The 72089-nt window shown below is 37.6% G+C and overlaps 6 protein-coding genes across 10 annotated transcripts; 1 reads left to right on the top strand and 5 right to left on the bottom strand.

Annotated features, from left to right (window-relative positions):
* Positions 1–1955: 1955 nt before the first annotated feature.
* On the bottom strand, positions 1956–6377 carry RB195_020342 (uncharacterized protein; the record flags this gene model as incomplete). Its single annotated transcript, XM_013445292.2, has 3 exons — positions 1956–2028; positions 2360–2469; positions 6279–6377. The coding sequence occupies 3 exons, from the start codon at positions 6375–6377 to the stop codon at positions 1956–1958; spliced, it is 282 nt and encodes a 93-aa protein (XP_013300746.2).
* Positions 6378–18095: 11718 nt separating this feature from the next.
* RB195_020343 (uncharacterized protein) lies at positions 18096–28781 on the bottom strand (the record flags this gene model as incomplete). 2 transcript variants are annotated; one of them, XM_064188597.1, is made up of 19 exons in its annotated part: positions 18096–18220; positions 19345–19423; positions 19484–19677; positions 21125–21202; positions 21296–21353; positions 21751–21843; positions 21929–22060; positions 22818–22923; positions 23528–23646; positions 23721–23832; positions 23894–23965; positions 24041–24135; positions 24507–24578; positions 24830–25000; positions 25910–26038; positions 26095–26204; positions 26265–26372; positions 28563–28626; positions 28749–28781. In XM_064188597.1, 19 exons carry the CDS (start codon positions 28779–28781, stop codon positions 18096–18098), a joined length of 1950 nt encoding a protein of 649 aa, XP_064044479.1. The 2 variants fall into 2 exon arrangements, with proteins under 2 accessions (XP_064044479.1, XP_064044478.1); XM_064188598.1 differs by lacking the exon at positions 21751–21843 and having other exon boundaries at positions 21971–22060.
* Positions 28782–29886: 1105 nt separating this feature from the next.
* Positions 29887–30144, bottom strand: RB195_020344 (uncharacterized protein; the record flags this gene model as incomplete). The annotated part of the gene is made up of 1 exon (XM_064188599.1): positions 29887–30144. The coding sequence occupies one exon, from the start codon at positions 30142–30144 to the stop codon at positions 29887–29889; it is 258 nt and encodes an 85-aa protein (XP_064044480.1).
* Positions 30145–45690: 15546 nt separating this feature from the next.
* RB195_020345 (uncharacterized protein) lies at positions 45691–71146 on the top strand (the record flags this gene model as incomplete). 4 transcript variants are annotated; one of them, XM_064188600.1, is made up of 9 exons in its annotated part: positions 61768–61905; positions 62207–62290; positions 62350–62524; positions 65517–65597; positions 65678–65837; positions 67983–68098; positions 69970–70080; positions 70133–70206; positions 71039–71146. In XM_064188600.1, 9 exons carry the CDS (start codon positions 61768–61770, stop codon positions 71144–71146), a joined length of 1047 nt encoding a protein of 348 aa, XP_064044484.1. The 4 variants fall into 4 exon arrangements, with proteins under 4 accessions (XP_064044481.1, XP_064044482.1, XP_064044484.1 ...); XM_064188601.1 differs by lacking the exons at positions 65517–65597; positions 65678–65837; positions 67983–68098; ... (1 more) ...; positions 70133–70206; positions 71039–71146 and adding exons at positions 45691–45731; positions 47312–47351; positions 48389–48461; positions 49815–49912; positions 62021–62044 and having other exon boundaries at positions 61762–61905; positions 62350–62583; XM_064188602.1 differs by lacking the exons at positions 65517–65597; positions 65678–65837; positions 67983–68098; ... (1 more) ...; positions 70133–70206; positions 71039–71146 and adding exons at positions 45691–45731; positions 47312–47351; positions 48389–48461; positions 49815–49912 and having other exon boundaries at positions 61762–61905; positions 62350–62583.
* On the bottom strand, positions 57825–58118 carry RB195_020346 (uncharacterized protein; the record flags this gene model as incomplete). Its single annotated transcript, XM_064188604.1, has 1 exon — positions 57825–58118. One exon carries the CDS (start codon positions 58116–58118, stop codon positions 57825–57827), a length of 294 nt encoding a protein of 97 aa, XP_064044483.1.
* Positions 63752–64851, bottom strand: RB195_020347 (uncharacterized protein; the record flags this gene model as incomplete). Its single annotated transcript, XM_064188605.1, has 2 exons — positions 63752–64458; positions 64821–64851. The coding sequence occupies 2 exons, from the start codon at positions 64849–64851 to the stop codon at positions 63752–63754; spliced, it is 738 nt and encodes a 245-aa protein (XP_064044485.1).
* Positions 71147–72089: the final 943 nt, after the last annotated feature.

Consider the following 72089-nt stretch of genomic DNA (forward strand, 5'->3'; position numbering starts at 1 on the left):
TTTTCAGCTCCGATTTTGCTAGACTAACTATGGTCAATTATTAAAAATGGCTCTTCACGTAGTAGTTCAAACTCGTTCTCGTGTCTTGAAACCTCGGCGTACTTTAAATGCATTAAGGTGAAATTAAATACAGGTATATGTGACCTTCAAATGAAGGTCCCATCTGAGAACTTCGTAGATACACTATTGAAAGAAAAAATCGAATGCAATACGGACTTTTAAAAAAAGTACAAAAAAACAATTATGTTAGTTCGACCTTACGAAATCAATATGATCAATGTGATATGGCAGCAATTAGATAAAATAAAATATTAGGCGGATTGCATTGGCTCACACGTTGGTCATTGTTCATGATATTCGTGGTTTGTTTAAAAAATTCTTCGTGATTGGGGAATTTTAGCTTATTTTCTTCTTTCTATCCTTGTTGTCCCTCTTCCGGTCACACACCCTGATTTTCCGGTTTTGACAGCAAAAACTTGTCGGCGGCTTCTGCGGTCCAAGCTATTATGACGTGCCTGACTTTAACATAATTAATGAAATCAGCAAAAAAAAACAACTGACAAATGCTTTTTCTCGTTGCTGAATGCAAGTGAACTTTGCTTCGGTGAAAATTTTATGGGTTAAATAAAAATAAAACAAATAAATAAACAACAAAAATAGGGGAACGTTGGTGTGTGGAATTCCAATGGAAAAAATCCATCAGTGGTGGTCATAGCCTAAACGTACTAACATTTTGTCCATCATTTGTTTATTTGTTTATTTATTGCCATCAATGACGCGCTAAAAATGATGTGTGACAAGGAAAAATACACAACACAGTACAGTAAACACATAGTGAAAAGACAGGAAAAAGAAAACGCAACGCAAAAGGATCATCAGTTCCGTGTAGGATTCTCGCATAGATGATTTGCTATTTGGAAATGAAACAGGTTATTTAGTTATTAATTTTATAATTAATTTGTTATTATATTTTATTATTTATTTAATTATTATTTTTATTATTATATTATTATATTTGCTACAATATTATTATTATAGTTATTATTTATTTTATAATTTAATTTTAGTTATTTGATTTAGTATGTAAGGTGGAATTGAGTATTTGAGAATTAAAAATTTGTCTTTTAAGACAATATAATTTGAGCAGGAGGACTTTCTGGAATTTCGAACAAATTGTTGGATCTCCTGTCTACATCCATTTTGATTTCTTATGACGTACATGTAGGTCATAGCTGTTTAGAATTATGTGGTCCTTTCCTTTTCCTACACTCGTTGTGTTATGCTTTTTGAAGAATTTTTGATTTTTAATGATTCAGATGATGATTTATTGTTAAATATTAGATATATTGATTAATTAAAATAGAGGAATAAGCCATGTTCAATTTTTTATTTTACTCAATTTTTCTCTATTTCTATTTCTTTTATTTTTTCTTTCTTTTCTTATTATTATTTCTATATTTTTTCCTTTTTGTTCCTCTTAATTTCTTTTCTGTCTCTCGGTTTCTGCCTCGTACTCTAGCAGTTCACAGAAACTATCCATCATGCACGAACTATTTCAGAATCGAATCGAAATTCTTCAGTCAGGGATCAGTTCTCGCAGAGTCCAGCATCTTCTGCTATTTCATCCCCAGCACCACGTGTGAAAGCTCTGAGAATTCCCTTCGAGTTGACGTCGTTTCTAGTTCGAAGCGAATCTTGTTTATTTATTTACTTCTCCATTCGCTATTGTATGTGTTTGTTCACGCGAGCGAAGCGTAAGGCTGCAGCTAGCCGAAGTTGGCATTGATATATTGTTCTCAACATTTAGTCATATGATTAATATTTATTAGTATGCCATCACAAAATTACTTACATATACATACATAAATAACCCGAAAAAAAGTGTTCAAATGTGTGCACACAAACACAGACACATTTCGTCACTTTAAAGAGATTCGAGTTATACTTAGCGGAAGTTAGAACTCCAATTCCGGTTGATAGTCAGTGTCCGGCATCACACGACTCGGCTTGTATTTCACGGGAATTTCACTGAAAGCAATCTCTCAACACTGTGATATTTCAGTGTCGTCGAATCCATTAGCCGTAGCGAAAGCAAAAACGAAAAAAAATGTCGTCGTCGTCCGCAAAATAAATGGAACTCGTCCGAACCGGTTCATCATGGGGGCGCGCGCCTGCACCACCACACCATCATCGACCGTAACCAATCATCATCACATTTTCATTCTAAGGTAATGTTGCTGATCGAAATCGATCGATTGATTTAGGGTTGTTTCGTTTTTTCGTCAGCGGGTGAAGATTTAATGATTTTAGATCGACTGAAACGAAGAAAAAAAAAGAAAAGAAGGCTCTCGAAACTTACGGTAGAATTTTTGCGAAATCAAGCATAGGGAACGGGAGTTCGCCGGGTTGCGGGAATTCAGCGGATCGTACCGAACGTTCGAATCGTAGCACTCGACGAGAGATTGGATGCTGAAACCAGAGGAATAAGAAATAATCATTCATAGACCAATTCATGGATGATTTCTGTACGATTATAATATTTTGTTCGCATAAAAAGGAGGCAATTCGTAAAAGAGAGAATGGGAATGACGGAATGACTCCGAAAAAGAGGATCAGTGCATGATTATAGGACGGTTTGCGCATATATCGGATATTTTTTTAGAGAAAATTTCCTCACTTCCTCCAAATATACTCATTTCTTTTGCAGAATATTAAATCACAGCTAGGATAAATGATTAATTATGCTAATAATTAATAATTTATCATTTTAGTTATAATTTTTTATTAGTTGTCAAAGAATGATGCACAGATCCCGCATTTAGGAAGAACTCTCCCACATTTGAGAAAAATTAATATGACAGACTAAAAGATTTTGAACATTCAGGATCTTCTCACATGATTTTCAAAAGAAAACCTTATGAGAAGTCGTTGGCCCCGGAATCGTGACCAATTGTCCATATTATTTTTGTCACATTTTTTGCAACATAACAAGGGATCCCTCAATTTTTTCAAAGTGATTTTTTGAGGGGAAACTGAGGAGAAAACGTATTATTGTGATAACCCAGTATAATACGAAATGAATATTGCTGAAAATGTAAAATTTGAACCTGAAGTAAAAAGGATTTGAAATTTGAACATTTCCCTGCTACATATTTCACTCAACGCATATGTATTTCCAGTAGACCCTATCTAGGACTAAAATGCCTATCCAGGAAAATGTTTTTTAGTGTGATATTTTTTTGCCATGGCCTAAATGAACAACTACCGTACCATGGCCACATGGTCTCGAAGATCCATGGAAAAGTATTCGAGTGGTATTCAAAGTAGTATTTTTGGAGACGTTTTATCCTTATTCTTTATCCTAAGCACTCATTAGATCTGAAATTGTCTCCCTTTCATTTTATGGATTTTAAGCTTACGCTTCAGCTTCAGTTCATCACGCATTTACGTCATGCAGCGATTATCACCTTCCATATCCACCAGAGGGAAATCCAGATATCACAGAATTCTTGGATTCGGTCGGTGATGAGCTATTTAGCAAAAGAAAATATCTCACAAATACTCCTTGAAATAGCATAGGGATGATCTTCGTTTTTATTCTCCATCTCCCTCTTAATATATTTTTCCATTGCGGATTTAAATCTTCCCTCATCTTCGAGAACAGATGAACAGCTTTAAAGATTAAGATAAATAAAGACTTTTCTAAAGATGAATATTTTTATGTTTCGTCTGAGCCTTAGATCCAACGATGCCAGAAAAATCCTCTCTCAATCTATCATGGAAAAGCAAAAAGCAAAAATATTGTTTGGAACGGTGAATGCGCTGAAATTTCAAAAGGGCATCCAAGAATTAGAACAAAACCTTTAAGTTATTTTATTTGATTATTGATTTCGAAATATTTAAGTTTTTAATTTTTATTACCCATTCAAGAATCGTGTTTGGGATTTATATATATATATATATATATATATCCTTAGCCAAGTCCAGAAACTCCATTTCAATTACGTTTACGTCGCAGATTTCTGGACCTACTGGATTTATTTCATTGGAAACAAATACATCTACCATGATAATTAAATTTTACTCTCAGCAGTAAAAATACTGTTTATTATTATTATTATTGTTATTATTATTATTATTATTATTATTATTATTATTATTATTATTATTATTATTATTATTATTATTATTATTATTATTATTATTATTATTATTATATTGATCAAAACAAGGATGTGATGGGAAAAGGATGAAATTTACACACATACGGTTCGACACGACGATTTCAATAAATGTTTTCCCTGGTAAAGTTGTTGATTTCCAAGGAATAACAATGAAATCACAAGACTTAGGCACAAATATCCGCGCGCAAATTCCAGAAAGGTGACGATGACGGGTCATTCCCGTATGAGCGGCGAAATGTCGTCAACGACAACTCGTCTAATTGATGACCATCAGTGTGGATCCCAGTCGGCGGGCGATTCAATTAGATGGAAATCGAGATCGGAGAATCGTAAATACCGGTGTTATTAATTAACGGTGAACGAATGCGCTGTGTGTGTGTGTGTGTCGAGCGTCAGTGAAGTTGATCACTGAAGCCGGATAATGTAACCATCCTGTCAGTCGTCATCCATAAGGTGGGTGTGTAAGAATTTCTGGCGTTAATCAATCCGCTTCAGATGCACCGGCGCGTTCACCTCAATTCAGAATCGTTTGAGGTTTACGAACGTGCAACTGGCCTCAGAAATAACTTGCGGGGGCTAGCCCATGTGTCAAGTTGGTGTTTTTATCCCTCAGACAAGTCTGATACCAATTTATTGGCCCCTGAGTGATGAAAGGCTTATTTGCAACCTTCGAAGAACGGTTTCGAACCACCATCAATCAATCGTGCAGTCATATAGCGAAACCTCTTATCGACCGGTTATAAATAATCAAAATTTCATTGGTTATTGAAAATTACAGAAAAATTAGCACCGTTTCCAGTTTTGGTACACGTTGATACACCCTTCTCACCTTAACGTTCGTTGATCTGCACATTAGGCAGCAACCATTCATTTTAACTTCAATTATTGTTCCATAAGTTAAGATTGCGAAAACTTCCTGAATATCCGCAAAACAAGTTCCAGTGTTTAGGGTTCCACCACTCTATGATGGAAAACTAGAACCTTTCTCTCATTTTATCGTGATCGAATGAAATGGAAATATTACTACCAGTGAATACTTTTCGGAGCTTTTTTTCCCAGGAATTGAATAGTTACTCGTTTGAGTACTCCCGAAACATGAGATTTTCAATAGCACTAAAAATTTACTCGCTTTCTCCGCTAAAATGTACTACGCAGGAAAGAAAATGTGATAAATTAAGTGCAATCCGTATTTGAAAGCTGAGTATACTTCGACAAGGATTTTTTGTTAATAAAATAAGTGCGCCCCTTATTAGCTACCGTAATCGTTTTGATTAAACTGTACATATAAGGTTTTCTATAAGTAAAACATTAAATTAGGAACAAAAGTTAAGAAGGAAAGAATTGTTGATTCTGGAATGAGCTGGATTGGAGTGAAAAACAATCTGACCATGTTTTATTGGAAGAACTGGACAATGACACGTAATTACTTGAAATCTCAGAAAAAAAGTGGAAATTTCTAGAACTAGCACCATTTAGGGTTTTCTCTAGCGATCATCATATAATTCAAGCCAAGTTACTTTTTTTGGAGGCTAAATCCTAGAAATTTTCGGATCATATGAAAATTGTCACTTTACCAAATCGTTTGTTTCTAGAATAGAAAACATACGTCCTTAGATAGTTTTTTTTCAAGAATACAAAGACTTTTCAAGGTTAGAATTTTCTTGGTTTAAGGTAATCCTAAAGGATTACGTTGGAAAATTACAGTAACGCCTAGCGTCATTGTGTCTCTAAACCCTACTAACAGTGTGTGTAGATGTAAAAAGTGCTAAGGATTAGAGAAATTGTCGAAATCGCTCTCGAAATGTCAATGCGTGCTCGAGAAATTTCAATCAGAATTCACCTTTTTGTTTTTTCCCCTGTTTTTTTTACTATTTTTTCTTGTTTTTGTAGTGGCTCTGTCATAGACTTAAATTACCTTAACTGAGTTATGAATAGCACAGAATCTGATAGTTCTCGAAAATGTGACCCTAAAAATATTTGTTCTATTTTTTTCCTATTTAGAAGTTTCGTTTGATCCGAAAGCTGAGCCTTCGCTTATTGTAGGATGAAACCTTTAGTGTAGATTTCTAAAAAGATTTCCAAAATTTTCCTCACCTTTTCGTATCCATTGCTTTTCTTCCCCTTCTTCAGCAAATTCTTATCGAACGCCCAGCTGACTGTGATCACCAGCAGCAAGAGTAGTAGAACTCGCATCGGGATCATTCGGCGGTGATAGCACGTCTGCACCAGAACGAAGTCGAACGCAGAACTCGTCTATAGAAGGCGGTGAATGTGCGGGAGGGCGGCGGGGAGGCGGAGCTAGTAGGCGGCGGCCACGAGGACGGTGACGACGATGACGAAGACCGAGCGACCGAGGGGCGGCGGAATCTGCGAGCGGCGCTCGTCGGTCGACCGACGACGAGACGTTTCAGGTCAATAGGGCAGTGAGCGGCCGCGTTTTCACTTCAGTTGAATCGTTTCGCTCTAAAGGTTCATAGGCCTATTAAGAAGGAGGCGCGATGAGAAGAACTGGATCAGTGCGCTGAGTCGTTCGTTGAATGTCACTGCTGTATGACCGACCGCCGGTCACATGTGAGAAAATCGGAATTGCGAGTGAACGATAAGTGTTACAGATGTTCTCGTGATAGTTAGGCGCCATTTTTCGATCGAACATTGCTGCTCTGATTGCTAGTTGTTGAGATTTTGAACGCCTCAGGGAACGGATAAATGTGTTGTTTATGTTTTCTGTTAGTGATGTTCTGGATGAATCCTTTATTACCTCTAACGATTCGCTTTTACCACTGTATTGGAACAATCCGGAGTTTGCAATTTGTCAGTAGTCAAATTTAAGCAACAGCCAAGATTGTTAACAAACTTTATTACGGCTAACGTTTCGGCGTTGTCGCCTTCGTCAGAGCCTGGAAAGTAAGAACATTTGCAATATATCCTCTCAAATGCCTCATCCAGATCAAGTCATCATCCCCTAGGATATTACACCCGGACACAAAAACCAAAAAAGCCCAAATCATTGTGCCTACCTCAGTAGTCGCGTTGCCGTAATGTTAGCGGATATCCGTGTGGTGCAATCCGCTGATACTAATTAGGATGCGACCCGCATATGACCCCGTAGATCAAACCCGCAAAGGTCTTGATACAGAGCCAGCTCGTTGGTTACGGCTAAGGACTCTTTCTTTCTATTCATTTTTAGACCTTTTGCATTTAATCATGCAATCCGGAGTTTATGCCATCAACTGCCGCCCTAACGTGGATCAGTATTTCGATAATCGTTCAACGAAGTGAAAATGGAAGCAGTGTACATTGAAACTAGTCTTACGTGGTGCTCTACCGGGCGTACTGGTGACATGCACTTGCCGTTGCCCTGTGTACCAACGAATGGGTATTGTTGTGTAGAATCCGCAGCAATGATGTACTGTTTGATCTACACAAAATATCAGGCAGTTACAAATCACAGAGCGAACAAGTGGCAAGAGGAACTCATTCGTTATCGACAAACATTCATTCCTATTATTCATTGAAATGTTTCTTTATTAAAAAAAATTGGACTCTGATGGTGTGCACTTATCGCTGCTCAGTACATCAACGAATAGGTATCGCTGTGTAGGATCCACAGCAATGATATAGGATTTCATCTGTGTAAACACTATACCCATATGTTTGCATTAATTGTGCCGTGTGCAAAATCTATCACAAGTATTAGTTTGGTGAATAAGTTACGACGCTTTCTTCAAAAACAACTTAACATTAATGGGGAAGGTTTCATATGCGAAAAAATGATCGTTGTAAAGTTAGGAGTTAGTACCTTAAAATGCACTTACGACGCTTTAAAAAATGGACAGAACCTGAATACGAAAATGGTGAGACTACATTTCGAAGGAACTGAATACCTCCGACACGTGCTATTCTATTCTATTAGGCTGGCAACTAATTTCTGTTACACTTTAGAGATTTTCCTTTTTTTTTAAATTTAGGAATTTATTTAGTTGAGCTGTCAACCCAATACTACAGATTATTAGTCCGTCCTAAGCACTCCATATTATACCTCTAACGCTCCGTGTTGATCACTGCTTCTGACAGTGCTCTTCCTCGGTCTCATGCAGGGAGTCCTCTATCTGGACCGGGCGCAAGGAGATTATGTGGTGTTGGTGAGAGATTCATTCATTATGAGCTTCTGCGACATGGTTCCACTATCAATGCTAAAAAGTACTGAGAACAGCTGGATCAGGTGGTTGCAAAGCTTAGAGACATACGGAGTCCTCCTTTTGCATGGAAACGCGCGCCCACATGTGGCCAAGTTGACTCAAATGAATTCGCGCGGTCTTAAAGGCATCACCCCCTGGTGTGGTACGGATTTCAGGTGGAGTATTCGTATACGGGATCGTAGATTAAGGAGAGAGGGTGATTTCATCCATTTCTTCCTAATTGCCGTAAAAAATAGCCTGGAAGATACGGCTTCGTGCGTTCCGGCGCGCTATTTTCTACAACGAGTTCGATTGGAGCGCGCCAGCCATGTGCACGCCGCATCTTTTGGGCCTTTTTTACGGAAATTAGGAAGAAATAGACGGAATCACCCCCTCTCCATAATCTACGATCCCGTATACGAATACTCCACCTGAAACCACCTCCTCAGGGTACCACCTCAGATTCGTGGGGAGATGCTTTTAACTGGACCATCCTTCCCCATCCGCCATACAGTCCTTGATGAGGGTGAGCGTAAAACGGACCTTCAGTCATTCTTTGATGGCAAGTCCTCGGACTTTTATAAAGAGGAAATCCACAAACAGCCTGGACATAGCCAACATATTGTCGATACCGATGGAGGATACGCCAGTGTTTTAAAATTAAATATGAACGAAGTGTGAGAATGTGAACAGTTTGCAAATTAAATGTGGCAAAGTGTAACAGAAATTAGTTGACATTAGCATTCTATTCTCTATCAATAAAGGCACTTACGTTCTTCAGATAGCAAGAAACCTAGGCGAAGTCTATGCAGAAACATTTAATAAGCATTAGTGTCGCATTAGTGCTAGCATTAAAGTGTTAGACAAGCGTGTTTCGGAGATGCCAAGTTCTTTTCATTTGTAGTTCCACTATTTTTGCTTAAATTTCAGTAATTCCTTTAAAACATGGAATAGAAGCGCATTTTAAAGTGCTGAGTCCTAGGTTTATGATGACTTATCACTTTCCATACAGTCTTTTGCGTTAATGCGTTACATCATTCCGTGAAAGAGAAAAGAGAAAGAGAGAAAAAAAAACGAGCGAACATGTACAGCAACCTCATAGAACTAGTAAAAGTGCAGCAGAAACAAGGAGAAAAAAACAACAACTTAGCAATTATAGGTTCCGAGAAAGAGAAGAGGCTCGTTAAGTTGTTTGTATGCGCATAAAAGTACCGACGAAAACTGAACAGTGATTTCAGTTTCCGTCTGCACTGCTCAATAAAATAAACGGAATAACTCAAATCACATAATACTCAGGGGATAAGTGACTGGTATACTCAACGAGGTAAGGTTAAGTTTTATAAGGACTTGAGATAAATTTTTAGTGATTCTAGCACAAATATTATCCCATTATAATAAAACATCGTTTCGCTTGAGATTTTAACGAATTCATACATACTTCTCCTTTATACTTTATGAAAAAGGAATCAAATACCAAAGATCAGAGGTCGAGTGCATAAAATGAAAAGAATAAAACGTGTAGAGCTCTGCTCCATAATCGCAATCAGTTTATGATTTCAGTTAAATGAAAAAGTAAGGAGAAAGAAGATAGACTGGTAGAATGATGAATTTATGTTCTGTGCTAAAGGAAAAAGTTGCGCGGACCGAACCTCTGACAAAGTGGATGAACACGTGCAGTAAACGAACGAATAATAAATTATTATTATTATCAGAAAATTAAAAAACAATAAGGTATGTTTTTAATTTTTAAATTTTTAAATTTAATTTTTTTGAATTTCTACAATTTTGGCATTTAATATTATGCAAAAAAAAGAAAATTGTAAGGTGTCTTAGAACACTTTTTCAAAGACTTGAAAATTCTGTTCATGGTCTTCTCATCTTCAATTTCTCTTGTGGATTTCATTTCATTCGCCAATCTTAGTGCCCTCATTGATCTTAGTGACCTACCAGTGGATCAAGATTTAAGATGTAATTTTCTCTGTGCAATTAAGCCGTGCACTAAAACAACATTTTCTCATTTTCGTATGCACATTGTTAATGTAATTTATTTTCTGTTTAACAATTAAACAATTACTCAGTTTTTTTTTTGATCAATTAAAAGAATAGAAAATATTTGTGTATTTCATCGAACAAAAAAAAATTGTAGCGATCATCTGGATTTTTTCCATTAATCCTCTCGAATGAGTCATTGTAATGTGGTGGTAGAAAGAGGAAGGAGAGTAGATCTCCTTCGAAGGAGAGTAAATCTACTGTAGATCAGATAACTTCAATATCTCTTATCTATTGTTTATTCATGGCGGGTGTAGTGTAGCGGTTAGAGGTTCCGCTTCCTGCATGATCGATCGGAGGTTCGAATCCGTCCCAGTGCTCACCAAGCCCTTCATCACCCCGGGATCGATGAATTGGTATCAGACTTGTCTGGGAGGATAAAAACACCGACTTGACACATCCGCTGGCCCCCACGAGACGTTGTATAGACCAATACGCACTCCAAAACCTCAAAACCTATTACGAATTACCGTAAAACGCGTTGGCGCATCCGAAGTGGATTGATAGGCCAGTGAGTTAGACACAGGATCTAAAAACTTTCGGAAAAAAGGCGGAAGCGTTGAGAACGCAACTTGGGGGCATTCTCTGGCGAAAACGTGTGCGTCTCGTTATAGATATCGTTACCGAAATCAGATAACTCGATATTATTGCAAGAATAACGTTTGTCTCTCGAACACTACGTCTACATCCGTCTTTATTCATCTTCTTGAGTCGATATCATCAAAGGGTCTGGAATTATTTCCAAACTAACTGCCAGAACATCTGGATGTCGATGTCTTATCTCTTCCCAGAACTTCTAAATTGCGTCCGTTGTCTACAAGCGGAGTGATGAACGTCAGACACTTTATCCTTTATCCTTTATGAAAAGTTTGTTTGTGTTGTCCTATAACTAAGTGTAGCGGTTAGAGGTTCCGCTTCCTGCAAGATCGATCGGAGGATCGAATCCGCCCTAGTGACGTGTGATTGACTAACGCCAGAAACTCTATCCTTTATCCTTCCATTGTTAATTCATAATAACCGGAAGCGCCTTACTCGCACGAAGTCATTTATGAAAATGCGGTAGTGTCGTGAAACGATACGAAAAAAAAAAACCCGTGGATTTGCGTCAAATGGAAATTAGCCGCATTTCTTTTTACCGGACGGGGGGGGGGGTTTCGGAGATTGTAAGACCAAAAATTCAGATCCGGGCTTAGTGCATGCGGCATCGGAAGGGAAAGAAGTGATTGGAGTTTTTGTGTGTTGTTCCAGAAATAACACTTATCATGCAAGAGGGGATTTGATTGTAATCTTTACAGTACTACAATTATTTTCGAATGTTGTTTCAGAGAAAGAAGAACGATAAAATCCACTTACTTTTCTACTATATATATATATATTACATTGTTAGCATTGTTGTAGGATAAGGAAATTTTTCGCCGAAAAAAAATTATTCTAGTCTTTTCTATGGCGGATGTAATAAAACATGGTAATCCTACATATAGAAGAGTAGGGAATTGTAGACCAGTATGAATACGAGAGGTCCCATCGAGATATCGATCGACTAATTAAGCATTCGAATTTTTTTCGCGGAAGAGATATAAAATAGAATCTTAACTTTCTGAATTATTTATAAAGTATGTAGAGTAATTAATTATTGTCAACTTACTTTTACAATTATAAGAAATAATTATAAGGTTAGGCTGCAGAATCCTGAAATTATGATATAGTTAGCTTCAGGCAAGACCATACATCCGAAGGTAATTACAGAATTAATTATTGTTATCTTACTACTAGATGTCTAGTATATCCTAGAACTAAATATTATTTATTTATTTATTATTTGTTTAGATACTATTCATCTTATGTTTATTTGAAATATTTTAAATATTTATTTCACAACCATCATCCAGTCACCTATGTATTTTACAATCCAAGCAATCTTAACCAAAAGTAATTATAACTAATTATAGTTCAATATCAAGAGATAATTAGGGAGGTAATTATTGTCATTTCACCTCTGGATGAAAAGCTGATCAAGAAGCTAACTTTATCAAGATATCAGAACTGTCCAACGTAACGTGGTAATTATTTGTAATAATTGTAAAATATTAATTAATTAGAAGCCAATATTATTAATCCCGCCATTAATATGAGGTTATTAAATTTTTTACCACTTTGTATTGATATTTATGGCATGTTGTTTGTTTTAGAACACCAACTTTTCTCTTCTTTTTTTTTGGCGGCTTTACCATTGCCATGGTTGGTTTTTCCTAGCGGACAAAAGTCGCTATAGGATTCCATACGCCAGCTGATCATCCATTAGTCCTGTCGAATTAACGAAACGTAAGAAAACGTGACGGATGAGTGCAGATCTAGTTAAACTTTTCAAAATTAGAACTTATAATACTTTTACGCACGTAAAACAACGTTATAAGTCGTTATAGCTCTTTATTTCTTCGACGACATTGAAAATTATAAAATTGAATTTTCACCAGAATAATTATTATATCCAATTTTCGTTCTCACGTTGTAATTTTTTTCCTGTAATTTTCCTTTATTTTTCTTAGAAACAACATGGCAATTTAGTAAATTACTTCACATACAATAAACGATGTACATACATATTTTATAGTATAAAATGAAAATTACAAGTACACTTGCTTAAAAGTGCAAATCTAGGAAAAAATAGTGGATCACACATCCAATAACTTTAGATTTTTGCCCTTTGACATATGTGGGGACTTTTATTGAAATCGTATACCCTTTTCCACGATTTAATAGGTATTCAAGAAATGTCAGCGCATTAATGGAATTAAAAATCCTGTGGATTCTTGCCGTAGCAATAGGATAAGCGGATTTTCCGCATTTCTGTTAACATTTTATCGTTTCTACAAAGAGAATAATTATAAAATTTACCCCCAATCATCGTAGAAACCCATATCTGGATCTAGATCCAAAATTCTAATCTTTCATGGCTTTTTTCTTTGTCAGTAACTAGGCAATCCATCGCTAAAGGATTATCGTCTAATAACATTCTGATTATTCCTGTGATTGACTGCTACTAAATACACTATTAAAAATTATTTGCTTAAATAGCATGCGATTGCATGAATGCAAATTCTAGGACTAAAAGAAAAAAGTAGACGTTTTATTTATTTGTTTGTTTATTTATTTACCCACATACACCAATGGCACAAAAAAAGAAGAAAACATACTTTGTTTGAAACAGAACAGAATAAAACACCAAGAAAAAATCTTTTAAAAAATCGGTTAATAAATTTGTTGTCAGTGGAGCATTTAAAAACAACAACAACAACAACAACAACAACTGCAGTTCAATTATTGAATTTATGACGAATTGTTTCCTATTCGTTGTGCGATTTTCCTATAAAATTTCTTATAATAAAAAATATAAAATTTCTATAAACATTTCCAAACGTTCTATGATGTCATGGGTGAACATGGCAAATATTGAAATTTGTTCGTTAAACTGGTAATTTTTTTCACAAGTGAGATAATGATCAAATTCCGGAATAGCTCCCTCTTTTTCACCATTCAAATAATCGCTTTCACATTAAATCACATCTTGACATCGTGACATGAACGAGCGAGCAAATTTCAATATTTCCCAAATTTCTAACATATGACATCATAGGATGTATGGAAATGTTTACAGGGATTTAAAAATAGCCCAGCGTATAGGCATCAACGGCAGCGGCAGAAGCAATTTGTCACATAAATTCAATAATAGAACTGCAGCTGTTTTTTGTTCTGGTTTATAAAAAAATGCGTTGGCTACAATAATTCAGTTTTCTACTCGCAATAAATCAAATCACCAACACCAGCTTTGATTGCATCTCATTTACACTTTAACTTTATTTTTAAACTCAAATTTAGAGAGAACTGGGAAAGAATTTCTCTGGAAGAAATGGAAGTGTTGGAAAATGTTGAGCAGCATGTAGATATATATATATATATATAAGGATAAAGGATAACGTTTCTGGCATTAATTAATCCGCTTGGGATGCGCCACCACGTTCACTTCAATTCAGAATCGTTTGAGGTTCACGAACGTGTGACTGGCAAGTTCTGCAAATTTTTCTATAACAAAGAAAGATGATAAATTGAGAGTAAAGGAAAACAAAGGCAGATCAGGGACTGTAATGAGGAAATGGTAAAACTGTTTACTGGAATAAAAACATACAAATGTGATCTTTAGTACTTGCAATCATAAACTATTATTCTAATACTCTAATTTCTAATATATTTCTTATTGTTTATTTTTTTGTTAATATACATGATTGATTGATCATATGAATAAAGTATAAAGTGGTGGCGTTAATCAATCCGCTTGGGATGCGCCCCACGTTCAATTCAATTCAGAATCTGTTGGGAATTTTACGAACGTGTAACTGGCCTATACAATGACTTGCGATGGCTAGCCGATGGGTCAAGTCAGTGTTTTTATCATCCCAGACAAATATGGTACCAATTTATCAACCACGGAGGGATGAAAGGCTTGGTGAGCACTAGGGCGGATTCGAACCCTCAACCGTGTGCCCACAACGGACCTCTAACCGAACGCGCCACACCTGCCCCATACATATACATATACATATACATAGTTTAACACAACATTGCACTATACAATGTTATGCTGTAATCCACAAAATTCCAAGTGGAAAAAAAAAAATAAAAAATAAAAACAAATAAAAAATAAATAAAAAATAGCTTTTTCCCTCTGTTTCTTTACTCTATCTAAAAGAAAGAGAATGATATCTTTCTCTGAGTATATGAACGCGGCATGACATTCAGATCTTGATTAGTTTCTTAAGAAAAAAAATAATTGAAAAAAGACCTGCCTCCCGAAATTTCCGAGCCATTCCAGGAAAGAGAAGCGTTGAGAAGTTTCGTCACATTCTTCACTCTTTTACGAAATCTCAGGGATTTGAGTACCGCATTTCTCAAAATATGCGCTGAGAGGTACATACGGGCTATCGCCGAACAACAGACTTCTTGTGGTGCTCGTTTTGCTCTCTTTCACTGTGATCAATAAAAATAAAAAAAAAGTGACACTTTTTGTAAAGAAAATAAACCTGTAATTTTTTCTCCTGAGAAAACTTTTTTTTCCTTTTCTTCAGAAATTTAAGCATTGGTGAAACGATGATTTCATAATTTTCCTTGTTCTTTCCGTCAGCACTTCATTTGGAAAGTATTCAAGCATGATTTTACACGCATGGTTTCCTTAATAGCGTCACGATTTTAAACATTATTCGAAGTATGAGTACTTCCCCTCTTTTTCCTCAACAATTACCATGATGCGCTCACATTAAGTGACGTGAACGTCGTCATCGTACTGATTAAAGGCATCACCATTACCGCGAATCTGAGGTGATACGGATTTCAGGTGGAGTATTCGTATAGGGGACCGTATATTATGGAGAGAGGGGTGATTCCGTTTATTTCTTCCTAATTGCCGTAAAAAACGGCGTGAAAGATGCGGCGCGTGCACACGGCTGGCGCGCTCCAATCGAACTCCCTGTGGAAAATAGCGCGCTGGGACGTTCGAAGACGTATCTTCCGGGCCGTTTTTTACGGCAATTAGGAAGAAATAAACGGAATCACTTCACCTCAGATTCGTGGGGTGATGCCTTTAAAATGCGCATCTACATCAGACCACGTAAACAATTGGCCACTATTTAAGCAGCCATTTGCATGCGTGTTTCCTGAATCTCTGAAGAAAGGATGTTACCAACCTGATGAGGGAAAAGTGCGGTGGGAATAGACATCTCCGGTAGAGTACATTGGGATGAGAAACAGCAGATGCAGTTTTCACGGTTCACAACGTCTATTTCACTTCATGACAAATTCGCACCGAGTCATTGTGCGGTACTACTGCAACACGGCGCACTAAACCGACACCGTGGAACCCATCTCACCCCGTTTTACCGCTTTCTGATGTCGGCGCACTACCTCAATGCCATAGGATCCCTCTGGCCTCATTTTACCGTTTCTAGATACACCTATAGTGGAGTCAAAACGACATGAAGCAGGGTGCAGTGGTTGCGCCAAGCGGTTGCGCTCGAAGCGATGCAGTAGACGGTAGCGGTTAGGTTCGTACGAGAAATGCCTCAATACCACCGTTCATTACTGCAGTTCGCGATGGTCCCACCTCGATTCCGACCGCTATCCCTCCCTTTCGTGCGCCACCGCTTACGCAAATGCACTGTGCTTCATGTTGCGCTTTGATCCGACTATATCTAACGCTGTGGGACCCCGCTCACCTCATTTTACGTTGTCTTATACTGCCTTCTGGAACTTCTGGAACACACAAACGATACGATAGAATAAGCTCATTATAATACAAAATAACAATCAGTGGATTTTTTGGTTCTTTTCTGTTTTATTACTATTCCGTGAAAAATCTTGCTTTCACATTATATATTAATAACATTATTACAATTTAATACATATATATATATATATATATATATATATATATATATATATATAATTTTGATATATCTTGTTTTCAACGAGTGTGTACGCTTTTCTCCTCAATATCAATCATGTCAATTGTACTAGTGTTCATTAGTATTCCTGAGCTCTTACTACCGCGTAACCTAATTATAGAAGAAATTTGCACGAAACGTACGTAGAATTCCTATTCCATCCGCCATGGCTTTTGAGCAAAACACACAGAATTAGAAAAATAAATCCAAATAACAATAGAAATCTGGAAAGATGTGTTTATTTTGTTTGAATTAACAGTCGATTAATTTCATTGTTAAATCTCATTGATAGTACAGAGGGTACTGTTAAAGTAATATTGATAGGGTGAATTGCTCCCTTAATTAAATCGTCTTAAATGATAAATCATCTTTCAAAAAACAACAACAAAACTAAAAAAAGAGCAATTTTTCCTGGCATTTTATGAGATTTAGGCATGGCATACTTAGAATGGCGTTTTGTACTTATTTCTAAAAGTTTAAGCAAGTTAAAGTGTTTTGTAAGAGTTTTTCCCACGTTTTACCGTATTTATCTATTTACTTAGACTCTTTAACTTTAACTTTAACTTAACTTTAACTTAACTTTAACTATTTACCGCAACTATTATATTAGAGATAGTTCTCTATTCCCACTTTGAATAGAAAATGAAAAATTAGTTCGTAAATAATCGAGTCCTAGAAAACGTTCGCGTATTGCGTACTGCTCGTTATCAGATGACCGTTACAGTATCCGCTACAGTTCCAGTTGGTGATTAGAGAGTTGGTACGTACCATATAACTCGAGTTGAATTGAACTTTTCATAGTACAACTCTTTTAAAAAAAACTGCATAAATACATGGAATTCACGTTAAAAGTGCTTATATAGCGTACAATTAGGGGATCCTGGTGTCGCCGTCCGTCTGACGTTAAACATTACAATTAACCACTAGTACTATTATCATTAATTTTGAGTGAATGCACTTTTAGTAAATGATAGTTGTACTTATTCCATCTTGTAGAACAGATACGTGGTTTTCTTTTCTAAATAATTAATCCCGAGAAATTGCAAATAGGCTATAAATTTTCTGTAAGTTCTCCCAGGTACAAAAATTTATTGATCGGATCGATAAATATCTACGAGTATTGAAGTTTATGATAAGTTATGTCTTGTTTTTCTTCTTCTTTTTTTTAAATTTCCATAGATTTTTTGTATATTTTAGGAAAATCTTGTTCGCAATATCAGTGCGATAAGACCTATTACACGATACATTACTATGAAGAAGATTAATAGCAAGATATTCAAAATAAGTGGTCCTTCCATTCCACGTTTACGTAGGAGACCTGAAAAGTTTAAAATTAAAAGCTTGAGAATTAATTTAAAAATCTTTGAAGTTTGGAATAGCAATCCATAAAATAGCAATTATTTTATTATATTTTCTTGAGCAATTGCTGATTCTTACATTTTTAAGGAAATTAATACAAAAGGTTCACTGTAATAGTAATATCAATGGGAAAAACTGCTCTTTTTATCAAAAACCTTGCAAAATTCCCCTCTCATCTGTTTCTGTCCGCATCGTTCGCCCCACAAGAACTATAGAGGTACAGGGTTGTTGGAACTACTATAGCACAATAGTATACATTATTAAAAATTAAAGATATGTATTAAAGACATCCCAATTATTCTGCGATGTCTCGCAAAGAAACGAAAGTCAACGTAATCCCATATTTCTCTGGAGGATTAGTGAGAATCAATTGAAAGATCTTTTGATTTGGGATCAATGCGTTAGATTATATATTCCTTTTAATTTGGTTCTTCTCTATTCTTTTAATAGTATTCTAAATCCAACCTCGTGTGAAGAAGAAAGTTTCAGACTAACTTAGCATGCTTTCTAATGGCGGAAGGGTGTAGCGCAATAGGTAAGAGATTCCGCTGCGACTGTATGGTCCATGGTTCGAAACCGCCTCAGAGCCAGCAGCCAGCCAAGCCTTTCTAGCATTCGCAGACGATAAATTGGTACCAGACTTGCCTCAGAGGATAAAAATCGACTCGTCCGCGCTATCAACTTTATAGCTTACGCAGTATTTGGTGTATTACTTTCAATGAGTATTTTTTTCTATCAGTTAGGCTGTATAACACATATTCCATAATTTGATGATTGATTTATTTGTTAGTTTTATTTTTCTGTTTGTAAATCTGCAATGCTCCTGTCGGTTTTGAGAGATCCTTTCAAAGGCATGGGTTTGTCCGGGTTTGAGTGCAAGACAAGATTTAGCGAGTTTACACTACAAATCCTTATCATCGCAATTCATGCTGGATTACAAATTTAACAAAAAAAAACATCGAGATATGACTGCGCTGGCAAAAAAAATTGCTGAAATTCAGTGAAAAGTTGGGCAGTGCTTAAAACACGCGAAGGTGGTGCAGCAGACTTCGTCGGACACTGACATCGAAACCGAGAACAAACCTTTTCCGGTCTCACTGGGACAGTATACGGTATTGTTTCCTGTACTTAGTAGACCTGTGCATCCTCGAATGTAAGTCACCTGGAAATATCCGATACCGTTCTAATTTCCCAGATTGATGAAAATTCAGTAAATTCATACATCTTCCCATTGATTGATTTGCAACGCCTCAAAACTGTACTTGAAAAATGACAGAGCAGAAAATGGTCTCATCCACATCGGTATGTTATGAATATTAATGTAGAATCCACCAAAAACAAGCATCGCTTGCATAAATCCAGACATTGCTGTGATTGCGAGGCCTTCGTCGCCAAAAACACATCCGGAAGCATATCCTAGAGTGAAATATTTGGATGAAAGGAATGAAATTCCACATATTTGTTTGTTGTTCTTGAAAAAAAAAAGAAGCAGGGAAAAAAGAGTTCAGATGGCACCCAAAAGATGATTGTAACGGCTACCTATGCAAGTTTCTTTAAGGCAGCTTACCACGAATCTAACGTGGTGCGAACCACCAACGAAAGCAAGGAGTTTGGGCGGTACATTGTCGAACCGCCCAAACTCCTTGCTTTTGTTGGTTGATTTTGTTGATCCGCCTGTAATTACCTAGTTATCGTAAAAAATCACAGAAGACGTCGTCTTGCGCGACGATTCCCGTCGCAACGCGTCACCCTTCCGCACGCGCCGCGTGAAGGTGCTAGCGGTCGAAAGTCGATTATGTCTTTTCATCAGCTTAGCTGAGTGAAACCAATGAATATGCTGCTGATTATGGAGAGATGAGCGGAGCCACCACAGATCCCGCAATCTGCAACCGCATCTCCAACTTATTCAGCGGATTCCTTCACTGCGTCCGATTTTTGGTATGCTGTATTTAAGGTCCGAGCCGCTGAACAAGGTTAGAGGAGTTAACAATTCCGTCAATTAGAATAATTACCTTAACTGACCAAATATAATTTTTGTCAACATTAAAAGTTTTTCGCGTGCAACAACTTTTACCTACAGATTCTTTTTTCATATTTTTGAGTTTTATACTATAGGAATTAAGAAAGCAATTATAGGAGTTTTATATTATTTTATTATAAGAAATTTCTATTCACAAGATTGTGGCCCTAAGGTGGAGAGGTGTTACGTTAAAGGCATCACCCCACGAGTCTGAGGTGGTACGGATTTTAGGTGGAGTATTCGTATACGGCATAGTAGATTATGGGGACGAGAATGATTCCGTCCATTTCTTGCTAATTGCCGTTAAAAAAAACGGCCCGAAAGATGCGGCGTGTGCGCAAGGCTGGTGCGCTCCAATCGAACTCGTTGTAGAAAGTAGCGCGCGGGAACGCTCGTAGCCGTATCGTCCGGGCTGTTTTTTACGGCAATTAGGAAGAAATAGAGGGAATCGCCCTTCTCTCCATAATCTACGATCCCATACACGAATACTCCTCTTGAAATCCGTACCACCTCAGATTTGTGGGGTGATGCTTTTAAATATGTTTAGCCCTTATGAAATTCGTTGAGTTATGAAGTCAGTCAAGAAACAGGGTACTTCGCGATGATCTGCCTCCAGATCTCGTGGGGCTCTAGAAGTTCGCTATTGAACTTCCACTTCCGTTATAACTTCGTAGAAATGATTGTCCCATAGGTCGCCTTTAAGTACGAAGGACAGAAGCGAATTTCAACTTTCAACTGGGACCACGTGCTTTCGATGCGTTGCGTGTGCACTCCTCTGACCGCTGGGTGCTCGTTTCTAACTCCTTTTTCCCCGAAAGAGCGTTGCCCATAAAATCGTCTCACCTATTGAAATAGCATTCAACGACTGAAAAACATTTGCGAGTGAGAAAATAATGAATTGTCTTGCAGTGGGTGCTAGGCCTAAAAAAACCACATGTGCTACCAGATCTCAATCCAGTAGCTCGTGACTGATCTTAGTGCTAGGTCGAATGATGTCGAATGCCATCGGCTAACCTGTCATCCAATAAAGAATCGCCGAGTAGATCAATGGAAGTACAATGTACTGAGGCATCTGAAAGAGTTTTCTTTTACCGTAGTAGATTTCAATTTAGGTTTCGTTTTGCTGCTAGAAATATGATCAAAAAACTCCTAATCCTAAGCAAATAAGGATAAAGGACAAAGTTTCTGGCGTCAATCAGACTGCTCTGGATGCGCCCCCACTTTCACTTCAATTCAGAATCGTTTGAGGTTTACGAACGAGTACTCCCCTATACAATTACGTACTAAGGCTAGCCGATGTGCCCAATCGAGCCCGGGGGATGAAGGGCTTGGTGGGCACTAGGGCGGATTCAAACTTCCGATCGATCGTGCAGGAAGCGGAAACTCTAACCGTTACACTATACCCGCCCCGCCTAAGCAAACATGATAGAAATATGATAAAAAGAACAAGTGTTTAGTAGTGTACAGACCTCCGCCAATGATTTTGATATAAAGTAAGCTTCAGGTGAGTAGATCCTAGCCTTAGATTCACGCAAAAACACAGGTAACTCACTTGTGATAACCTAAAGTTCCAGAAGAAAACGAAGCAACCGTCTTCGAAGGATTTTTTCTTTTGGAACAATTGCTCCCAGAACTCATACAACTTACATTAATAGAAGGGTAAAAGAACAAAAATGACATGTCACGGACGCAATTGTACATGACACCTTCTAAATTCTGAATAGATGGTCCGTAGACCTCAGTTTGGAAGTTCACAATCCCGATTGCCACTGAGGTAATCTGAAAAATCAGTAATTATTTACGGTTAAAAGTTATATAAAAAACCTTAGTCTTGGAAGAAAAACGAACTGATGTCGCTCCAAAGCCTATGAATATATATTTATATTTATTTATTTCGATGTATTTTATATACGTCTATATATTTTACATAGCTTATATTCGTATATTTATATTATTATATCTATAAATATATTTATTTACATATTTCGCCTAGAGACACATGATTGTAGGCGACTTTAGATCACGGTCACAGCGACATACGACGGTGCTGCAGCTGCCATCTATACCGCTGTACGGTCTTGGGTTAAAGCGATCTGGTGACGTTGCGTAGGCGGTTGTGAATCGCTGTAAAACCGTCGCTAGTCCCATTCGGGCAGCGGAGCTGAACGAGGGTCCCATCGCGCTGCTTCGAGCGCAACTGTGCGCAACCCACCTCAGCATCTTTACCATATGGTTTTGACACGACTTTACTCTCCTGGATCGTGAACTAAATGATGCATTTCCTATCGTCACACCAGTCGGATTATAGTTGATGGAGGTGCTACCGGGACCAATCCATCTTGCCATTACCATCTATCCGATCTCATTCGCAGGAACTGCCATTGCGATGCCGAGACCTCCAGTCCATTACTACCAACTCCCTTATTTGGATGTTTTATATATCTTCAATTAGTGCTTGCTTGTAGATGCAGCGCGTGAGTGTAACTCAGTTCAATGAATACGGTGTAATTCACAGTAAATTATTTTACGCACTCACCACAACCTGAAGTATTCGAACTTGTAACAGAACTGGATCTCTTATAGTCGTAAGAAATGCTCTTCGGAATAAGACGTTCATTTGAACGAAAATGGAGGCAGGATAGCTAAAAAGACAAAAATAATCTCTGGTTTTCGTTATTCTTTGCAATTTCGTTTCTAGTGATAGTGAAAAGCAGCGAAAAATAAAAGAGTAAAATGCAGTGCCACAGCATTGGGAGGGTGTACCGCAGTCAGTAAGAGGTTCCACTACGACGACTTAATCGGTTGATGGTTCGAAATCGACTTTGAGCCAAACAAGACTTTAGCCAGGGTCGCTAAACTCGTAACAGATATGTCCGGAAGATAAATACACTGACGTAACACATCGGATAGCCTCCGCAAGTCACAATATAGGGTAGTTCAACTTCAAACAATACAAGCAACAACAACAACAACAACAAACTTCAAACAATTTTTAATTGAAGTGAACGCGTTGGCCTATCCCAAGCGGACTGATTAACGCTTCGGATACTTCATCCTTTACGTACTTTATTGCCACAACGATATTTTTATATCTTTATTATCTCATTTGTTCCTCAGTTTTATGTACCCAAACAAAAAAAAAACAACTTTGAAAGGGAGTGAATTGCACAAAAATCAGATTTCCTATTCTATTGCTGTTCTATTCTTATCTGGTGAAATAAACGGAAAAACATGTAGTACGCTCACTTTCCCCTGTGTTTTTCAGTTTCTTCGTCTTCATTACTCTCCAACTTTGTGGATCCAACTTCAATAAGGTGCCTAAGTTCGGCACCCGTAATACTGTCATGGAACTTTTCAGTGATGTACTGAAAACACACACAAAAAAATATCGATTGAATAAATACAACTGCAGCTCTACAAACATTTAGATCTCATCTACCTGAACACGCTCCTCATCCTCATCCGACGTATCTTCGGACACCGATAATTTTGCTATCACATGATCGGCTGGATTATAAGACTCTGGGACCCGTAGAGTGGGATCGCCAAGGCTGAAATCTCGGAAATTTCGCTCTTACACAGATGGTGCGTAGAAAAAATTCCGGATCTAACCTAGCGAAAAACTTTATTAAATCTTTCACTGTTCCATGAAAGGCAGTTTTTCCAAGCGCCATAAAACAAACTCTTAAATAACGACTTATTCCCGACAGGAACCAAAAGAGAATTGAAGTTGAAAACAAGAAGAGTATTTCTAACAACCTGTCAAACATATTGAAAATTTGGCTACCAGGCTGATGTATTACGGTAACTACCGTTTTACCTTTTTCGGACATTATACGCAGAGCTGTGACAACCTAAATACTATTTTCTACGGTGGCATCAAAAGAAAAATAATCGGTTCAATAAAACAATGTCGCAATTCCGAAAAAATCTAAAAAAAAATATAAAAACCTATTCGAAAAGAAGACCTAGCTATTTTCTTGATTTTGACAGTGTCTAAATAAGTTTCGAAGATGTTATAAGCAAAAAAAAGTTTGAAAAGCGAAAATTGAACAAAATTTATTTTGGATTCATTGTTTTGTGAGATTAGCATCTTTGGTTATGGAAAACTGCCGCTAAGCGTAACACTAACAATACTTGTTTTAGATTCCCTGAATGTAGCCCTTTTTCCAAAAACTCTAATCATATCCGGTTACTTTTATGTCTTTTAAAACCTTTTTATTACCTGATGTGCCATAAATGCATCCAATCCGCTTGTAGGCTCATCGCAGAACAATATTGCGGGATCTGTCAAAATCTGGAAGAATAATTTTTGACTAATTTCTCTAAAAAGAGGATAAATCAACTAACAAATTCATATTACATCTGCGACAACCGTCACCAAATCCTAAAAAGTGACGGAAGAATCCAAAAATAATAAGAAAAATTATGTCAAACATCACTACAGCCGGCGTTTTCTCAGAGAAAAACAGTTTTAATTCTCAGCTAATTAAAGGAAAATAAGAACAACGTAATAATTCCTATCAAGTATCGAAAAAAAAGACTAACTTCGCTGGCAAATGCAAGTCGTTTCTTTTCGCCTACGGATATCCCTTTTCTACGATTAGGAATTCCAATGAGAGAATTTTTGCATTCGCCAAGATTCATATCCTTAATCACTTCTTCAACTTTCTCCATCTTTTCCTTGTACGAGTGTTCACTGCCCATTCTAAGTAATGCCTAAATATTTTTCTAACGTTAACAGGTAATTTTTTACTTGCTCATTTCTGTGTTTGCGTAGTATTCGGCAGAAAAATAAAAACAAAGTAAAAACAGCGAAGATTTCTATGAAGAGTTACGCACAGAATTTTTTTTTTGATTTCTACAGTATTTAATGCCGCGGTAACTGTTTAATGTTACTCTGAGATGTTCCGCTGCGACTACTCGGTCGATAATAGCTAAATAGTAAGGGTTACCTAAGTAGGTTTCTTGAGATCTCAGCCAGTGAAGATGGGTGCAGCGCAGTCGGTAAGAGGTTCCGCTGTGACCGCACGATCGATGGTTCAAAACCGCCCTTGAGCCAACTAAGCTTTTCATTTCACGGGGTTCGATAAATTGGTTCCAGGGTTGACTGAGAGGATAAAAACACTAACTTGATATATCGACTAGCACCCGCAAGTCATTGTATAGGCCAGTTACACGTTCGTAAACCCCAAACGATTCTGAATTGAAATGAACGTGGTGGCGCATCCTAAGCGGATTGATTAACGCCGGACACTTTATCCTTTTCTTCTTTTCCAATTCATTTACAAAGCAAGGGGAGAGTGTGGTAAGGTAACAGTCCGTTGTGGTCGCATGGTCGATGGTTCGAAACAGCTCTAGCGCCAACCAAGCCTTTCATCGCTTCGGTGTCGATAAATCGCAACCAAAGTCCTCTGAGAGGATAAAAACACTGACTTGATCATCGTCTCGGAAGTCATTGTCATTCACACCCGTTTCAAAACCCCAACGATCACGAATTGCGCGGTAAGAAATCCCAAGTGGATTGACGCGACGGGGGGGTTTATCCCTTTTATCCTTTTATACAAAAGGAAATGTAAACACAATCAAGTCACAATTGTAGAAAAAAACCTTTCTGGAACCACTTACTGAGTAGGTGAGCTGTTCTTTAACTGTTAATGTCCCACAGAATAGATCAATCTGTTGAACATAAGCGGAGATGCTTCGCATTTCATGCTTTGTCATAGGTTTTCCATTTAACATTACAACACCATTGCACTAAAACCCACATTACTATTTAGTATAACTATGACTTTAGCCGATACCGTACTCACTTCGACCTCTTTACTGCTTTGAAAAGCAAGTATATTCATTAGAGTTGTTTTCCCGGCACCGCTGCTGCCCATAATTGCGAGCACTTCACGTGGTAAAGCCACACCGGATACTAAATCAGTTGATTTCGACACTTGTCCTCAGTTTTAACTTCACTTTTTTTTCTCATCACCTTTTCGCAACACGGATTTTCTTCGTGCCTTTGCGCTTTTCCCAATCATTGGTACGGTAGCCTCAATATCCATCCATACTAAAGTTTTCTCCTCCGTAGATCTAGATTCTGGAATGAAGAACTAAATTAATAGAGTAGGTAGTAAATTAAAAGGATAAAGGATAAAGTATGTCCCAGGTTCAACGCTCCCTGAATCTTGACATTGCAGAGTTGAAGAAGACGATGAAGCCAACATTTTACCCAGAATGAAGCAACGCGTTTCCTTGCAGTTCGTAATCGTAAAAGTTTTGGAACGCGTGTTGATCTATACAATGACTTGCGGGGGCCAGCAGGTGGTCACGTCAGCGTTTTTTCTGAGGACACTCAGTTTAAATGCCTCACCCCAGAAATCTGAGGTGGTACGGATTTCAGGTGGAGTATCCGTATACAGGGTCGTAGATTATGGAGACCGGGGTGGTTCCGCTCATCTCTCCCTGAATCACTGCAAACAGACGCCTCCAGAATGCTGTTTTGTACTATGCCTCCTATTGCAGCGCGCCACACTTGCACGCGTAGCGTCCTTTCTGCCTATTGGAGCAGTCCGCATTGATTTTTGACGAATCGCAAGGCGGAGGCAGCGCAAGGGGTGGAGCGTTGCAATAGATGGCATCGTACAAAACAGAATATTCTGGAGGCGGCTGTTTGCAGTGATGCAGGAAGAGATGAGCGGAACCACCCCGGTCTCCATAATCTACGACTCGTATACGGACACTCCACCTGAAATCCGCACCACCTCAGCAGATTCATGGTATGCTGCCTTTAAAGGCATCACCCCACGAATCTGGGCTGGTACGGGTTTCAGTTGGGTTATGCCTATACGGGGTCGTAGATTGTGGATGAGAGGGTGATTTCGTCCATTTCCCCCTGTATCAGTGGAAATGGACGATCCTGGAACTGTTTCTTGCGACGGCTTCTGCTGAAATGCGCAAACATTGCCCCCCAGCACGCCTGCGATTCGTCCGAGTAGGTTTTCGACGAATCGCAGGCTGAGCTGAGCGGGAAGGTGTGCAAACGTTGCGCATTGCAGCAGAAGCCGTCATAAGAAACAGCATTCTGGGGTCGCCCGTATCCACTGACACAGGGAGAAATGGACGAAATCATGCTCTTCCCCACAATCTACGACCCCGTTTAGGCATAGTTCACCTGAAACCCGTACCACACCAGATTCGTGGGGTGATGCCTTTAAGTAACGCATTCACCATAGACGAATTCGTGTAGCTCCTAACAGCCATTTGACAGACTATCCTTGAAACTCTTTTAGATAGTAAATATTGATTTTCTTCCCAGGGGACACCGCTTTTACTGAGAAGAAAAACATTTAACCTTAATATAATCAACGATGAACTAAAATTAATCGAAAAGACAGGATCTCGATATGAATAACCATCCGATAATTCTCCGCTTCTAAGACTACTAATTAAAGCTTGAATGAGCCGTCAGATCTCAATTATTGTAGCCGTTTGCACACGATTTGGTAGTGAAAGTACCGCACGACCATGGTAAGGGGCCATGGTACTACATGCATAACCTGTGCTCTCGCTGTCCGTCGATTTGCTCTAGCAGACTCCAGTAATACTTTCATGTCCGTTCGAACACATGGTTGCCCAAGGGCTTCTCCTCTCGCGATGGTCGTACTCTTAGAGTCGTACTCACAAAAGCAATTTGTGCTCTGACCATCGAGTCGGCGGACTTCCTGCTGTGCATTCGATATCGGATCGTCTCCATTAACTCACAATTCTGCTCCAGCGATTGTCGTTGAAGCCCATCACGTGTCTGGCCCACCTAATTCTACTTTCTTTAGCAGCAGCGTCTCTGAGCTTCGACAGCTGACGTAAGACTGAACTTAGAATCCCCTCTCTCACTTGCGTAAAGCGGGATACTCCTAGCATCACTTATTCAAGTGAGCGTTCAACGCCGTTCGACGCCTACCGCGTTTTACTCGCTCGTAAGACAGCCAGTTTTCCGAAGTTTTGGTGAAAGTTCAGCTTTATCTAATGAGGCTAAACGTATTATACTATCGTTTCGATTTGCGTTTCCGCCTCGGCACTGGATGACTGCAATGCGTCCGAAGCAAATAACACACTTTCTACTGCGTGGGCGTACTGTTCTCTACCCTGCTCCAATCCGAGCCGTATCGCTATTGTCCTCGTAAACATAAGTACAGGTGTCTTTCCTGCTAGAGGAAAAAATCCGCTCGTTTTCGCTCGTTTCTCTAAGCGTTCTTCTTTTGCAGAGCATCCGATCACAGCATATTCTCACCTGTTGAGAGAAGCCATTGACTTTCTGTTGCATCAGAGTAGGCGCTCGCTAAGCTTGACGGAGGCTGAAAAACAGTCATCAAAACGTTTTCTGTATGAGATGAAAGGGAGTTGCACTTTGCTTGCCTCCTTCCTCATCAACGAAACATTACGAAGTTTTCGCAAGACGAGTTTTCTCATAACAAACCTGTTTTTCGTAGTGCTCAGAGAAAGATCTCATTTTAGGTAAATGAACCGATGGCTAAACCAAAGAAAATAGAAATGAGACCTACCCCAGCTAATGATTTGACCTTCGACGGAAACAGCGCTGATTTTATCCTGTCATAACTTTGATCATTTGATCAGCATTCATTTTATTCCATTTTTTGGTGATCATCAGTTGACCCTTTCTATAAAGTAGTACAGTCACAATCAGTGAAGACGGCTAAAAAAAAGGAGATTTTGTTCAGATTAGGGAACAAAGTAACATACTTATTATATATCAGTGAATTACTTCCTAGATTGGGTCCTACCGCGCTACAGTTCCATTGGACCTTCAAATGGGATTAAACAAACTATTTATTGTTCAAATGAATTAAAAATCAAAGAAAATTAATAGAAAAAGGTTTAAATGCGAGCAAATTAAATGCTGCGCTCCCTGTCCTTCAATTTTAAACTTCTCGGTGCTCCTTCAATAACTTTCGGTTATTAGATATTGTATAAATTATCGTGTTTTCTCACCAGACGGGAACGAAGTACGACTTGGTTTCCTTGACATATTCTCTCGCCTAGGTGTGTGAATATTCTTTGTTATATTTCTATATTAAAAAAAGAATAAAGGATAAAGTCACTGGCGTATCAATCCACTTGGGATGCGCCAACGCGTTTTACTGGAATTCGAAATCGATGAGGTTATGGAACGCGTGTTGGCCTATACAATGACTTGCGGGGGCCAGCCGATGGTCAAGTCAGTGTTTTTATCCTCCCAGACGAGTCTGGTACCAATTTATCGACTCTGGAGGGATGAAAAGCTTGGTTTGCACTAGAGCGGATTCGAACCCTCGACCCTGTGGCTACAACGGACCTCTATTTCTATATTTTTATCGTATAAGACCCAGATACACTTTTGTATAAAACCTGTTTCAGGTGCACCCGAGAATATCCAAAGAAATCAGGTCATGAACGGGGCACGGGCAGCATCTTTGATAATCAACGCGGTGTGGTCGTAGATGTGCATTCCTAATTCACCAACATTGGTCACGGCAGTTTTTTTTTTTAAATAAATTCCGACTGTTAATTGGTCATCGCGTAGGGACCAGCACAATTATCGTTGCCGCAACGAATACTTATTTTACTCGGATTAAAACGGCACGAAGCTCAGTGCAGTTGCGTAGGCGGCTGCGCTCGAGACGAAGGAGACCGTCGCGAACTGCAGTGAGGAATGGTGCTAGCAAAGTTCCTCCCTCGATACGCTCCACCGCACCGCTTCGAGTGCAGCCGCCCACGCAACTGCACCGAGCTTCACGTCGTTTCGAAGTGACAATAACAGTGAAATCGCCACCGCCGACGACGTCGTCGTATAGCGATAGTCTACTGATCCACATCTGTAACGGGAAAAGTGACGGAATCAATCATATGATCAGTTCACATAAGAGAGAAACACATTCCATTCTATTTAGGAGTCACCTGTTCCACTATGTTTATGATTGGTGCCGATTTTTTAGGCCCATAAAAAACAGGCGTTGTTAATGCTTAACGTAATGTGTGTGTTACGTTTGTAGACGGTGCCGTGATTCACATCCCGGAAAACTCCAACGCATATGATCGGATCATGAGGTATGGTTGTTTTCAATTGGTATCAAACACTTTAAACACACACTTCGCTCAACATTCCGGCTTTCTCTTGAATTGCTTAACATTTGTCATTTTCACAGTTATCAATATCGAAATTGGGCGGAAAGATCCAGAAAAATATTTGGCAACAACACATTTTTCATCATTCACGTGCTTGCCAGTATTCTTACAATGACTACGGGCCAATTTCTAAAGTAAACAATTTCAAGGCAATGAATATGTGCAGGGTTTACAAATTTTCATGTTTTTTTTTCTTTATTATAACCTCCTTCAATTGGATCCATCCAGAAAAAGAAGAAGCAGATGCTCGGAATAAGCGCTTCGTAATCTTCGGTGATTTAAAGAACTATCACCGGTGATTTCAAAATATTGAACTGAGAAAAAATTGAGTTGAAAAAAAATAGAAAAAAAGAAATCGAAAACTTGAACTTCTTTTGTCAAAGTTCTAATTTTGCTGCTAATTCCGTTCGCACTACAAATTACAAATTAAATCACGACAATTTTTTTTACTTATACCATAAAGGACAACGCTTGCACAGAAATCCACAATTTTCATTTATATAACATTGAAAAACGACCATAATATAATTCACATTAAAATCTGCTTTCTAGCATGGACATATTTCGAAAGTAGAAAAGAAACGTCCAAAAAAAATGGAACAATTGCTAATTTCTCCACGTCTAATCCATCAACTTTCGCGTGTTTTCTAGAAGACGATAGGAATGTATAAAAAAACCTGATCTATACTAGTCAAACCTGCAAAAAAAACCTTTCATCTCTGTAAAGTCCTCTTCCTTCCTTCCAGTAGTCATTCACTGCCCCTTTTCCAAAACTCAGTCATTCATGGAAAAAATTTTTCTTTATTTGTTATTGATAAACGAGTACCATTTACGTGATGATCCAATACATGACATTCGTTTCCTTCAAAGGCATCACCCCACGAATCTTAGGTGGTACGGATTTCAGGTGGAGTATTCGTATACGGGATGGGAGATTACGGAGAGGGAGGTGATTCCGTCCATTTCTTCCTAATTGCCGTAGAAAACGGCCCGAAAGATACGGCTTTGAGCGTTCCGGCGCGCTATTTTCCACAAAGAGTTCGATTGGAGCGCGTCAGCCTTGTGCACGCGCCGCATCTTCCAGGCCGTTTTTTCACGGCAATTAGGAAGAAATGGACGGAATCACCCCCCTCTCCATAATCTACCTCGCCGTATACGAATACTCCACCTGAAATCCGTACCACCTCAGATTCGTGTGGTGATGCCTCTAAGGAAAATGAGCATAAATGCAGTGAGCCGAGCAATCTAGTTGACCATTGGTTCATTTTGCTTCTTTGCTGCAATCAAGTTGAATCTTTTCATGATTTTAATAGTGATAATTACATATAATGTTTATGTTGGAATTTAGTTGATTAATTTCCATTTAGGACCCAGGTTTATGTACCTATTTATCAAGTTTTTGCATAAATAATGAGGTTTTTTAATTCAAACTTGTGCACAGAAGAAAAGAAAACCCTTGAGTTATGCGCACGTTATATCCAAGGAGCATTTCTTTCTTTATAAGCTGATGCTTTCGGTTTTTATGCAGATTTAATTTTATGTTAATTTTTATATTAACATTGTAAAAAAACTACAATTTGTGTTCTTTTATATTTTTAGCTCTGGGTCTCTGAATATAGAATAAATAATGAATAATATATATATATAATATTATACTTAGCTCTGTGAAGCAGGGGGATGATCTTTCTACTCACAAATATGCTAACTCTACTGTATAGAATTAAGGTGAAGTTCTTATAAGCCCTCTTCTTTTTTTTGTTGTTTATTTATGGAACACCTGTGAGTGTTTTCGAATAAACAAATAAGTACTTAATATTTTGCAATGTTTATACTGTTTATACTATCCAATTTAGAGTATAAGTTTAATTATTCCATTCCATTATCCATCTAAGTACCATTTTTTAATATAAAAAAGCTGTTAGAATTTAGAGCCAACAAAATCTCGCTGATCATCGTGTCGAGGAAGAAAAAAGAAAGATCGCGATCGTTCTACAAGATCCCATTAACTACGGATTGATGAATAGGTCCCTTAGTATCATTGCTGATCCCTTGCAACGGCCGCCACCGCCTCGAGCAACTGACCCTTTTCATAGTGACCAAAAATCTTCTCCGTTTTCTACACTCATCTAAATTTAGACTGAAACAGGCGCTATTTTATTGTGTGAATTGTTCGAGAGTGACAAAAAACCAGCGGATAAGCCACTTAATTTCATCAATAATACATAATTCTTTGCTTAATTGTCGAGAAAAAAAAAACTACTTGAACAACACTTACGGTAGTTAGTCGGTCCTTCACAGAATTCTTATCGCTTGGCTAACAAATCCTGCTGAGAAAATTCCAATTGGTCTTATGATGCACTTAGCCTATGCTTCAACTGTTCCCTCAATTTATCCGGATAGTCAGCCACTCTGAGTAACAAATCTTATTTTCTATCGTAAATAATCCAGAGGTGTTTTGATTTTGTGCGATATGCGATATTTTCTGCTTCGTAAAAAACACTGTTCATCTCTGTAGTAAAGTCATAAGCGTGAATGATTTATTTCACACATTTTTGTTTGGTTTTATAAGAACTGGAGCTTAACACCGTCACCGCCGACCTCATTACCATCAGAAAATTCTCGAACCGTCGTTGCTTTACCTTTCTCTCTATCATCCTAAGAAATTTGTTCCGAACTCTTCTATTATTATTCTACTAAAATTTGCTGAAATAATGTTGAGATCTAAATTATTCCAGAATATTCCTTCTAAGCGTTGAGCTCAAGGTAAAGTCTGGATTCCTTATCAAAACTTTTGCACTTTCCTGATCTGATGCTATTCTGTAGGCGAGTTCGAGAGCCAGTAATTGTTCTTTGTACATTAACTATCGATTCTTGAAATTAATGTGTATTAATACATTAATTAATGTAATTAATTTTATTAATGTAAATACAACTATCATTGTAACACCTGAAATTGGGCGATGGTGAAAATTCCCAGACCTATGGCCCTACGAATGGTGTTACGTAGTTCCACTAAATCTACTGTTTATTGGTTGAGTTGAACGGATTTTTCCTCAAGTATTACTGTAATTTTCTCTCAATTTCTTCCTTTTCTAATTATAAACTAGCGCTATCGAGGATCCTCTGCGAGAGCACAGCAAGATAAAGATTGGGTATTCACTACAGAATGCATTATTCTCATTAAAATTCGAAAAAATGTAGTTTTTGTCATTAATTAATTAATTAGTTAGTCAGATTTAGTTGATATTATTTTAAAGGTATCACCCCACGAATCTGCGGTGATATGGATTTCCGATAGTTAACGACTATACGGGATCGTAGATTGCAGAAACGGGTGGGATTCCGCTCGTTTCTTCTTAATCGCCGTAAAAAAGAAACCAGCCTGAAGAGTTTCGAGCGTCCCGAGACGCTGTTTTCTACGACGAGTTCGATTGGAGCGCGCCAGCCGTGTGCACGCGCCGCATCTTCCGACCCGTTTTTTACGGCGATTAGAAAGAAATGGACAGAATCACTCTCTTCCCCACAATCTACGACCCCGTATAGTCTTTAGCCATCGGAAATCCATACCATCCCAGATTCGGAACTCAACACCTTAATTTTGTCCGTGGTGTTAACCCTATGTACATAGCTTACAACTCGATTACCTTAGATTACTTATTATAACTACACTCCAATATTTAAAGGAACTATTCGGATATTAAAATGAAGAATAAATCAAACACAACGGTTTCATCGTAATTCTATTAATTTCTTTAATTCCATTATTGTTACTTAATGTTAATTTTTAATTCCATAATTACTTCAAAGTTTTTCCTTTACGACTTCCAAAAATACCTGTTTTCGTGATGTTAAAGGTCTGCCGTTTCCAAGTGCTTGTGATGTAATGCAATTTTGTTTAATTTGCTATTTTATTTTATAATTTAATTTTTTAGTCCTATAGATTTTTCTTTGGCCCCCGATGAAAATATTTCCCGACCAACTTTATTATTTATCAACGCAGATTCTATTCTTATAAGAATGCTTGTTGCAAACATGTGTTACATAGGAAGTTTCTGTTGTGAGGTTCCGTCATGACGAATATTCTACCTCTCGTTGTTTACTCGTGAATGACACGGATCTGTTTTCCATTGTGGCCTCATCTGCCAGGTACCGCATAGCGCCAAGAATTTCAAATTTTTATTTATTGGGAGCTGTTAGGACGACTCGAATTACTCACTCCACCGCTAACCTCGAATTATCGAGCTCGGTCCAAAAATTGTTTTTTTTTTCATCACAAAATCAGTATCCGTACAATTTTCTTCCAAAAAAAAAACTAATACGCGTTCTTTTTACAACAAGATGACGATTTAATTGCAATTTAATTAATTCTTTTTAATGTGCATACTTAATCTGAGAAAGAACCTTCTGATTCTTGTGGCAATTATTATTTCCCTTTCGGGCAATCTTCTTCCCTATATAATAGGTGGTATAACAATTTTGTTCTTTTTTTTGGAATGAAGAATATAAACGTTTTTTTTTCTGGATTTGCAGAAACAATGATTTTCTTCCTTCTTTTTTTCATCACGTTATGTCGAGATAAAATTGATGTATTTACGATTGAGCAAATGTTGCATTTGGCCGTGTTACGTTTCTGAAAAATTTCCTACCACCTCGGGGTTCACGTGTTTTCTCGTCGTTTTTTTTCGGTTTTTTTTGACAAGTACTAAAACACACACGTACATTTAAACATGTGCGCTTTTCTATATTTTTTTTCCTTTCTTTTCCTTTCCTTTTCTTATTCCTAATTCTTATCAATTAATTACAGTTTCCACACTTTTCACTATAGTTATGTAAATTTTTTAATTGAGGGGAAGAAGGAGAAATTCACAATTCTGGATGCATGGAAATTATCTTGTGCCCTAGATCACACAGGTCCTGAGGTTTCATTATCTTTTCAGGTGGTCACTGTGGATGTCAGTAAATTGTAGGCCGAAGATTCCCAGGCGGTAGGCGTTCCGCTCATAAATGCTTCACTTTGTTTTCTATTAACGAAACTGCTGTATGATCGTTCAAGACTCGTTCCAGAAAACTGCACAATTTCTCCTTTTTTTGAAATAGAACCTAAAAAAAATTAAAAGTAATTGTCGCCATAACTTTTTACTACATTAAATAAATGAGTCCTTATTAAATTGTCCCTATGGAGTAAAAAGAATTTTTAACTCATTAACTGGATCAAGTATTAGCTGGAGTCATTGTCATATATGCGGATGGAATAAATACGACGTTGAATATTGTATCCTCAATACTCACAAAATAAAAAAAAAACAAAATCCTAGGATGCGAATTCGAAGTGTGTGAGTGGCAAATAGTACCGAAATCGCAAAAACAAATCGTTTTTTAATTCACACTACTTTATGTTATCACTTAAAGATATAAGAGACTACAGTACTGCATTATTTACACTAATGAATCCAATTTGAACTCAACTGATTATACTCCTACCTTCCTTTCCTTTCCTACAATGAGAACAACCGAAAAAGGAAGGCTAAAACAATATCCTCTGATTTTGTCTCTTAAGGAGTTCTCTTCATAAATTAACCAGACAACAACTAACTATGGCAACGTGTTCTCAAACTGGAAAAAAAACTATTAAATTTGAATTTAAAAAATAGAGAATTATTAATAATTGTTTTCATAATTAAATTTATAAAATAAACAACTTTATTGGTGCTATTAAAATCTTGAACAGTACTTAACTTGTGTGTCGCTATGGAGCGCTGCAAGGGGAAGTTTTGTTGATGCTGAAAAAAAAAAGTGTTATCTGCACTTGAGTGCATGTTCTACATCGAAACTCTTATGACTAGCTGCTCCCATCCGGAAAAAGTTGTTTTTAACACCTTGTTTCTCCGAGTGAGGTTATCTCGGAAACTCTTTGCACTTATTTCCTCCCACTCATCATGGCTGTATCGCAATTGCAGATTCCTTAAGACAAAGAACATAACATCCTGAAATCGTAGCCGATTGTTTCCCTTCGGAAATCAGTATCCGTATTACATATGTTAATTCAAAAGAAAATAGTAGTGGTTCGTGATAGAGTCGTGTTCTTTTTTTCTTCATAACTCAACCATTAACACATAGACGACAATTGCGTTTCAGGAAAAAAAAAAAAAAAAGAAAAAGGGGTTTTTTTTTTTCCCCCCCCCCCCCCCTTTTTTTTTTTCCCCACTTTTTAAAAAAAAAAAAAAAAAAAAAATTTTAAAAAAAAAAAAAAAAAAAAAAAAAAAATAACTTTCGTTATATTTTATTTAAAAAAAAAAAAAAAAAAAAAAAAAAAAAAAAAAAAAAAAAAAAAAAAAAAAAAAAAAAAAAAAAAAAAAAAAAAAAAAAAAAAAAAAAAAAAAAAAAAAAAAAAAAAAAAAAAAAAAAAAAAAAAAAAAAAAAAAAAAAAAAAAAAAAAAAAAAAAAAAAAAAAAAAAAAAAAAAAAAAAAAAAAAAAAAAAAAAAAAAAAAAAAAAAAAAAAAAAAAAAAAAAAAAAAAAAAAAAAAAAAAAAAAAAAAAAAACAATGGAATTGTGAACCTTACATTGTTATTTTTTCAAAAAAGAAAAAAAAAACATAATTGTTTTGAAAAAGATACCAACTCTTTATGTTCTTGCTCACCTTTTTTTGCAAATTTTAGAACTTCTAGAATGTGTTTTTTGTTTTCTTTTTCCATTTTCTTCTGTACATCTGCATTTCTCACGTTTCTTATTTCTTTTCTTCTCTCGTTTATTGTTCTTGATGTGATATTTCACGTCACAAAAACAGTCAGTCAGTCAGTCCTGGCGAGGTGAACACAACGTGACGAGGAAGTGAAGCGGATCACTTTGAGAAGTTTACGCTTTTGTCCCCTTTGTATCTTTTCGTATTTTTTGTTTGGATCGTTTGTTACTTTGAGATTCTACGAAATGACAATGCAAATAAAACATAATAAAATATAATGTAGTAATAAAATGTATGATATAATTTAGTACATATTAATAAAAACAAATAAAATTAAGGCTATAAAAAGTACAGTATTCTTCACTTTTTAAGAAATCAGTCATTCCTTCGAGATATTTTAACATCCGTTACCGTGTTCTTTCCATTAACAATCACTTGAAGCTCAACCTTTTTATTTTTTTTAAACTTTTTATTTCCTATCCTATGAAACTTTTTATTTCCTATCATATAGTTCATTTTAAAAATTTTGATTTGTGGTTTAATGCCGCTGAAAGCAGTCACAAACAAACAGAACCTGCATCAATCTTCCTGTTTTTTCAATCAAACTCGGTTTTTCACTTTTTTTAGACGGAAACAATTTTTTTCGTAATTTCTAACTGCTTTTAGTAGCTTTCATCGCGCGGATCTAATTTATTAATTGGGTACGGTAGGCTCGGCTAATGCAAACACACCCCAACGGACCGCGCAGCTTGCAAATAGCAAAGCTTCGATCACATTTTTATTTTTTGGCATATTTTGACATCCGTTACCGTGTTCTACGTTGCTTACGATCAGTAATACAAAAACGCACTGAAATATTAACTCCAAATGTTCTTGCTCTTTCTTTGCGAATTTGAGAAATTCTGGAATGTACATACTTTCTGTCTTTTTCCACTTTCTTACTTTTTTATATCTGCATTTCTCACGTTTCTTATTTCTTTTCTTCTCTCACTTATTGTTACAATGATGTTTATAGTACACAACGATTCAGCTTACCAACAATTTTCCAGCGGTTAGGTGGAGAAAATTACTATTAAACGAAATTGTAAATTAGACTTGTAATTTGTAAGTCAATGTTTGTGTTCTGTAAACTAAATTAATTTGAAACCCTTTAAAATTATCATTCCCCAGTTCATAATTAATAAATCAACTTTTTTTTTTGGTTTTTTCGCAAATATTTCCTAGACGTGACTTGTACGAAAAGAATTTTAAATCGTTTAAAATGAACTCACATCTTTTTCTACCACTTTTTTCAGTTATTTTTTGTTGCACTTTCTTAGGAATTTAAGCGCCGAACTTTTTACATTCTTTACATCTTCGCCAACCATCGATACGCAACGATTTTTGGGTGTATGATTTTTTCTCATATGCAAAAGAATTGGCGAAAAATGAGGAGGTGAATGAAATCTTGTTCTGAATGACAATAAAAAAAATTAAAATTACAGTTTAATAGGAGTGAAGGCGAGTCAGATACAAGTTTTAAACCAATCTCTGAATGATTTGCCACCATATTTTGGCTTGTCTGTACTACTTTTCATGTGATTAGAGGGGTGGACAACGAATTTTGAAAAAGCTTCCACCGAAAAGGTGGCGCAAAATAGTAAAATGGTGGAATTCTTATTAGCAAGGAGTGGCATCTTCGCCAATCGATTGTTGAAAATTAAATTTTTTTTACTGATTTGATTGAGCTGTTGCCAAGTGTAGGCTATGGTATTTATTAACAGCTAACGCTTCGGCGTTTTCACCTTCGTCAGAGCCTGAAAAAAATCAAAGCCATCAGTGATGATTGTGTACTACTTTTTAAGCAGAACCAAGATTGTTATTGATCTTTATTCTGGCTAACGTTACTCTGCTATGCCAAGATTCAAAGAAGGTCGAACTTGCAACTTATTCATCAGTGATGAACTCTCTCATATGCCTTGTCCTCTCAAATGTCTCTCAAAAATTCTCTCAAATGTCAAATGCCTACAGAAAACATACAAATAGGAACATATATGCTAATGCTGTAATGTATTCAACATGCCAGGACTCTAGGGCAGTCAAACATAGACAATACTAAGAATATTACATTAACTAAAGAAATATTTTTGCGAATGACATCATTATTATATTTATCCTTGAAAAAAAAATTCGTTTATCTACAAAACTTTTTCTTCAAATTTTTCGATTTTTCCTCAGAAAATAGCATGAGCTTGAGAGCATTTTAAGAGTACTTTGTGTTACTTCATGAAAAAAACCCCTCCTATTATTCATTTTCTTTTATTATTTCATGGAAAATACACTCTCAAAACCAGAAAGAATAAATTTTATATAAACCATCAATTTTTAGCATTATCATTATTTTTTAGCATTAGCATGAAGCTGAGTACCCAGAAGTGACCCCTTCTGCTCACTTCTACAGGACGCGGAGCGTGTTTTTGAAATGGCTAATGTCAGGACAACAAAACAGGGGGAGAATTCAGCCGCGTTATATTGGGCTCGCAACTGCTTTCTGTTACACTTTGCAATATTTCATTTACAAACTGTTTATTTTCACACATTTAATTTTCCAATCACTGACGTATCTTCCATCGGTATCTTCCACGACGTGTCGGCAACGTGCAGTATGTACATTCCCTCCGTGAAGAAGCGTGGAGACTTGCGATCAAAGAATCGCTGAAGGCCCGTTTTGAGCTCACCTTCATCAAGAAGGTGGAATTTTTTCTAGGTGATGAGCTAGAGATTGGAGCAATCGGAAGTCGGACGAGGAACTGTGGGAACGGTGTGGTGGATGGATGGGGAAGGATGGTCTAGTCGAGACTACGCAGCTTCACCTGAGTCAACTTCGTGGTATGTGCATTGTCATGCAAGAAGAAGACTTTCCTCTGTTTCCCTCTAAGTTTTCCAGCTACTCAGCCAAGCTGCTCGTAGTACTTCTCAGTATTGATAGTAGAACCATGAGACAGAACTTCCCAATTCTCAATGAAAGACTCCATTGACATTCCACCAGCAACGCGACGCGACCTTTTTGGACTCCGGTCAAGATAAAGTTCTCCCTTGTTAGACATAGAGGAAGGGCACCGCCAGAAGCACCCATCAGGAGGGAAAGAGAAGGAAATAAACAATTAATGAAAGAACATGGAATACTTAGGATAGATTAATAATCTATAGTGTTGGGCTGAGAGAGCACCGCCAGAAGCAACCATCAAGGGAGTAGGGGCCAAAGGCGTTAGGGATAGAATATGGAGTAAATTCATACCCAACTAAGTAAATTCCTGGTCAAATCTCTAAAGTGAAACAGAAATTAGTATTCAGCCTAATAATTCATTTTCCCTCCCTTCTCATAGCATTTCACGTTCACTTCCAGTTACTATCACGGACTCGTCAAAACTAAAGCACATAAACACCCACTAAAACAATACGTATTCGCCTGCGATTGCACTGGTAGAAGTGACGAGTCGGTAACGGGGGTTTAACGTGAATTAAAGAGATCAGCAGATCATTTGTTCAAGGTGTTGTAAGGAGTTAGTCGGATTCAAGCTGGACTAGCCAACCCTGTCGAGAACGGAAGTTGAGACGGAACTTAGGTGGTGAAAGTGGACTCGAGGACACTTGGCGTGTATAGGCAGTTCAGGCGAGACGTAAAGTTTCGCAGAATATGGAATAGCGACGAATGGATTAAAGGCAGCATACCACGAATCTGGAGTGGTACGGATTTCAGGTGGAGTATGCGTATACGGGGTCGTAGATTATGGAGACCGGGGGTGGTTCCGCTCATCTCTTCCTAAATCACTGCAAACAGCCGCCTCCAGAATGCTGTTTTGCACGATGCCTTCTATTGCAGTCCTTGCACGCGTAGCGTCCCTTACTGCCTATCGGGGCGATCCGAATTGGTTTTCGACGAATCGCAGGGCGGAGGCGGCGCAAGGGGTGGAGCGTTGCAATAGATGGCGTCGTACAAAACAGAATTCTGGAGGCGGCTGTTTGCAGTGATGCAGGGAGAGATGAGCGGAACTACCCCCGTCTCCAAATCCAAAATCCAAAACCCAACCTACCAACCCGCACCACCTCAGATTCGTGGTACGCTGCCTTTAAATACATTAGCCAAATCGACTCTGTTCCCTCGTGTGACTCAATACGTTACGCTAGGTCAATAATCTTCCAACAGGAGGATCTCAATGAAAAAAGGCCGCCTGGACCTCAACGTATTCCAAGTACTGTAAAGAACGTTGAAACGTCCACACATGCGTGCGATACTACTAGAGTTCATCGTTTTCCATCTAGAATTCATTTTCCGATGATTTCTGATGTTCCTCTTCCATGATTATTACGAAATGCTATGTTCTTACCTACGTTGTATTGTAAACAAATTTTCTTAGAAGCAAAAAATACTGGTTTTTCCATTACTTCAAGAACACATGATTCCCGCCCCACACCCTGTAGTTTACACTAACCGAGGTCATCACATCCGCCTTCTAAGCGGCGTAGCAAATCTCGCCGCGTACAGCTTCAAGATCCAAGGAAAAAAGGAGCGCTATCCCAAAACCTCTGGAATGTCTCGTCTGTGTGCGTGTGTGCGTTTTAAAATTTTTATATTATATGTTGGTGAGGGTAAAAATGAGCTTTACTACGTGGTCCATTTCTCGCTTCGATGATATTTTCTTTTCAAGCCTATTCGTATTTTTCTATGCGATGGAGAGTTATTATTTATTGCAGATCTCTGTCGAAATTTTTACAACAATTTTACAACAGTATTTGCACTACTGCAAAATGCACCAAAGCGTTAACAGAAAAATAGTTCGGAAAAAGGACAGAAATAGAATGGAATGTGAGTCAAATGTGTTTGCCATTCGAGTGTCCTACTTCTCCCGAATTTTTCGAGCTCTCATTATTCAGCGTTGTTTTTTAGCAGTAAACTTCAACATAAATGTGATTGAAAATCGAAATAATAAAAAGTAAGAGAAATAAAAAAACAGAAGTGTACGCTTGTAAATTAATAAAAAATGAATTAAAGAACGGTGAATGGAAAGGAGGGGAGGAGTAAACCTAGGTTGAATGAGATAAAACATCATAACATATATTTCTTCATACTTTTCTCATTTATATTAAATATAGATTTAGATGTGTTACACATATTTCTTTATTTATATGTCTATCGTCACGTATCTGATAGACATCAGTTTATTTTCTTAAAGGCATCACCCCACGGATCTGAGGTGGTACGGATTTCAGGTGGAGTATTCGTATGTGGAATAGTAGATTATGGAGAGGTAGGTGATTCCGTCCATTTCTTCCTAATTGCCGTAAAAAGCGGCCCGGAAGATGCGGCGTGTGCACATTGCTGGCGTGCTCCAATCGAACACGTTGTAGAAAATAGCGCGCCGGACTGCTCGAAGCCGTTTCTTCCGTTCCGTTTTTTACGGCGATTAGAAAGAAATGAACGGAATCACCCACCTCTCCATAATCTACGATCCCGTTCACGAATACTCCACCTGAAATCCGTACCATCTCAGATTCGTGGGGTGATGCTTTTAAATCGTACCTTGATATACCGCACTACTCAGTCCTAGAAATGTTTCTCCTTATTGGTTCCAGATTTTCTTTGCTTTGCTTGTCCATCGCTTACTACTGCGAGGAAAAAATCAACTTCTTCAAGCTCATTCTTGCGATTCAAGAATCTCTACATATCCTGAAGGTAGAACGAAGAAAAAGATACTTTTTGAAATGAATTTTCGAAATTTTAGTTTCTCTCCCATTTCAGAGATCATTTAATTGACAAAACGAAGAGTTAAGAGTACATATAAGCTAAAACCAGGTCTGTTTAAAAGCTTTACGCGTTCAAAAAATGAAATTTTTTTTTGGAAAAATAGGATTATGTACTCTACTCTACTCTTTGACTTTAGCTGATTTACTCCGATTAGAAATTGGTTTCACTGTTTTTATGGGTGTTCACATTACGTTTCTAACCACCAAAAAAATTTGACATAAAAAATAAATTAATAAAAATTGAACTAACAACTTTCTGCTTCAAAAACTTTTCCGGAAACTGTTCAGTAAAAGTCACCTTTATTCTTGCAGTTCTTGAACACTGGAACATTTAAATTTTAAAAAAAATGTGTTCAAAATTATGGCATGCGTATGTAAATTGTAATCTAACGTTTGAATAATTTGACTTATCACTAAAATAATTTGACTTCACTTTGATGGTGGGCTTGGATTATCGCCTAACGCATTTCCTCACATCTTCGCCGGGGCGTGTTGTCCTTGAACAGAGCGTTTTGCCCAGCGTTCTGGACTTGCAGCAAGAGGTGGCGCGGAATCCGTCCATTCTTCATTGTTCCATAGCCTTGTGGGACGTGGCCCCAGTCTGAACTATCCTATCGGTGCCTATCCGGGAACGTGTGGCCCGAGTACAGCTCAGGTCGACAATATTCCCAACGGAACGAAACGAAGTGTTGTTACCAAATGTTTCACGCTCCCTCTTTCACGACTTGACGTATTTGGTTTGGGCTTTGGCCTGAACTGGACAACAACACCTTTCTTAGGATGTCCGGGTAACTTTCGCCAAATAACCCTGCAGGTCATTTTTCATAAGTCATATATGTAGCTCGTACTCGTGGCCTCGCACGGTAAAATCGCTAATTCTTCGACAAAAAAGAAACAAGACGTGGAACCTCGTCTTTTTGTCTTTTTTCACAACTCACCTCTGTTTGACTTCTGTCATCCGTGAGCTCGAGAACTATCGACTGCATAAGTATTAGTAGAATTTTCGAAAGGGACCAATGAAATAGGTCGTGAAAAAAGTTATCTACAGCTACACGTTAGCGAGGCTAAATCGAGACAATTGCGCCCGAATCATGTACGATTTTAGACGTGAACCTATTGGTTAAAAAGTAAAATAATAGTTATTATTTTTGTGATGGGTATTTTTGATTTCTTCACCACTACATTTTCTGAAACATGGAAGATGTTGAGATTTCGATGATGATAATGATGATCTCTAGGATATTTCAAAGCCAGAAACCTGTTCTATAAGTTGACACTCTTTTCGACAACCCTGTCTTTTCGCTATTTCTCATTATTTATTGTTATGTTTAAAGTCCTTCAAACATAACAATAATTAATGAGAAACAGCGAAATTGCAATTTAAAGCGCAGGAAAAACAGAAAATTTTGAGTGGGTAGGTCTAGAAAAAAATCACAGGTGCAGATTTTGCACAAAAAGCATTTTCATTTGCAGATTTTTTAGGACAGAACCCTTTTTAACCGCTGTCTGTTGTTTACGTGGTTGAAATATGGTACTTTAGTCAAAATTTCAACATCTTCGATTTTTCGCGCCTATACCTGCGAGAAGTACCAAAATATTCGCAATAGTACGTACATTACAAATAACTACATTACGAATAACTGTAATTTTAACTATATTTTATACAACTTACAACTTTTACATAATTATATCTATTTACACTATAATTTTTTTGTGACTATAATTTTACTTTCCAAGCAATATGTTCACGCCTAAACCCATACATCCTTGGGGCGATATTGTCTCGGACTTATTCTTACTAATCTGCAGCCGCAGGTAATTTTTTCAAAAACTCTTTGAATGTTAAAACTCAAAGTTCTGCTTATATGCAATCAATCGATTTCGCGCTCACGAATCGATTGATTCTGACATTCCGATATTCTGGTAATATGATATTATGAACGAGATATTATGATAGAGATCAAATCCTGATGAGTTCTGAGAAAAAATGACGAGAAAGATCCGGATCTGTTTTTTTTTGTCTTATCTCGAGGAATTAGCAATTTTACCGTATACTCAAAAGTCTGATTCCATTCACTATCAAGTAGGGCTACCATATACGTACATATTTTGTAAATATGTTTAATATCAATTATTATTTATAAATTAATATGTTTATTATGCTTGAAGAACTGAACCATCCTGAGATACTTGATAGATTTGCGATAAAAATGCTATTTTAAAAAATGAGAGATCAAAAACTGTCGGCAGATCACGCGGTCGTCAACGTCTCGACTTAATTTACTGTTTTTTTCTCGAGGATTTTAAGGCAGAAACAGCATTAGCACGAATTCTCAGAGCAGAATGCGACTCATCCCAATAGTGCAACTTCTTCCATCGTCCAGGAACTCATCCGTTGCAGTTTAAAACCGATCACTCTCCTATAAGTGCTTTCTGTTGCTATATTTTATGTTCTGTAGCTCCTCAACCTCATGTGTTCAACGTGTATGTAGGTTTTCATTGATCTTCGGCAAAGAATACGATCAACATCGTCATTAATTACAATGATTCTGGTAGATGAGTGGCGTATCATCCAGCTGTTCAGCTGATCAAATCAGTTTTTTTTTCTGTTGTCATTCGATCACAAATTTCATTTTTTTTCCACGATTTTTTCACGATTGTCAAGTTTTGTTTCTTCTAAATTATTACACAATTCTCTTGTTTTCTACAACCGTTTTTTTTTCTTCATGGAACAATTACAACTTTTATATTTTTCAGGAATCAAAGTAATCATGCTAAGTCCTGCGCTGTTGAAGGATTCAATAAGCCGACGGTATGTTCTTAGTCCTTAGATTACTGCATGGGATTACCGTATATTCTATCCTCTTCTTCTTCTTTTTTGTTAGTTTGAATAGAATTCGGATTTTCTTCTGTTATCAGCAAGAAATCACGAAAACCGACGACTACAAAGCAAAAAAAAACAAAATTCTACGGTGATGTTTATACTCCTCACGAAAACTAAGCTGGAGACGAAATCAAACACATGGCGACAAGTTTGGTGTTGTTTTGTGGTGTTTTCGAGTAAATATTAAAATTGTTACAAAAGATATAATTTTTAGAAAATAGTAATATGTCCCAACAATTCTTCCTTGTCTCCCGAAAAGTGGTTCAGAGAAACCACTTTTCGGGAGGCAAGGACTTTTCGGATGGTTGACTCCTAAATTTCCGAGATGAACCCCATGTCAAGTCGTTTTTTGCCTGTGTTTTTAGTGATCAATCGTACAAGATTACACATTGCATTTGAAAAATAAAATAAAATGTAAGGTCTTTGATGAACTGTCGGGAATTTCCGATTTTTTTTTTTTGCAGGACACCATGTCATTGGAAGTGAACGAATACCGCTTTTTGATCTTTATTGAAGCGAAAATTTTGGCACAGTTGTTTCCGTAAAATCTTCGGGAACCAAAAGGGGAAAGTCGCAAGAACTTATGTTTTCCCCGGCGACCGCGTCACATTCGCAGCACTACTCAGACGTGCCTTCTACGCTTATAGGCATCACCCCACGAATCTGAGGTAATACGGATTTCAGGTGGAGTATTCGTATACGGGATTGTAGATTGTGGAGAAGTGGGTGATTCCGTCCATTTCTTGCTAATTGGCGTAAAAAACGGCCTGGAATATGCGGCGTGTGCATACGGTTGGCGCGCTCCAATCGAATTCATTGTAGAAAGTCGCGCGCCAGAACGCTAGAGGCCGTATTTTCCGAGCCGTTTTTTTACGCAAATAGGAAGAAATGGACGGAATCACCCCTCTCCTTGATCTAGGATCCCGTACACGAATACTCCACCTGATATCCGTACCACCTCAAATTCGTGGGCTGATGCCTTTAACACTTGCACTCCCTCGCCCCTCAATCGTGCTCGAATCGGAAAACGCGCCCCGCAGTCGTTTGGACAAATATCACTTTCGATGCCAAAATTGTGAATTACCGTCGCAAACACTAATACCTCATTTCAAGGGACTTTTACCACGTATTATGAATAGAAGAAGAAAGCTATAACTTAATTCCAGTTTTTTTTTCAGCACTTGCATATGTACTATGAGCAGTTATACAAGAAATTTGCAAAGACCTGAAAACATTTCCCCCACGCGCGAAGTTACCAGCTGCATGTCTGCGCTCTTAATTAATTTCTTTCCATTCAGGATCAAATTTGACAGAGGTCACTAAAAATTTGCCAACAAATTCGTACTCCAAAGACTTATTTCTAGCTCACAATCACTATGAAACTTTTCAGAAGTTTCACTTTACAAATTGCGTGATGATTTTTCACATGGTTGTTGTGTGTTTGGTCTTCATCATGTTCTTCTTGCCGTGTTATTCCACAATCTGTTTCTGGCATTGATTATTTCCAGGTCATCCTTTGTCGGTTCCTACCATGCTGATGAGAATCAAGTTAGTCGCCTTCTTTTGTAGTTCGGTTTTGATTTAAAAGTTTTCCACAAACCAAATTGGAATCCATTCTTTTCGCTATTTTATTGCATTTATTAAGCTCTAGGTTACTGAGAATTCCCTTTGCACACAGAAAATTGTTAATTAACTCATTAAATACAAGTATGGTCCTCACCAAAAATTTTGTCCCATTGCTTCAATCATTTAAACAACCCTCTTATGACTCAAACCACCTGGACTAAAACCGCTGCAGCTGCGAGCGAATCGCGTTAAGACAGAAATTTCTGTGGAAGCTCCATGTACTAATTATTCAATAAATTCAGCATATCATAACAATGTCGGGATTTTTCCAGAAAAGGCATGGTTAGGGGTGTCGATTACAATTATGAGCTCCCAATTCCCCTTAACCGTTCTGGAAAATATGCGCGAGAAATGGCATTTTCGCATTTTTCTCCTACGAAGCACGTTAGAACGCTACCTTCGTCTAAGCACCTGCATCCTCAGCAGCCTGTCCACTGGTTCATCTTGAATAGGCGGCTGGGGAACCTGAATGGTTATCCTCCGCCAGCCCTTAACCGTTCTGGAAAATATGCGCGGGAAATGGCATTTTCGCATTTTTCTCCTACGAAGCACGTTAGAACGCTACCTTCGTCTAAGCACCTGCATCCTCAGCAGCCTGTCCACTGGTTCAACTTGAATAGGCGGCTGGGGAACCTGAATGGTTATCCTCCGCCAGCTCGCGGGGACGGCGCGTGTACATTTTTCTTCAAGCATTCTAAGGCGCCTTGTAGGAAAAAAAAGTTCCAAAAAGGTCGTTCTCCCGTTTTTCTTCTGAACGATTAAGAGACGTTGAGCTAATTTCCACCCTTAACCCTATGTTTTCCTGGACAGATCCAAACATCCTTAATTTGGTGGTGTGCTGCTTTTGAGGATTGCATTTCTGTAGAGATAAAGACATAAAGACATAATAAATTTAAAAAAAAACATGCTTTTCTTTATTTATTACAAAAATTGGCCATTTTTTTATCCACAATTTTCAGAATTTCTATGGAAGAAAACGTTCAGATGGATCTAGGGGATCAGAAGAAGAACCACGCGGTAGCGAGGGCAGAAGTAAGTCAACTTCATTTTTTTTCTCACACCTACGCGGTAGCTTTCATAGGTTTTTTTTTTGCTGTTTTAGCTGCTTTCAAAGTACAGACAGGTAACCTGGATTTCTATGGAAACTCGTTCATAACCATTTCTGTGTAGTGCTCAATTTCTATATACAATATATAGATATAATACACGTATAGAATATAAAATGTATGTATGGGAATGGGACGAGAAAAAAGGAAGAACCCGCCGATATTCTTTCTACAGGAGAAAAAACTATAAAACAATACAGCTCTTTATAAGCATATTCGAGCTTATCCTGTTCGATCCTCAGCTGATGTCCGCATGGAATCCATCCATCAGTCGCTATTCCATAATCTACGGAATTCCAGCCCCCAAGACTCTTTATTTTATTTATCTTTATAAGAAATTTCAAAGTTTTAATCATGGTCCCGAAAAAATAGGTAAACTCGTAGAAATTTAAACAATTTTTCACGAGATTCATCTCCCATATAGATGTTGTGCTCAAAGGCAGCATGTCACAAACGTTGGTAACGTTTGGATCTCTCCGGAAAGAGAAGTACGGTCAATGTTGTAGATTACGAATTTGAGCATAATCATGCTTGACTCCCCTTAATCGTCCTAAGAAGACGGATTCGGAAATGGTCTTCGTGTTCGAATTTTCCTACGAGGCACCTTATGACGAGACACAGCTGAACATATGCCGGTTCTCCTAGCAGCCTATTCATTCGTCGTTTTGCTTAGAGAACCTCATTGAATGTCGCTTGTTTGCAAACGCGGCGAAGATAATTTTCTCCCGTAGATCGGGATTTTTTTTTGAAGAATCGCAAGAAACTCTATTATTTAAAGTTGTAAAAAATTTTAACCATAGGAACATATCCGGAAAACGGAGTGCTTTCTCGGATTGAAAATGTTTTATACCAATACCACTTTTGTCTTGTATTCATGAACCGGTACCGACAAAATTTTTAATTTAAAAGCTTGAAAGCATCTTACCTTTCACTACTTTTTCTTTTCATTTAAACTGAACAATGTTAGTAACAAAATCTATTGAGCTGGAGTATTATTTACTTTGGCATTATTTACCTCATTTAATGGAACCGTTTTTTTTCTGTAATCCAACTGCTGCGACTATTGGGAAGTGATGACAAGCTCCTGGAGGTCGAACTATAGCCAATTTATAGTCAATGTTTTTAAATTTTAAAGTTGTTCACTTCTTTGTCATACCATACCCGCCGAGATCATCATTCGCCACATCGGAACACTGAAACTCTCAAAGATTTATTTCGACTATTATAGGATTTAAAATTTGAAGTGCTTAGAAACGTATATTTGCATCATATTATTTAGGACCTTCGCTGTACTTGATAACCGAGTCGGAGGCGCTTGTCCGGAGGGGTTCTTCCGGTTCGCAGAAGAAAAAAGAACGCCGTAAAATATCCGTTGAGGTGAGTGCCGCTAACCTTGTAAAGTGAGCGCTCTTTGACGGTGTTTATGAAATAAAGTTTGCTTTGGTGCTATCCGACCGCTAACGTTGAATTTCTGCCACGCCCTACATTCTCTAAGCCTTTTTTCACCGATTTGCTGTTCACTTTTTGAAATTTAAAGTCATAAGGTCAGTAAATCAAACTTTACTTAGTTTCTATTTTTATACATGTTGAATGGACTACAAATATGTGTTCCTAATTTTGAGCCGGGCGAGAGGTTGTTACAATCTTCTATTATAAGCTGAAGATCCGTCGAAATCCTCTTCTTCACAGCCTGGAAGGATCAAATCGAACGGGACTATCTGTCCAACATTGGGAATCCTAAGCCTAGTGTTGGGTCTCATGGTACAAGCGGAGGTGAAAGTCTTCCCTTAGTGTCGGAGAATTTCTTGCCCTAGCTAACAGACCCGTCCTGAGATGACTAGTGCACTCAAAAACTCGCACCTTCTGAAACTTATGGACTTCTAAAAAATATCTGGACCTGGAACTAGGCGAGAATTTGATTTTGAAGAAACTGAGATGATGTAAGAAGTATGAAAACGGTAGCGAAAATGCAAAGACGGTAGCAGAGATATCCACCTAAACTCCACTAACAGTCAGGATAGAAATATGATTGAAACAGATGGAAAAGTGCAGAATGTTTATTTTTTAAAAAAGTTCGGGAAAACAACGACCGCGCTTGTAACAAAAGGAGGGAATGAAACGTTTCGTCAAGTCTCAAGAAGATCCGTTTAACACAGCTCTTGTGGTGTGTAGGAACATCAGTGTCAGGTTCTGCATTGTATCTTTGAAGCAGAACCATTTTAAATAGTGCATTTCAACAAGAGTAACAAGATGAAGGGTACAGCTATACAGTTAATTCTTCGTTTTGAATTCATAAGAATAGCGCTGAATACTAACGCATGACTCACGTACTTGACTGTCATTGCCTGACGCGATTACCTGCGTCTTTGCCGAGGTGTGCCATCCTTGAGCAAGCTTTGCCCAACCTCGTCGATCTTCTGCGAGATTTTGCGCAGAATCAAAGGCAGCATGCCACGAATCTGAGGTGGTGCGGATTTCAGGTGGAGTATCCGTGTACGGGGTCGTAGATTATGGAGACGGGGGTGGTTCCGCTCATCTCTCCCTGCATCACTGCAAAAAACAGCCTCCAGAATTCTGTTTTGTACGATGCCATCTATTGCAACGCTGCACCCCTTGCGCCGCCTCCGCCCTGTGATTCGTCGAAAATGCCCCGATAAGCAGTAACGGACGCTACGCGTGCAAAGGTGGCGCGCCGCAACAGATGACGCCGTACAAAACAGCATTCTGGAGGCGGCTGTTTGCAGTGATGCAGGAAGAGATGAGCGGAACCACCCCCGGTCTCCATAATCTACGACCCCGTATACGGATACTCCACCTGAAATCCGTACCACCTCAGATTCGTGGTATGCTGCCTTCAATCCATTCGTCGCTATTCTATAACCTGCGAAACTTTACGCCTCGTCTGAACTGCATATCCACGTCGAGTGTCTTCAGGTCCTCGTTCACCACTTCAGTCCAAAACTTCCATTTTCGGCCAGGTGGCTTCTTTCAGCTCGAACCCGACAAGCTCCTCACAACTTCTTAAACAGACGATCTGCTGGTCTCTTTAATATATGACCAAAGGAGTGAAGGCAATTTCCTGTAGCTAGTTTCTATGGTTGTGCAAGATGTTGACATCTTCCTCGTGTCATCCGCCGGTATAACACATCGATTTCCGCGTTAAGATCTTCATTGTAGTATACACCAAAGGGAAAGTGGCGAAAAAGCCGTCAAAGCAGCTTTCTTTCCGCCCAGTCGACTTTCACCATCACTGTAGATGGCGTAGCAAAAGTCTCCATGCATCATTATAGGGCGAATAACAACTAGGTAGACTCGTGGGTTGACTACGATAGCAGTTGAAGTCGAGCACAAGCATTTTGTTAAGGACCTGAATGCAGAACATTCCTTAGCGCATCCATGCTGCATATTACTCCTGTAACCGCCGTTATTCTTCAGCACGCAGCCTACCTAGCAGAACTTATCTAAGAGTTCAGTTCATCTGTCTGTCTCCACTCTGCCGCGAAGAGCACTATATCTTTTTTTTCCTTAGATTCCGTGAAAACGTCTGACAACCTGGTCGGCGATGAACCTGCAGTGTGTTTGATATCGCCTGGTATCCAGTCGCCCGCAGCTCTTGTCCAACACTTGTCGTTGAGACCCATAATGTGTCCCAGCCACCCAATTTTACTACCATAAGCACATGCAGCAACGTCTCTGATCTTCGATCGTTCATTTCGGAGTGAACTTCGAATCTCCTCTTTTACTTAAGTTTAAGATCAGTAAGTATATTGTGCGAAATTTGTCGATGTCATGCGGACCTTCCTTAGTCTTTCTTTCGAGTCTTAAGAACTTTCCATACCAACAGTTGATTAGCCATATCCAGGTACTCTTAAGGACAGTTCCTTCAGATGTTCAGATTTCGTTATCCTATCGGGGACGATTAAGGTATGATTCTTCATCGAGATCGTATCGTATCATCGAAGAAGTCCTTCTGGAATGATGTCTCCGACATCCATGAGATGATGAAGACGGAATCGAAGAGATCAATATAGAAATTGATCGGTTACGTTTTCTCACCGCAGTGGTTTTTCCGTTTGGATTCCGCACTTTGGAGGATAAATGGGCCTGGGTTGGATACCTATGTAGCTATCCATTAAAAATATCTTCATGGTAATTGTATCACGCTGTGGAAAAAAAGGTCCCTACGTTACGTTTTTCTTCTATTGCTGGAACTGGAAGTGCTTAGGACCTGCAAACAATTATCATTCCATCGAACTTGCATCAGCAAATCAACTCAGCTCACAGCGCCAGTACAGCGATTGTCGCTGAAAGCAGCACGTTCAGAAGAGAAATTAGCGCATAGTTCCATTTCTACAGTATTTATCTCTAGCCGGTGACAAATATTTTGCATAAGGAGGCTCTGGAACGTTGCCTTTATTTTAGCATTTGGATTCATTGACTAAATCCTAGAAAATGCACTTCCGAGCATCGCCCCTGCAGCGATTACTGCAGTTCTTCTCTCCGTGAAGTTTCTATTTCTGTTTGCTTTCATAGACGAAAGTGGATACACAATACTTATTTTGTATTTTGATTAACAAAACAAGCTCTTTCGCACTGGATCGCAATTTTTCAGATAAAATAAAATAAGTGAAGTTGGAAGCCATTTAGCCAGTATACCACATTTTTTCATTTGAAGTAAATTGACTATAGATTTTTAATGGTTTTTTTCTCTTCAGGATCGGACAAAATATGTTTTCCTTTTTTTGTTTTAGTGCGCACCATTGGTGCACATGAATAATTTTTTTTTGAGGAAAATTACGCTTTACGCTTCATATAAATCTGACCTGTTAGTTGCCTGCTGGATCGAAGGTGCATACGGCTGTACACATGGTCGATTAGTGCTCCATCGTTATTCTTCATTATCTTAAAGTATATCTCCACTCATGCGCGGGATAATAAATCGTATGCACCTCCAGAAAATCTGTTCTGCTCCATCGTTAATGAGATTTCAGACATTTAATAACTTCAAGAAACGCTGCCGTACTAATTTTATTACTTTCTTTCTGTTGTTTTATGTTCTTCTACAATATTTTTTGTTTTATTAATGGAACTTACCTGTAAATCTGTCAGACTTGTGCTAGAAAAAAAACCCTACATAGCTCTTGGAAGTCTGGTAAGGGGAATATTTCCGAAAAATCTATGGATACCATCACAGCTCCTTTTTCATCACCTGACCATTTGCAAAATAACAACGATGAAACTATCCAGACTCTAAACAACATAATAATAAGACTTTATGCTTGAAATTTGCAAAAAGAAACTCTATTTATTTTTAACTTCAGTAGATCTAAGTCAAATTTGCCATGATTTTCAACCCAAGAAGGTTTAGGATAGTGTTTCACGGGATCCAGATATGTATGGATTTCATGAATCCATTACTTCTCACCAGAAAACATAAATGTGTCAAAACGTAGAGCGAGAATTGTTCTTCATCTTTTTGCTAAGCCACAACAGACTGTTGCTCTCCAGTTTTCCAGGAAAATCAGAAGAAAAGTAGTTGGTTTTCTCTGAGATAAGAATAGATTTTCGGATAGCCCACTAACATTCTATAACTCGTAAATCAGACACAGAGAAACGGCACCGTTGAATCAATCATCACATTTGTCAGAAACATTCATCATCGATGCGAAAATATCGGAACAGTGGGCGTCAGTCAGGGCTTGTACTAACAACTTGTTGCTACTTACACATCATATACCAGTGTTCACGTAGCGAAAATTGAGCGGCGCTACGATATTTTCGTTTTTTTCTGTATTACTGTAATTGTATATGTAAATTCTAGATGTTGAATTCAATACGCGATTAATTTTCCGTTATTGTAGCTAGTTTTTTTTTTCGAATCTTAGAGAATTTCGACATGTTGAAACGTAGTTTTTAATTGATTTTCTCGAGACGAGATCAAGACGAGATCAAGACCTATGCGGGTTTTGATCTACTATCTAAGCCTAGCTAATGAGGTAAGCACTAGCCAATGTGTTGCTGTCTGAGTTTGCCAACCGTTTCGATGGGTGATGAGGCGCTTGAGAGGACAAATCACTAATGACTTTGAATTTTCCAGGCTTCAACGGCTACAGCTCAAAAAAATCAATCAAAAAGTTATTAGGATTGTTTTTTCTTCCTGTCCACCACCTCATTCTAGTTCCATTCCTGGCTCATTGCTTCAGCTTCATTCAACTCATCTTCAGGTCACGAATGCGGTATTTCGGAGATAATGAGAGCGTGGCTCTGTGACAAATGCGTTCCCCCTACGATGTTGTAATGCTACTCATTTCTTCGATCACACCGCCTCAGCAACTTTCACAGCTTTTTCCGATCAACTCTTCTCGTTCTTCTTTCCATGAGCGCGAAGATCACTTTGATTTTTTCTTCAAAGTTTAGAAATTCAAGCATTTTCACGAGAGAGTGTTTTAAGAACTTTTGTGCAGAAATTTCTGCTTTAAGGGGAAAAAACCTAGCAAGAACAAAAGATAGAAAAACTTTCGGAAAATTTTCTTCCAAATCCTTGATTATTATTCCTCGAGGGTTTCTTTTTCTCCTGCACTTACTATGCTCTACTTCGATTTCGTCTCGATCCTGTGACAATCGACAGCTGCCCAGTTCGCCGGCGTAGAGATCCTAAATTCTGTCATAACTTGGTCCATTACACTTCCTTACATCTTGTACTTACATTGTAAATCTCACACCTCCCACTTGAAATGACATAGGTTTTCTGGAAAATTCTCTACCTTTTTCTCTCGGGCAAGCTGTCAACGTTCACCGCTGCAAGCGATGCACACCTGTCGATTTCGGGAACTCTTGGCGAATCTCAGGTCAGAGTTGGCCTGTGATCTGGGCCCACACTTGGATTTTACACTTCTTCCACCACCCTAGAAAGCAATGAGCAGTTTGACAACAGTGCAGATTTTTACAGTGAGCACGTCGCTGGAGATAATGTGGAGCCGGTTTGCGCTCACTATTAAAATTTTTCTACTAAAACTATTGAAAATTTTCTAAGAATTAAGTTTATTGAAAAATTAAATTGAAGCTATTAGGGATAATAGGTGTATTCCTAGCCCATTGCATTAGCAGGGGAAAAGGTAGTTGTGGAGAGGGTACGGACAGAGGCACACCCCAAAAAGTGCTTGTAGTAGCTGCCTAAATATGTTTTTTGAGGTGTGAGCGAGTAAATATGGATATAGCGCAGTCGGTAAGAGGTTTTGCGCGGAATGAACTGTCGATGGTTCGAAACCGTCCTTGTGTCAACAGAACTTTTCACCCTCCGTAGTCGACAAAAAAAAACTGATTTGATACATCGGCTAGCCCACGCAAATCATTGTAAATCCCTGACACGCGTTCGTAAACCTCAAACTGATCCTGAATTGAAATGAACGTGGTGGCACATCCTGAGGTGATCCATTAACGTTTGACACTTTGTCCTTTACACTTTTCCCTGAACCACCAAACAAAGCTGGTTGATTTAGTAACTACGTCAATGGACAACCCGCAAGGATTATCACTTTTAGTCAAAAAATTTTCGTAATGGTTCCTTAATCCCCGTCTGGAAGCCCAGCAACTAAAAAGTTGTTCAAAATTCGTTTATATGGAGGTACACCGTGAAATATTTTTGAAAATCGTCGTATCAACGGAAAGCTCGGATCCCAAAAGAAAACCTACTAAGGTAGCCTCTACGATCACTTTTTAGGCACTCCCCGCCAATTCTCCTTTCTCCCAATGCCGCATATAAAAAAAATCTACTTAGCAGATAAAAGTCGCACTTTTAAAAATCGTAATCCAACGATAATCGAACTGTCTTTCGTGGCGTGACCTACTGAGAGGAGACTGATGACACAGTCATCACGCTATGTAATAGCAGACTTATTCTGTCACGTTTGTGTGTGAAACGAAAAAAGAAAAAATGTGACGAAATTCAAGAAAGCAGGAAGGTTACGTTACAAAGCGTCGAATTGTGTGCCGGCGCATCAAGACGGGAAAATGGCTTATACCGGTCTCACTGCGTTGAATTGATACGTTGCGGTGCGGTAGTACCGCACAATAACTCCAACTGAATTAATCAAGAAGTAAACGAAACCTTGTGATTCATTTCATGGTATTGAAAGCTACTCCGTTGAGTTTCAGCCCTATGTACACAACCGTACGTCTATTCCTACCGTACGTTTACCTCATCGAGTTGCCAACATCCTTTCTTAAAGGCATCACCCCACGAATCTGAGTTATAACGGATTTCAGGTGAAGTATTCGTATACGGCATAGTAGATTATGGAGAGAGGGTGACTCCGTTCATTTCTTCCTAATTGCCGTAAAAAACGGTCCGGAAGACGCGGCTCGTCCACAAGACTGGCGTGCTCCAATCGAACTCGTAGAAAATAGCGCGCCGGAATGCTCGAAGCCGTTTCTCCTTGCCGTTTTATACGGCAATTAGGAAGAAATGGTCGGAATCACCCTCTCTTCACAATCTACTATACCGTATACAAATATTCCACCTGAAATCCGTACCACCTCAGATTCGTGGGGTGATGCCCTTAAGGGGTTTGCAACAAGAATGAAACGAGCTGCTTAAGCAGCTAACAGTTTACATGGTCTGACTTGGAACCTTATCTCTGTCAGTACGACGATGACGCTCATGTCATTTCATGCGAGCACACTATTCTGCGATAATTGTTGGCGAAGGGGAGGATGTGGCGCTGTCGGTTAGAGGTCCATTGTAGCCACACGGTCGAGGGTTCGAATCCGCCCCAGTGCTCACCAAGCCCTTCATCCCTCCGGAGTCGATAAATTGGTACCAGACTTATCCGGGAGGATAAAAACACAGACTTGACACATCGGCTAGCCCCCGCAAGTCGTTGTATAGGCCAGTTATATGTTCGTAAACCTAAAACGATTCTGAATTAAAGTGAATGTGGTGCGCGTCCCGAACGGATTGATCGATGCCAGTGACTTTGTCTTTTATCCTTTAATTGTTGAGGAGAAGGAAAAGAAAAAACTCATGCTTTGAATTATTTTTTATTGTTTCCAAATTTCCAAAATTATGTTTCCAAATTTCTACAGTATGGAAAGAATACATGTAGGTGTAAAATCAAGTTTGAATACTCTCCAAATGTAGTACTGATGCCTTTGGGAAGAGAACCATGAAATAACCGCTTTAATTCATGATCATTTCGAGAATGCTTAGATTTCTAATACCAAAGAACGAAAGAAGCGTCGTTAGAAAAAATGCCAATCCAATTTTCCGAAAAGCCACAACATTTAATTTCTACTGATCAGTGAAGACAGGCGAAGCGTGCACCAGAAGAAGTCTGATGTCCGGCTTTAGCCGAACGTTTCGACTTGTTGAAAATCCATCATCGTTAATCATCACAGTGTTGGCGCAATCGGTAAGAGATCCTCTACGACTGTACGGTTGATGGTTCGAAACCGACCCAGTGCCAACTGTGTCCCTCATCCCTCCGAAACCTCGACGTGTACGAACTGTAGTAAAACGGATTGGCGCATCCGAAGTGAATTGGCGCGCCACAGGCTCCATCATCACAGTAAGGAGGTCTCGCATCTAAATACTGAGTGTTTCATCTCTAATACTAATTTTTCTCTCCCTCTTCCTTTTTCGTTTTTCTCCTCATTTTTCCTCCTTTTTTTGTTCTCTTTAGCATTTTTCTGTCGATATGTCTTTAGCGAGCCGTGTTTCTTCCTGGCCGATTCTAGTCCGCTGTTCCAGTAGTTTTCATTTCTTTTGAAATCCCTGACTTCGATTGTTTATTCGCCGTGGCTGCTAGGAGTTTATTGTATAGAATGACTTACGAATGATATATTGCATGTACCAATGTGAATCAGCTGCTAATCCATCCATACTAATCTGTTTGATCGTATTGTTTTGAAGGTGAATTCCACACAAACGCACACACACACGCACATACACACACAACACCACCGGCGAACTTCTTCTCCTGACACATCTACTGCCTGTATACAACCGTTTTTTCTTCTGCTCAAATCCGCTTCTCTGAATATTTGTGGAATTTGAAATGTGAAGCACATTACTATGGAAGAGCATCATGCATTGGATCGGTTCAAAATATTTTCTTTTCATCACTCGAAGAAAAAAAAGATAAAAATAACTAAGAGAAAAATCAAATTAATTAAAAAAAAACAATTACGGGAGAGAAACCGTTATTGCTCAAACTGAAATGAAAAAAAAAACTTTAACGAACCATTTTCAACCATTGCCTCGCTAAGGTGGAATTTTCTCCTTCTCCCAGTTTGAGGATTTTTGGAAAATGTGATAATGATCTGAAAATGCTTAGAAGTCAGCTTTTTAGTTTTTTCAAATAATCTGAATCTATTCACAACGAAATTCTGATTCGCCTTATCAATCAATTTATCAACTCACCCATCTGTTCAGTCAATTTACTGAATTTTAGCACTTGAGAACAAATTATTAGTTAATCAATTAATTATAATTATGAGATAATTAATCATGAGATTCCAGATTTTTATGAACTCTCGAAAATATTCGAAAAGTCGACTTCCCCGAAAAAAATGCAGTCGTCGAATGTCGTCGCCGAATGCAGTCGATTGAGCGATTATTCGATATTTTTCATGCAGGGGATTTATCAAAGAAAATAAGCAAATATGAATTACAGTAGCACCGTACACCGCGTAAAAACCTCATACATAAAAGAAAAGAAAAACGGAGAGGAATTTTGTGATTTAAGCGGTTATTAACTTCTTCGTTAATGTTTTATTAAAATGCCCATTAGCTCTCGGCTGTGCGAGAAACAGGTGACAACTCGCTAAAGATTTCGCCACTTTGTTCATTGTTCTGAAAAATTCGGTATTTTTCTTCTTTTTCGGAAAAGATTTCATCAACAATTCGTTGCGGCTCCTTTTTCATGTTCAACAGCTATGAAAAATTGAAAATATACTGTCACAGCTTTTTCGACTTCTAGGAATTACTAGAGAAGAGAAGAATCAAAAATTATATTTGAGAAAATCAACAATATGTTCTCAAAAAAAAGAACTTTTCGCTTTTTCTTGCTTTTTTTCGAAATTGAAAATTGGTAATTTATTGTACAGTACAATTGTACGCATCATATTATATTTTATATTTTACACATTGTTGTACAGTACTGATACCTAGATAGTATTTTGTATCCGATTTTTTTTTGTAGCTGTTTGAATTCATAAAATCTTCACTGAACAGAGTATTGGAATTAGGAGCAAACTTTCGGTGGCTCGTTTAATTAACAGAGCCGTTAAAAGTACAGTATTCTTAATGGGAGGAAATTTCTCGGATATCTGTACTTCCATGAACATCTTTATGATTCAATTTTAGCTCTTGAGAACAATTTAAAATCTATGAATTTTTGAAATTCTCTTAAAATAGGTGTCTACACTTACTAACGCTTCCCTTTTCATTCTTCTTTTTTAAGGGAGCTGATGCTTTCTCATGTGGTTTCTATGTATAGTGGACCTCAGGTGCATAGACATTGGACAATTTTTTTTTGTTTACACATAAAATTCTTGAATTGATAGTTATATGAACTGGAAAATAATTAACAATATGCAGGCACTAATAGATCAAGAGGTCCTAACAGGAAAATAAATTCTGGATCCAATTGATTGATGTAAATTCCTAGTGTCAATATTTTATGCTGAGACAGTGAACGTTTATTTTTCGCCTTGATGAGGATGGCGGTAGTTCTATAGCAATAACCATTAGCCACACAAACCACATGGCATAGCAAAAATATCTATCTTAAGGTCCCGCCGATATTTTCCAATCTCATAGCACATCTGTCATATCGTTTCATTTTTATCCCAATATGTTCTCTATGAAGATAGAGATGAGTGTGTTTTTCTCTTTAAAGGCATCACCCCACGAATCTGAGGTGATACGGATTTCATGTGGACTACTACGACATAGTAGATTATGGAGAAGGGGGTGATTCCGTCCATTTCTTGCTAATTGACGATAAAAAAACGGTCCGGAAGATGCGGCGTGTGCACACGGCTGGCGCGCTTCAATCGAACTCCTTGTAGAAAATAGCGCGCCGGAACGCTCGAAGCCGTATCTTCCGGGCCGTTTTTTACGGCAATTAGCAAGAAATGGACAGAATCACCCCCCTCTCTTTAATCTACGATCCCGTATACGAATACTCCACCTGAAATCCGTATCACTTCAGATTCGTGGGGTGATGCCTTTAATCATTTCATATCATATAACGTTCTGCTCAAATTATTCATTCGAACGAATATTCAAATTTTTCTCGAATTTCAAATACTCCATGCTTTTTTTTGAGAAAATGTGATTATCTCTGGGTCCATATGTCGCATTTTCTTTCTCTGAAGATTTACAAGATTAGGTCTAAACGAGTCATACATGGGAGCGAATCATCCTGCGACTTTTTTCAGTCTTTTCACTTTTTCTTTTCTCTTCACCTTTCTTCACATTTCCCAACAAAAAAAAGCACTACTCTTTTTATAGCAGCCTAAACTATACCAGATTCTCCATCTTTTTTAAGTGCTTCCATAATTATGTGCATTGGGGTTCGTTACAGGATGACTCGGGGGGGGTGATTCCGTCCATTCCTTCTAATTGCCGTAAAAAACGGCCCAGAAGATGCGGCGCCCCCAAGGCTGGCGCGCTCCAGTCGAACTCCTGTAGAAAATAGTGCGCCGAAACGCCTGAAGCCGTTCTTTCGGGCTTTTTTACGGCAATTAGGAAGAAATGGACAGAATCACCCCCTCTCCGTAGTCTCCCATCCCGTATACGAATACTCCACCTGAAATCTGCACCACCTCAGATTCGTGGGGTGATGCCTTTAAGGGTAGGGTCCAGGGACATCACTTCCTAGAACGCCTTCCAGACTTCCAGAAATCATTTGAAACTAATAAAGCAAATATAAATCGGTTTTTGTCGTGTAAATCGTTATGTATTGACGATGATATGATTTCTTTTCTAGAAAACAACAGTAGTTCAGATTTACATTTATACACATTTATACAAAATTCAGTCCGAAATTATCAATTTATACCTTTTCTGCTTATGATTTGCCTTGGTGATTTTTATTTTTGCTTATGACTTCCAGAAAAATCTCATCTCTCGTACATAACCATTGCTTTTCCCGTCCGAAACTCTGTGGAGTTTTTCTTCTCGAAAAAAAACCTATATGCACTTATTTGTGAATTTTCAGCAAAATATGTTCTCCAACTCTACTAACTTCTTCGGCACATCCTCCATATTAAGTCAACAGTCCTCATTTCGTGATAACGAACGTCATCGCGCAAAACAGCTGAGCATGAGAAAAGAATCGGTTGCCGTCGGACCTAAAGCAAACGTGAGCACAGTTTTGTTTGCTCAATTCCCCAAAGGGCGCCCCCTAAACAACCAAAGTTGACGTTAAGAACAGTCATAGTGTATTGTTAGTGCTATTAAATGTATTAATTTTACAGAATGACGGCGAAGTCAGAACACCCGTGAGTTGTTTAGCATTAAGTTTTCAGCACCAGCACTATAGGATACTGTAGTATACTGTAGGAGTAGATAGAGGATCCAGGTAGAAATTAGCGAAAACAATAAATATCACACAATATTAATGACTTCTCGTCCAAGATATATGATAGCACAGAGGAATTCAGATCACTCCTCATCAATACACTTCCGATCCAACACTGGCCTGGGAAATGTTGAAAGAAAAACGACCAGTGAAACCTGTTCGCCAGGTAAGCGGATCCTGCGGGCGATTTCCATTACGGACCACCTTCACGTTTGTAATTTTCAGATGAAACTTGACACTCCCGTAAAACCAGATCACATTCGATTCGTATGCATAGGTTGTACTCATGGATTGAAAATAGATCCATCACGAGTTCCACCAGGTGACGTATTGCTCGTCGCCGGGGATTTCACCAGTTGTGGTTTACCGAAGGAAGTACAATATTTCAACAAAAGTCTTGGTAAGGGTGCTTTTCTGCTAGCAATATTTTCTTTACATCTTAGCACATCTCATAAATAATCCAATTTTTTCGATTGCTTCCAAAAAAAAAGTTAGATGAGGTGGCGATAACCCAAGAAAATAGGATCAAATGGGATATCGGAAGGGGTACTAAAGGCATCATCCCAATCTCAAATCGAATCTGGGGTGGTACGAATTCTAGGTGGAGTATTCGTATACGGCATAGTAGATTATGGAGAAGGGTGAGATTCTGTCCATTTCTTCCTAATTGCCGTAAAAAAACGGGCCGGAAGATGGGGCGCGTGCACAAGACTGGCGCGCTCCAATCGAACTCGTTGTAGAAAATAGCGCACTGGAACGCTCGAAGTCGTATCTTCCGGGCTGTTTTTTTACGGCAATTAGGAAGAAATGGACGGAATCACCCCCCTCTCCATAATCTACGATTCCGTATACGAATACTCCACCTGAAATCCGTACCACCCCAGAATCGTGGGGTGATGTCTTTAAAGCACAGAAACGGGGCCAAATGTTGAAACAGCGAAAATTCGAAGAAATTAGCATCAAGAGATTAGATAATTAATTATTAAAAAAAAGTAAAAAGAGTATTAAAATAGGAATAAGGAAAATATAAACTAGGAATATCTCATGTTTTACAAAATAAAAATGTCTCACATACAGCACTTTGAACTACAACTAAAAGCTCCTAACTAGTTAGATTGCGGAAACTGCTAAACTTGAAATTAACTATGTTCACCCGAGCGGCTGCGACGCGCCTGCGGCATCTTCTCTCTGCGCTCCAACAAACTTAGTGATTGAGGCAAATATTTTAATGATTTCTCAGCGATAATAAATACAAGTGTTACGAGTTAATTTAATAATAATAGTAATAATAATAATAAATAAGAACAATAATAATTACATTACTTTGTGATACAAAATTTTGTCGCCTGTTGTTTTGTTTGCTTTTGTTTTGTTTGTTTTTTATTAGTGTTGTCGGTCGTTTTCCCTGGTTGTTGCATCAAGCGGCAGTATCTCTGCGCAATTTCCAGAAAAATGAGAGGATCACGTAGATGATCGCTCACTTTTTGTTTTATGATCTGTTCCTTTTTCAAAAAAGAGATAGCTTGTAATATGCCAATTATTGTATCGTATGTACTTAATCGATAAGGATGATGAGGTTCTTACAGCGAAGAGTTTAAGACTTGCTGAAAGTGCTGTGTTTTTGCGCCTAAGAATGGTCGCGATATCGTAATAATAATAATAATAATAATAATAATAATAATAATAATAATAATAATAATAATAATAATAATAATAATAATAATAATAATAATAATAATAATAATAATAATAATAATAATAATAATAATAATAATAATAATAATAATAATAATAATAATAATAATAATAATAATAATAATAATAATAATAATAATAATAATAATAATAATAATAATAATAATAATAATAATAATAATAATAATAATAATAATAATAATAATAATAATAATAATAATAATAATAATAATAATAATAATAATAATAATAATAATAATAATAATAATAATAATAATAATATAATAATAATAATAATAATAATAATAATAATAGTAATATAATATAATATAATAATAATATATAATAATAATAATAATAATAATAATAATAATAATAATAATAATAATAATAATAATAATAATAATAATAATAATAATAATAATAATAATAATAATAATAATAATAATAATAATAATAATAATAATAATAATAATAATAATAATAATAATAATAATAATAATAATAATAATAATAATAATAATAATAATAATAATAATAATAATAATATTAATAATAATAATAATAATAATAATAATAATAATAATAATAATAATAATAATAATAATAATAATAATAATAATAATAATAATATGATCCCTTCAGACGCATTGCTTTGTCCCTTTCTTAGGAGTAATAATTAATAATAAAAAAAAATAATAATAATACTAATACTAATAATAATAATAATAATAATAATAATAATAATAATAATAATAATAATAATAATAATAATAATAATAATAATAATAATAATAATAATAATAATAATAATAATAATAAAAAAATAAAAAAAAAAAAAAAAAAAAAAAAAAAAAAAAAAAAATTCATTCCCACCTAGTACATCCATCTCTAGGTCATTCCTAGCAACATCTCGCCTTATTTTCGCTGGATGGGACCCCTTAATGAGCTAATCATCGTATTCCATATTATGTCCTTTTTCACACTGCACAACCACTAACATGTTACGTTGAAGTCGCCGTAAATAGCCATAATTAACTTTCAAACACGTGCGATGCCTAAAAGAGAAAATCTTACGAAAAGAAAAGAAAAGAAGAAGAAGAGAAAAAGGAAAGAAGAGGAAGAAAAAAGAACTTAAGAGTTTGTGTTCGCTTTACATGAAAAAACGCACAAAAATATTGATCGGAACGCATTCTCTGAGATAGATCAACGTTTTTCAGTTGGTCCCGAAGTAATGAAAATTAGGTTAATTAAGTTATGTCGAGGAAAGGAAAATTGAGGATTGACTCTCTCAGAGAATGAGAAATGAGAAATGTGATCAAAATTTGAAATTTTCATGAGAAATTCTAAATTCCACCGAAAAATCTCTAAAACAAAATTTCTCCGATGTGCCAGAAGAATGTTTTTCATCTGAAGTGTGAAATTGGTGAATACGTCAAGAGATCTTGATCCAGGAAAATCCAAGATCGGATACATTACTTTTGAAATTATGCACGTACATCTTGCAAAAAGGATACTTTCCTTTTCTTTCGCTTTTTTGTGTTGTGCGGATATATAATACATTTTCCTCATTTGCATTATTATTCCATTATTTTGCGCGGTGTTTAAAAATTCCAGAATGTCAACAAATATTAAATTTGTCTTTCGGACGTTATTCGATTAAGTCGTTATAAGTTGTTTATTATATAGTTGTTAAGGTCAACTGAAACACGCATACAAAGTTGTTATCGCCGGGAATCACGAGTGCACCTTTGACGACTCATTCCTGAAAGCTTCAAGTAGGTGATTGTAAACAAGTTGTTCGGAATCATTCATCCAACGTACGACACTTCCTGATTATTGTTCTTGGATCGTTCAGATCGTGAGGTTGAAGCGAAGGAAATTGCACTGAAACAAGCCTTACAAGCATCCTTAGCCTCATCAAAAGTGACTTCACCAAAATCACTTCTCACTAACGCGATCTACCTCGAAGATTCAGTGATTGAGCTGTTCGGAATTATCATATACGGTACTCCATGGTGAGCATATAGTATTTCGTGCTTCCCGTAAATGTGACCGCGAACATCCTTAAATCCTTAAATTAATCGATTCGAGATTGAAACCGGGATACTGTAGATATTCCGCATTTTGATGGGAATATCGATTTTTAAACTTGGATAATAAATTATGACATTACACTCTTGGTCTTTCTTGTCATCGTTTCTTCTTTGTTTGCTATTTAATGTTAACAGATTTAAATTCATGATTATTACATAATGTAATACGTTTTCATTTGCGTTGGCCTCCCCTCCTTGTTGAGAAGTTTCAGAGGACCCATTTGTCCTCAAAAGATCCTGATCTATAAGTGGATCGTCTATTTATGGGCTAAACGATCCGTCTTTTGCTCCTCTGTCTTTTCCTTATGATATTACTTTGGAACTTCGTACTTGGGATAAATAATAAAAAAAAAGCAAACAACGGAAAACAAATATGTTAAAGGTTATATTTACATGACAGTAGCGAAGAAAAGTTTAGCAAAATCTTTCTTCTCTTCGGAATTTCGTTCCGATTCTTCAACGCCCTTCGGATGAATCTAATACATATAATCGGAGAGGATGCAAAGAAGAATATGTTTCCGTTTAAGAAAGACGATAATTGCCAGAAAAAAAAGAATATGCATTTTAGATTTATTAAAAATAGTGCGGAAAAAAAGTTTAGAAATTTTTTAGTTCTTGCAACGTTATTTTTGCCTTATATCGCCGCTCTTTTCCCATGTTCTAAACTTCCTTAACAATTTTTTTTGTTGCATGTAAGCGTAAAAAGCTCAAAATTTGCTCGAAATGTGTAAGAGCTACTTGTCAAAACCGTTTTTTCGGGAACAAAGAAGAAAAAAGTCGTTGTCCGTTGTAATGTTCATTCAAGTAATATTACTTAGAATTTCTTGAACTCTATCCATCAGTTCCGAACAACGTAAACTTCGATAAATCATTGGAGGGCACATGTGTTACGTTCAATTTAAGTTCGACTTATTGTAAATACTACTCACGTCATGTCCTGGTTTTCACGGATTCCGAAGATTTCTCAGAAAGTGTTCTGACCAAACAATCAGCCAACACATTGACGTCATTACAGGGTTTTGGAAGACATCCGGAAATAATTGACTGGTTAAATGTGCACTACTACCATCTTCTCTAACAATCTTGATGTGAATTCTTTCGGTAGTTTTCTTTTTGGTCGACTTCTAGGAATTTTCAAACTTTCCTGACTACTTTCCATTCCGATTTATAACGATAACTTTCCCATTTCTCCAAACGTTAGGAAATTCTAACAATGGATGAAGGTATGTACTTCGATGAACATTATAACGGACAAGAACTTTTTTCTTCTTTGTATCCGACCAACAAAACGATTTTGATAATTAGCTCTTACACATTTGGAATTTCTTTTGTTTTAAATTTTTCAAATTCACAAAGTTTTCTTCTTTACTCATATGTAGAACAAAAACTTGCTAAGAAAGTGTAGAACATGGCAGAAGAGTTATAGAAAAGTGAAAAAATAACGTTAACAATATAGGGATTCAGTAATTCCCAAACTTTTGTACACCCTATTTGCAATAAATAGGGCGGGTGTCCCGCAGTCGGTTAGAGGTGAGTTGTAGCTACACGGTCGATGGTTCGAACCCGCCCTGGTGCAAACCAAGTATTCCATCCCTCCGGGGTCGATAAATTGGTACCAGATTTGTCTGGGAGGATAAAAACACTGATGTTGACACATAGGCTGGCCCCCGCAACTGATTGGATAGGTCGATACGCGTTCCGAAACCTCAACGATTACGAATTCCAGTAAAACGCGTTGTCGCATCCCAAGCGGATTCATTCGCCACTGACTTTATGCTTTTTATTTCCAGTAAACCTGAAGTTGCATTTTTTTTCTAAAATTGTTGCCATTTTTAAACAGAATTGCATATTTTTTGCATCCTCTTCGGTTACATGTATTAGATTTAACCAAAAGGAATTTCTTATCTCATTATTTATTTTATATCCATTGTTTTATAACAATAAAGTAATACTTTTGTACGAAGTTTATAAATTGTTGGAAAACTATTTCATTTCTTTTTAAATATATGTATATAATTTAATTCAATCCTGTTTTTCTGAAATAAACATATATCAACTAATGTTTAGGCAACCTCGTGTAGATAACTGGGCTTTCAACTTATCCAGAGGGCAACCGTTGCTCGACAAATGGAACAACATACCGGCCGGTGTAGATGTACTTCTCACTCATTCACCTCCACTCGGTGAGTAGCAAAATCTCTGCGAATTTGACAGCACATTTCTTGTTTTACGCGCCCACTCAAACCTTTTAAATATATAGAAAATATAGCAGTAGTTTCCTGTAAAGTTCTAGCACCTAATCTTCATCTTTTAACTTAGTAAACCTTTGCGATTACCTTCTTTTAAATATTTAGAATGTAACTCAGCAGTATATTCTAAAAACCTTTTTTTAAAGGCATCACCCCACGAATTTGAGGTGGTACGGATTTCAGGTGGAGTATTCGTATACAGGATCGTAGATTAAGGAGCGAGGGGTGATTCCGTTCATTTCTTCCTAATTGCCGTAAAGCCCGGAAGATACGGCTTCGAGCGTTCTGGCGCGCTATTTTCTACAACGAGTTCGATTGGAGCGCGCCCGCCTTGTGCACGTGCCGTATCTTCCGCTCCGTTTTTTTTTTTCGGGAGTTAGGAAGAAATAGACGGAGTCACCTCCCTCTCTTTAATCTACGATCCCGTATACGAATACTCCACGTGAAACCCGTATCACCTCAGATTCGTGGGGTGATGCCTTTAATGTAAATCTTCGACCTCGCTTGAATCTTGGCATGATTAGCACAACTTAGTTGTTAAAAAAACCATGTATTTTCTTACTTTGTCGATCCCTTTCGATTGTGAAGAAATCTAGAATCTTCTGGAAGTAGAACAGCGTTGGAAGGAAGGTAACGAAATTTCTAGGTTTTTCAGAACCATTATATTCGGATTAATGTTAGAATTTAATCTAGCCTTATATCCTCAAGACTTTTTGCTTGTTTTTACACAAATAATTCTGATCGAATTTGTGTTGAAAACTTTAGTTATCAGGCAACACAAACAAATTTTTCATAAAGGATAAAGGATAAGGTGTCTGACGTTCATCACTCCGCTTGTAGACGATAAACACAATTAAGAAGTTCTGGGAAGAGATAAGATATTGATATTCAGATGTTATGTTAGCTAGTTTGAAAATAATTCAAGACGCTTTGATGATATCGGCTCAACAAGATGAATAAAGACAGATGTGGACGTAGTGTTCGAGAGACAAACGCTATTCCTGCAATAATATCGAGTTGTCTAATTTCGGTAACCATATCTATAACAAGACGAGCGTTTTCGCCGGAGAACGCCCCAAGTTGCATTCTCAACGCTTTCGCCTTTTTTCCGAGAGTTTTTAGATCCTGTGTCTAACTCACTGGCCTATCAATCCACTTCGGAGGCGGCAACGCGTTTTACTGTAATTCGTAATCGTTGGGGTTTTGGAGTGTGTATTGGTCTCCACAATGACTTGCGGGGGCTACAGATGTGTCTAGTCAGTATTTTTATCCTCCCAGACAGGTCTGGTAGCAATTTATGTCGACCCCGGGATTAAGAAGGGCTTGGTGAGCACTAGGGCGGATTCGAACCTCCGATCGATCGTGCAGGTGGTGGAACCTCTAACTGACTGCGCTACATCCGCCTCTAACTGTTCACAGACTTCTTTAAATACATTAATCATATCAAGTCGTCGTTATTGTCAACAGATTTTCACTTATTATTTTTATTATTGCATAAAGCCATGTACTTGGATTTAGATTGGAATGAGGAAATAACGTAACTCCCCCTGTAACTGGGGACCCTCAGGGAGGCTAATCTAAAAATGAAGTCTTCCAGAAAGAAACAAAACTATCCACTTCTTCCTAACTTTTTAGCCTCTGTCTTTGCTCCATAATACTACTTTGAGTGTTGGAATCTATAATCACTGCCCACAAACAGATTATTGATAGACATCCTACATTTAAACACGGGTTTAAGACAAGTATCTGGGCTCCTGACAGCAATTTTATACTTCCATCTTTTATGGCAATCAATATCCATTCAGGACATGGTGATCAGATGCTTGATGGGCAACGAATGGGTTGTGTGGAGTTGCTGAATTCCGTATGCAAGCGAATCAAACCCAAATATCACGTTTTCTCGCATATTCATGAAGGTAAAATGCTAGTTAAAGATACATGATTCTGGAAAAAAATATTCTTTTTCAGGTTACGGGTGTACTTCTGATGGTTACACAAAGTTTATAAACTGTTGTATATGTAATGAAAACCTGGAACTAACTGTGAGTCGTGGATATTCTTCTTTTTTCGGAATTCCTCAGTGCAAAGATGATTTTCCAATGTACTTTGCGGTACTTAATTTTCTCTTAAGGGAAATTCAATGACAATGTTAAGATTTCACCAGGAAAAGGCATACTCTGAGATGAAAAGATGTGGATTACGAGTGTACGAGCGTGGTCAAATTTAATTCACCCTAATCGTGCTGAAAAACGCTCTCAGAAACGTCGCTCGTCTACAAATTTTACTACGAGGCGCCTTAAAACACCACCGTCTGCGCACGTGCCGGTTCTCCCAGCATCCTTTTCAATGATTTTTGAATAGGCTACCTGGAAAACCCCATTTATTACCGTCCGCTCGTCCACACACGCGATACGCGTGCAAGGGTAGTGCGTTGTGAGGTGCCTCGTAGGGAAATTCGTGCAGGAAGGCCGTTTCTCACGCCGGTTTCCATGACGATTAGAGGGATTTAGCGTGAACATGTTCGTTCTCATGATCTGATCTACACCATTAACATTATTGTTTCCCAAAGAGTTCCGAACAACGTCAATTTCGTGATATGCCGTCTTTGACAGTGCCATGATATCTGTAGACTTTCTAATGTTGAAAGAAAGTTGATTGAAAGATGAAAGAAGGAAGAAAAGGTCTCTCCTTTCTTGTGCTCTTTAAATAACCACAAATACAGTAGTGTACAAATACAAAGAGTGAAAAAATGTACTCATGGTGGGAAAATTATTTAAAGGTAATCATGAGAGGTGGCTTTGAGCACCGAAACTTTTTGAAATAGTCTAATTATTGCAATTATCTGTGTGCTATTATTAAAGTTTTACTTTTCAGAACTCTCCCATAATATTCGATATGCCAGTACATCCTCATACAAAACAATTCTATCTGCAAAATGTGAAGAAAATAATGAAGCGATATCATCGATCCGAGAAAAAATGAGAAATTACGTGGAGCTTCACATCCGCTCACTTCACTTATTCCTAGTATTTTGTACATACATTCTCAGAGATCATAAAATAAAATGTGGCTTGGATTTGTGTTCACAAGGATTGATAATGATGGGAATTTTAACCCAAACGGTATAGGAATGGTATTCTAAGTTTTAACACAACATGAAAATAGTGCATAGTCTTGAATGGATTGTTGTGGAATGGTTACAATTTGTAAACAATAACTAAAAGTGTGTTTATAGAAAGAATCAGAGACGTTGAAGTGTTTTCTACACGTACTCGTACAATAAATAATTTATTATTATATTTGAAATATCTCCCAAGTAAATAAATCTGTGAGTTCATTTACACAAAAACGTAACTATAAACAGCTCAGGAAGAGTTCTTCACTCCTAAGTTACATATTAGTACGTAATTGAGTACGTATCTACATATGTGCACATTACTATGTATTCTTTTGTTGATATTATTTGTGCTATTTTGTTTGTTCCTTCTATACTTCATTCGTAAACACATAGATTGTCATGTAGAGAATAAATAAATAAATTATGCCATTCCTGCCAGTTTATGTTAGTTTTTGCGGGTATACTGAAAATAAAAAATTCATCTCTGAAACTCGAAAATTAATTTCTGTCCAGTCATGAACGGGAAATACAGAAGTTGTTCGAGAAAGCATAGAAAAATAAAATATACGATTAATTGCAGAATTGCACGAGATATACGCATTCGCATTCGTTTTAGTGATATAAATAAATAAAAACATTGATCTTTGATAGCTGGGCAGACTAATTTTTTAGGGCCCTACCTTCTTCCATCTTTTGAAAAAATTAACTCGGAGAAGACTTCTGATTCACTTTTTAAATTTCGATTTTGGAAACTACTGATTAACTTTTTCTTTGCTAGTAGAAGAATACTTTAATTTCATATTCAAG

This window comes from Necator americanus, chromosome II (genome assembly GCF_031761385.1).
Source record: "Necator americanus strain Aroian chromosome II, whole genome shotgun sequence".
In the NCBI taxonomy this organism is placed as follows: domain Eukaryota; kingdom Metazoa; phylum Nematoda; class Chromadorea; order Rhabditida; family Ancylostomatidae; genus Necator; species Necator americanus.